General features: G+C 42.1%; 2 protein-coding genes across 2 annotated transcripts in view; both read right to left on the reverse strand.

Moving 5' to 3' along the window:
- The window catches only part of T265_03636 (hypothetical protein), a gene marked incomplete at both ends in the record, with an annotated part of 24,513 nt that extends 17,324 nt beyond the window's left edge, over positions 1-7,189 (reverse strand). The window contains one exon of the mRNA XM_009168171.1: positions 6,863-7,189. Coding sequence (XP_009166435.1) covers positions 6,863-7,024 — 162 coding nt within the window. The remainder of the gene's footprint in view (positions 1-6,862) is intronic.
- Positions 7,190-27,561: 20,372 nt separating this feature from the next.
- T265_03637 (hypothetical protein) lies at positions 27,562-60,678 on the reverse strand (the record flags this gene model as incomplete). The annotated part of the gene is made up of 7 exons (XM_009168172.1): positions 27,562-27,809; positions 28,942-29,568; positions 35,603-35,806; positions 36,862-37,167; positions 38,643-40,076; positions 53,058-53,467; positions 60,627-60,678. The coding sequence occupies 7 exons, from the start codon at positions 60,676-60,678 to the stop codon at positions 27,672-27,674; spliced, it is 3,171 nt and encodes a 1,056-aa protein (XP_009166436.1).
- Between the last annotated feature and the right edge of the window lie 3,239 nt (positions 60,679-63,917).

The raw sequence follows: 63,917 nt of genomic DNA on the forward strand, positions 1-63,917 counted from the left end.
TTAAGTGAATTCAGGACGGTTGTAGTATCCCGTTAACAAGCCAGCGTAAGGTTTTTAACCAAAGATAGTTTCAAAAGATTAGTGACAACAATCAATCTTATCAGTATTCGCACTGTAAGCGTAATTCGACTTGAAAAAACGTCAAAAGCCACTGGGGTATTTTTATGGTAACTACTGTTCACCCGATTCCTGGTTATTGTGTTCCTGGAGCTACCAAACACGGGGATCCGAAACAACTTAGAGATATGTTCAACGAAGCAAGTTGCCAAGTGCCGAATAGTTCAGCCGGTGGAGCTGAATCCGCTTTGGTGAGATGAGACAAAGACCTTTCAACTCAGGTGGTTTCCCCAATAGACATGAATTTTACCAGTGTTACAACACCGCTTGTGTGCCGCGTTGAAACGGCGTTGAAACGGCGTTCAATGAAGGCGGACAAATCATTTGCGTTGCAAGGCAATGAAAGGTGTACCATTTTCAGGGGTCAGTTAAAAGTCAATCACTGCTTTAGCGGAAGACACCCATTTGGAACAAATTCGGTTCTGCTGTAGACTCACCTGGAACCCAGCTAAATCTCTCGTTTATGATGTTTTTAAGAAGTTTCAGTGACCTTATGAGTAGTGCATCACGTTTATACATCACGGATTATTTTGCGTTTTCAACACTTCTCAAGCGTTCTACGTAGTCACTCGTTTTTGATTAAAATGCTCTTCAACGGACAGACATTTTGCTTTATCCTGTTTGGTGTTGCAATATGATACGCTATACTGAATGGGGTTGTAACCAGCGTTCAAGTAGGAGGAAATGGTTGGAAAAGTTTGAAACGCATGTATTGTGTGGAGCACTTGGAAGTAGTGAGCTTGGATAGTGAGCTGTCTTGTCAATGGGAGTCAGTAGAACATCTGGAAATGGCAACATTCATTGTTTTGAATTTTCGGCTGTATATTTGACCTCTTTGTAAGTTGTTTAGTAATAAATTCCTGGATCAAGCTTGATAAACACTGCGTTTCATGAGTTATGGAAAAGTCTGCGTATGGGGGGTCTTTTATCAGTCCGGTGTGATTGTTTTATGTGGCAAGTAACACCAAAGGCCCCATCAATAAGAATAGTAATTAGTGACATTAAAGCAAGAAAGGTCGTTTTAAGGATCTTCGAACGCTTACTTTACGCAACGAGTTTACGCTGTCTCGGGATTAGATCACTGCTGAAGGGTCAATCACTCGAGAGGCCATTTACCTGTCTGCCTATTAGTCTGCTTGCTCATTTGGACGTCACCGCACCGGCTGAACAATGGGATCAAACGACTGTCTCGTGTTTTTAAGTAGCACGGTTTCACCTCACTGGGTAGATACAGGACACCACGTTGGCACCACATGAGTCGGTCTAAAACTGTCACAAGTGGCAGTCAACTGTCGTCATCCCCATCTGCAAGCTAGAAGCATTTCGTCCAGATGTCACGTTTGCCCTGCTCATGTCACAACGATAATGGTAGCTGGTGCCTGCAGGCAGAACTGGTGGGGCTGAGCGTTCCCAGTAGTCGTATGAAGCACGTGGCTCCAATGGCCTCACCTGATCCCTGTGCTTTGCCGTTCAGCCTATTTTCGGTACTGCAAATTTACTTTTTATTTTTATTATTTTTAATCCATGTATAAACCCGAGTCTGGTCGTGACATTGAAAACTATCCACGTACTCAGATGTCTGTTCTAAATCAATCTGTGGGACTAATGAAGTTGATGAGGTATTGCGTCTTCAGGTAGTTCCACAAAGTCCAATGTCTTTCGGATTATGTGTAGTCAGCTGAGAGCATACAGGCCTAAATTTTAAACCAGCCACCCAGGATATTTGTGATAAGATGATCAGCACATGGAAAGTATAAAATGGGGTGGAACAAGAGCTCCATGAATAATTGGTTGACCGAGCAAGGCGACAGAAACCCAAACACTTGTGTGAGGGGAAAGCGGTCACCTTCTGGGACGAACTTGTCCAATCACGACCGATTGGTGGGCAGACCAAATCAAGGCGCTCACGTTGCGGACCGTGCGCGGGACAAAACACAAGGTTGAACAGGAACTAGCTGGGCAAATAGCTCACGTCAATGCTTACACAGCTGATTCTCTATCATGAAGACCTTCATGTGATTTCACAAAACTGTCGGTTGCATTCGACCGTAAAATGCGTTATACTTTTGTGTGAATACTGCTCTGTTGCTGTGCCTCAGCATCCCAATGGCAAGAGGATGGTCGAACCGTCTTTCTGAAATTTGCCCATTACAAGTGTCTTGCCAATTTTATGTGAAGTATTTCGTATACAACGTTTAGAGCTTTTACTTACAATTGCCTACTAATCGGCCTCATTCCCTTCGCTATCAGTAACACACCTGTGAACGCTGAAAGTGCCGGAGAATGGCCACTGTTGGTGCCTGAATTTGACATCTTGATCTTGGCATCTTTATCCACGTATTCTGACGGTTTGGAACTGTTCCACTAAAACTGGCTAAAGTTTTAAGGTAAAGAGCCTCGGATGGTGTTTATACAATACGATCATCCAAACATAGATTGTACTGTCCGGAATATTGCATTGTCCTTGTCTGGAACGAAACCAAGAGCTGACAGTTGTTTCCAGACTTTTATCAACCGGACAGAATACAAATAATGTTCATAGTCCTGTCCTAGATACGTGACAAGTTTAGAAGGGGGTATTGGCTAATTCTGTCTGTTGGCATAGATTGACGGCTCTCGGGAGAACACCTGATACAGCTGCCTCCAGGGTACGTGAGAATATAAGGAGACGACAGTTAAATGATGATTTTTAAAGACCGTACTTGTGACCGACACTGGTGCCCTTAGCAATCGCGTGTTGTTAACAGATGGGATTCCACCGAAATTAGTAGCAGGCTGACAGGCTGTAGACAGACAAACCTGAAACAATAAACAACCTTATTACCTAACTGAATTGATGAAGGACGTCTGGAAAAGAATTTCATATAAGCTTCTTTAAAAGTGGTCCTGACGATACTATTAAAACTTCGCGATAGCATCTCCGCTATCTGTTTACTGTTGAACTGCCGGCGAAAATACCACGCTTTCTTCTCTGAGTTCAATGCTGAAATATTCTGGGGTTTGTGCTCAATAAATCTGTCCGGCTAGTAAGTATAATCTTGAAGTGAAAGCGGATAAAGAGTCTACATTTCTAGGGACAACGTCACTTGAGCATATCTTTCTACCTCTGGGTACTCGGTGCTTTTGCAAGGTTCGTCTCCGCTTTAGAATTCCACTCTAAGTGAGCGGTCTAATGAGCATGCTTGGCCTTCTTTCTAAACAGTGCGACAGCCGACTAGCCCTGATCAAATTAGCACTTTTCTCACTGGCGTGATTGCCACCGACAAACGGTATCGTTTTGGTACGCCTGGTGGTCTGGGTGTTTTCTCGTTTAGCCAATGTACACACACAACTAAGGCGAGCGGTGTGCAAGGCCATTTACATGTACTTTTCAGGTGTGACCACAGCCGGTTGATTTGATAACACTGGCACATAGCGGTTTCTAGGGCCGTTTGGCCATTGAATGAATAGATGCTAAGCAAACCCGACCGGCTTGTCCAAATAAGGCGGAGGTGTAAAGCGTGTGGCACAAGTGTGTTCAATTGCTTATTCTGTTGCTCACCGAATTCTTCCACTGCTATACTTAAAATAGTTCACTTCATTTATGTTCGCTTGAAAACATTTCGTGGTTATCAGCTGATGGTTTCCTACCCATGTAGGTCTACAATCCACATCCCATTTACCGCCTTAATTGGACAACGGACTCCAACAACACTTTGACACCGGACGCACTGGATAGAGAATATTAACTCCATAAATTTTGTAAATTTCTAGCAGTGCAATTATCACTGTACTAGCTAATGTACCAAAATCAAATAAGTTAAGGACAACACACATTGGCAAATTAAGTTGGTAGTAACTGAGGCAAAGTACACTAGTGGTAGTTTCGCTGATGACTGTTCGATGGCAGACGGCAGGTTTCATTCTTCTTAGGGCTTATCATCCGTCTCTTCTACTTGAAAACCAGACTTTACGTTCGGCGAAATACACCTATTTGCAGATCACTTCTATGCTAATGAGAGACGCAACTGATTCCCAACTGCACCTCGCTTTTATGGTACCCTTCAAATCAAGTTGACGTTAGCTGCGCGCTGTTTCGTGTTCAGGAATAAGTTTGATGGAAACCTGAGAAATGCATCCACCATATGTTTCATTTGGACGGCGAAACCCCCTCGCAACCTGACAAATGTTCTCGGTAAACTTGCACACTGTGTGACATCAGAAACCAGATAACATTTTTTGTTACCTAACACCAGAATTTCCTTGTGTCTCTACCATTTATTTGCCATACTTTGTTGGGCAGATCAAATGTGTTTTTTCAATCTCACTTTGCACTAAGTCTCGATATGCTGCTCAAGACTAAACGGGTTAGTCTCTCTGTCCATTGATACAGAAATTTGCGAGGCGTAGAAGTCAACGAACCACAGAAATTCACGAGATTTCATGTGACTCACTCTGTCGAAGACAAAATATCTTTTTGCTTTTCACGCAATAGGTATAGAATTACCTTGAAGCCCTATAGCCATAATGGGACCTAAAAATTTTCCCAAATCGATTACACAAATCGAATCGCGCAAAGGGGGGGGGGGAATTTACAACAAAAGAATGTGATCCATTGTCGATATCAGCGTCACCATTGGAGACAGGCAGCCTTCAGACCGGGAGTGCACACAGCCTGGAAACCTTACATCCGAGGGATATGCAACGAAATTATTTGGTACCTGGTGAATCATATGTAAACAAAAGCACAGAGAATGAAGCGATGTACTAGAAACAGACACAAATCGACTTATTGTTGCACCTGATATTTTAGCTATAAGAGAGACGGTATGCCTGGTGCACGTTCAACCATTCTACTGCTTACTGTATCATCTCCTAATTTATCATCAGTGGCACTCCAGTTGATCCAAAAAACACAATTGTTAATCCGTTATGTTAAGTAGTCTGGCCAACAGAATTTGGGCTGCGCGACGCCATCGGTTAGGCTAACTGACGTGGCAGAAAGGCGCTACCTCCATAGATGTCCGGAATCAATATTTGAACAAAAATACTAATAAAACCATTGTATATAACCATAGGAAACCCCGTACTCTTGTCGTTGGTCTGCGTTAATAGCACTGACTGGTTTTTGTGTGCACCTTACTGCAGTTTTATGGAACACCCAACAAGTGTTTTTCGCTGCCCTAAACTACATCGACAGAATGTCATGAATACCGCACAACGAATTACTCCAAACAGATTATTCCAAGACTGTTCTCAGCTGGCGATGTTAGGCCTTGGGTCCAACAGCCTGACGGAATTGCTGGCGAAGGCTTAGTGGGCAAATCACATCGGTACTTAAACCCCATCAGGTAGGTGGAGGTAGGTGGGAATTCTCGTAATGCATAGTATCTATCCTATTGTGGCAAGTCGTTAGCCGTACGTTTTGGATGAGTCACGCTAATTTGGACAATCGGGCGAACTGTAGGTTCCCGTTTAACATGTTTGCAAGTACCGTCTGAGCGCATCGATCGCTCGCGAGGTGTGATTTCGGTTACTCTGACCAGGGTGCATTGCTGACGTGGAAACCAACAAGGGTAAGAGAAGCAGTTTGTTGATTTTTTTACAATGAGTCATAGCTAGCACCCATAAGCTCCAAGTGAAATATAGCTTGGTGTTGATCTTATCATGTAGATCATGCCAAAAGTTTTGAGATCCATGATGATTGATGAGACGAATAGCATACGTCAGTTGACACAAATGCTAGCTGTGACGACTTTTGGTGCAAGCTGTTGGATCTTTTAGATATTTAAACAAGTCACCACTTTTAAGCCAAGCTCCTTGATTGTTCATCCATATCCTATCACGAGCCCTGGGGTGAATTAGATACATCTGGTCACTTAGTTCAAGTTAGAGTATTTGAAAGCTGTTGGTTCCACAGGACACGGTGGGTAAAATTTGTTGACCAGACTGTCTTTGTCGTATGTGAGGAGTATTTGTCATAGCCTGCGTGGAAACAAACGAAAAGTGGACCAACCAACAGTTCCATTTTTGCTTGTCAACCGAATTATCACTTGGATTCACGAGAGAAGTACCTGGGATCCTATTATGGTGTAGTATGCACAGACTTTTCCACCTTTTGCACTATTCGTCCGCAGTTCACAGATACGACCAATTCACCTACTCAAAAATATCAATTCACGGTAAGATGCTCAAATTCTGTGCCAAATACCACCCGTCCAGTAACTATTAACACTGAAACGTCAACTTTTTCACTAACTTTACTGATGAGGTGGGTCGGAAAATGAATCTGTTGGTCCACAGTCGTGGTTTGACCACGCCTGATTGAACTGATCCTGACTAATAAACCAATGCTTTCCAGCTCTATTGCTTTACGATCTCAGCCGAAAAGGAACGCACGCACAGTCCCGTTCATTTCTGCTTTATTATTTATGTAATGTGACTTTTCATACAGTAACTAGCGTGTGTAATGAAAAATAAAACGAAATACAGCAGTAATATAGGCTTGTATGCACGAGGGTTTGTCGGGACCCTTGGTTTATCTTATTGAACTGAACAATATGATTCATAATGAAATGTATTTTAACGGGGCGTAACGTTGGGCCTCCCCATCCTACCCTTTGGATGGATAGAGTGCGACACATCCTAGCAAAACTAGTATCCTTGAAATTAATTCTTGATATTTATATGATAATGACTGCAATCTTAAGAAACAACAGTGTGTAAGGAAACAAATAGAGCATGGTCATATTATGAAATGACTAACCAACAAAGAGTCTCCTCCAAGCAAGTAGAAATCATCACCATCTTTTAAATTTGGTGTTTCGCAACTTGAGGTGTCCGTCTGTAATCCCAAAACATCACTCAACACTCTTCGCGCCCTTTCTCGTGGATTCTCCTCGTCGCCGGATTCATGAACAGCTTGCATAATTTGAGCCAGATTACTACTCTGAAATTTTCTTGTGTAACTCCTCAGAACAGATCAGTCCCAAAGTCTGTAGAACTGGCAATCCACGCCACGTAGTTCTGGCGCTGGCAAGTTCAGATATTTTTACACACGAACCTAACCGGTGAATGAATTGTAAGCTCACACACTGTCGAACGGATTGCAGTCTACTGCTACTCTGCTTATATAACCGTAAAGCCAATGTGTTCATTACTCTTGTCCCTCCAGGTCGACTGAACAGACTGGTGACATGGTGGGAAGGCCCCGAGCGTTCACTTTCAGCGCAACTGACCAGTCGTATCAACGCATGGTCTTTCTCAGCTATTGACAACCAGAGCCAATCAATTGCTGCCGTAGTAGTGTTCAGTCTACCCCTGTAGTTTTGTTGTTGCTTTCTTCTCGCTGCTGTCTAACGACTGCGCATCGAATGTTGGTGCACAATGTTGAGTTGTCAACTTTCTACATCCACTGTTTGCTAAAATCAAAACATTTAGTCTGGATAAAACAGTACTTCTCGCCTATTGGCTAATTACACAGCGCGGCATTGAAACGATATCGCATTTCAGCTACAATATTCGTCCACACAAACAGGCAATTTAAACGTGCCAATGTCCGTTAGAAGTGTAAAGTGATTGTCGTATTAGATGTCGGTCGCCCCTTACACCACCCAAAGCACACACGGGAAATTTATGTTCATTCACTAACACCTGGAAATGGAGGGACTATTGAAGTAACCATCATTATCCGACCAGAATGCGATTCTCGCATGACTAAACAACATACTCAGGTTTGAAAGCCAATAGAAAGATTGAGTGGCAAACAGTAGTAATATTTCTAGAGAATTACTGTATGCTCTAAAAAAATTTTGCCTGGAAAATTGACTTTCGCTCACGAAGTGTCCCCCCGAAAATGCGGACTTATACAATGCGTTGGCTTGACAAAGAATTCTGAAACTCCACTCACAGACCTTCCAGGGTTTACTGTTTACGAATGATGTCATGGTAAGCCTGTCTTGTAACTTGCCAGTTTGTACGCAAAAACTCCAGCACCAGGCATCGCGAACAATCCATGTAACCTACCAGAATGTTCACATCACGATCACATCCCGAGTAATTTTAAAATGACCAAATTGGTGCCTACTTACGTTTGTACGTTATTTTGCCTTGATGCCAGCGCTGTAGTTATTCCGTCATATTCTGCCATCGGACAGACATTCTCGTTAGGGGAACCAAGTGGAGTCCTTACATCTAATATCTTTTGCTTGACCAGTTTGCTCAGAATCAACTTCAATCCCACCAAATCTTTCAGAATGTACGTTCAATTCCTAGCCCGTCAGAATGATATGATTGTGTGCAGTCAAACATTCCAACTTCGGCTACCATGCATTGAAACCTATAGCTGAAAAGTGCACCGAATTCGCTGGTGCTACGCTCTAAAGAATTCCAACCGGGTCTTTACACTGAAATGTCACACGAATGCTTGACACTCCCGAATGGGGTCAACCTGCGTTTTAATAATATCATATATATGGGTGATACAAGACGGTGTAAAATTCTCCATCAGAGGATTGCGTCATGCAGAAAAGCGCAGCCGGCCTACCAGTGAGCAGTCCGTCAACTCTAAATAATTTGGAAACGCGCAGTTAGGCGGAAAGCCCACATCAAACCCCATTTGGAAATAGTCGACTGGTAAATACGAAGGGCCAACTCTGCCGTGTCTAGCAAACTAATTTGAAAGGACTGTGACAACAAGAAATGCACGCTTTATTGTACACCGAACATGTTTTTCAAGTCGGCCATTTGGTTGATATCAACCTAACAATTGCTATCACCAAGCGATATAATCGGTAATGAACGAGGAAGTTATTAAATGTTCCATACTGATTACTTACTTTACTCTCCGAAGTGAGTGGTAAACAGTTTGTGCTCACCACGTTTTGCGCAACGGCATTAGCTATCTAAGTGCAACAAGCTTGGCTGAATTTGTTCATATTACTTTTGAGCTTTGTCGTTTGTGCTGGAGCGGATCAAAACTTGCGAGTGGTTGCGTCTCCTAATGTTTGGTCTTTCTATACTACCCATCAGATGCACCATTCGATCTGAATAGGACGTCCTCCTCTGCAATGGATGAACCACTTCGCTGCCTCGACTGCTGTGTCGCGTGGCTCAGGATATTTTTCGCAATTTCTTAGTCAACCGCTTGTCTCGTAAATTGAGTTGGCACAGAAGAATTTGTTTGATGAATCTCTTCAACTTTTTAGCAGATTTCAGTCCACTCAGCTTGACTCTTCATCTATGGTTACAGGTTTATATTCGGTTTTGTCACGGGACTATCACTGGTGTAGACTGGATGTCATGAAATCGAGTGCTCATCCTGTGATTCAATGAGTATTCAGCGCATACCAACTTTTGCTCAGAAGGAGACAAACCACCCAATTCTCACTTCATGATTTGGTGTTTCAAAGTTTTAGGCGTTTTTGGGGTTTGCGAACAGTCCTCCTGCTGTTCTGATGCGGCTATTGTGGTAAGTCCACATTAAGGACGGGAATTATAAAGTCGAGCTTCAGCGTCTGTGAGAAGCTGTACAAATGGTTAATATCAGCAAATTATTTAAAGCTTGCCTGAGATTTTTCTGAGTAAGGTCGAAAATCTTCACCATGGTGTGTCGCATTTTTCAAACGGGCGCTATCTTTTCTGGACCCGACAAGCTCGCCGCAATGAGGCTCTGTTGTGTCGGTCGGATGCTTTAGGGACTCGACTGGTTGTCATCGTTCAGATAATTGTTTCTGACTGGTAGCCATCTCAGCTGTGCATCTAGAAATACTAGGGTTGGATCAAACGATAATCAATTGAGCATTTAGTTGAGCATTCACACACACACACTGAGCGCTGCTGCCCCGCGATCATATATGATGCCATGTTGGCTCGATAACTGTCCATCGTGTTGATCAGTTCATTTACACTTCTCATGAGACGATTGGTTCTGTTTTTCATGAACTGATGCCTGATTACAATGCCCGCATCATTGCTAGGAGATACCATCCAGCGTGCATTCTTTTCGTGCAGTTTTTTGCAGTGATGAACGCGCAAATTAATAGGTAACGTCCTGGAAAAACTGGCATCAGTTAATTCAAGCGCAATAGATATAAAATCTGAGATGCGACTAGCGGAGACAGTGACCAACGAGATCTGGAAGATGAAGTAGCAGATAGTTATAGCAGTATCTGCCCGAAAAGGCGAGAGTACAATTAATAACGCAAAGCCGGGATCAGCGGAGCACACCCAGTGTTGTAACTGTATGCTACGGAAGAATTAGAGAGCAAATAACATGAAAGAACATCTGCCGAACGTGAAGGTGATTGTCGAGGCGCCAAATTTACTGTTCAATGTCAAACGACCCAAAGAAGCTAATGTGGTGCATGCAGATCGGGTAAACTGCAACTGTGAAGGGCTTCAGCCCCAAAAGCTCTAGAGTAAACAGTTCAAGTCACTTATTTTCTCTACTTGTCATAACTTTACAAACGTTGTAGACATCTGGATGTGGCCGCTATCTAAAATGGATTCGGCATCAGACTCCTCTGTTCATTAGAATGTTCAGCTGACAAACCTCGTTGCAGTAAATAAAGCAAGAGGAGTACCACACAGACGTATTACCTATTCCGTGACAGCAAGAACCAGCTTACCGGAACTGTGGTAATTTGCAGTTCTTATTTTTGTGTCGCTTCCTCTCTCCTAAATGCCAAATCTTTGATCAAAACGACCAAAAGAAAGCCCAGCGTGACACCAAGATTTGTCAGTCCAGAGGACAGTCAAATACTGTATTCACAACAATCCGGAAGCATATTACTAACATTGCCAATGAATATCTGCTGTCGCTTCAAAGTGACACTGCATCAAACTTTAGGATTATTCCGGTGGAACAGTGAAAGTCTGTTGTCAAACCTGTATACCTACACAGCTTGTGTTATGACTGTGACACTTAGTGTCGATGTTTGTTTAGAACGATGAAGGAAATTTGCGCACATCTTTCAGCAGCACCTTTGTGTTCATGACTTACTTGGCTTTCTTAAGAAAGTCTTTTCCATTTTGGAATCCAATTTTCATTTTGGTTTTTAAAACTCTTTTCATGAGGTTTAAGAAAGTTTGCAGGTTACCGTCGTATCGTGTTGTCTTAAACATCTTACAGTCCGTTCAGCGAAGTTTTTTTATGTATGCGGGTGTGATTTGTTCGCCTTCCTTTTTGTGCTTGGTCCTCTGGTCGCTTACCACATAAAGCTTCATGAGCGTCTGTTACCCTGAAAGTTAGTTTATAGGCTTCCTTCTCTTATCTTGAGATCGGTAGTATTGAATTTTGTCTCGAATTATTTGAAATGTGTCCGAATGCTGTTTCTTGTGATTGTTTGGATGGTAGCTGAAAAACTCGGTTCGTAGTTGACAATCTGTTGATGAGCGCTACAAGAAATACCTGTTTTTTTTCATTGTCCCCTCATTCCACTGTGAATCGGATGTCGTTCAAAGTGTTGTTTAGTGATTAACTTATTCGCTGTAGTTGTCTTTTCTGCACAAAGACAAGAAAAATAAATAGCCTGAAAAGTGCTGGAGACAACGATGCGACCGCTGGGTTCAACTGAAACTAACTGCCGTCAACAGATCATGGAGAGGCTTGGGTGGTTGGAGAAATAAGAGAGAACTGCCTCCGAAGATTTCTCGAAAATAATCACACTACTGATGAATGACAAAGAACTTTAAGCATTGCAAAGTGTGCTTACCTTGCACGTAGTTCTGACTGACTTTTGATAACAATTTCTCAACCAACTAACATTCATACTCAAACTTAAAGTCCTGTAAGCAAAAAGTCCTTGGGTTGTTTACTACAGGTTTGGTCAGATCTGTGTAGACGATAAGAATCGTATCGAATGGATTCCTTCCTTTCAGGCCTGACTTTTGCAATAACGCCACTGGCTGGCAAAGAGAAAAGGCTCAGTAATGTTTCTACTCCGATCGTGCCGAACCAAACTCCGAGAGGGTGTCTAGCCAAGTGTATGAGAGCATGTACGCCCAAATGTGAATAAGGGTGATTTTTACATTCAGCTGCCAAACATCATGGGAACATTATACTTTAATAACTGACTTTCCCAAATCGGAGATTTAGGTACTCAAGTTATCGAGACTCAACAATTTGAAAGCAGCTATTCAGATTTTTTGGAGCCGGATCAAAGGCCAACTGACAAAGGTTGGTAGTTTTTATCGCAGCGGTCCTATGGCTTAATCTAACAAAAACGATAGGCACACGGACCCACCGACGAACTAGACACGGATATGCTGACTGTGTAAGTATTCCGCAAAAAAAACGTCAGAGACTTGACAAAAAACTCATTTGCATACCAATTTGGTTTTCACTGGTGACTCATCTGAATCACTGTTGAATCTCTCGTTTATGATGGTAATACGTCTATAAAAAAAAGTTAGAAACGTACCCATCCTCAAATTGTTGCTGGTTGTGACAAGGAACGTTCACCGCTACAACCTAGGTTGCGCAGCACCTTGGACAAACCACGCCACCTTCAAACAGAAGAGCCTGTGAAGTTGGATACACAAAAAACTTGGATACTCCACAGGCAAGACGAAATTTCGAAGACTCTTGAAATCAACTCTTTCAGGATTAGTGGATAAACGTAGACCGTAATAATTACACATGTGAAGTAGTATGGCGGACAGTAGGAATAAAATGTAGACACAGAAGAAATGATTCGAGGAAAACGACAGTGCGATATCAGCCGTAGTTGAAAATACATTGAGCTTGTCGGGGCACATTCATCTGCGCAAGACTAGTTTTGAATCTGAAGAACTAATCATATAAATATTTGGAGAATGAGTGATGGGCGTAACGCAGTGAAGGAATTTGCTCGTACACGGAATTCAGTCTTCAATGAATGAAATTCATGGACTCAAAAGACAATATATGCAAAGTCTTCAAGAAACGAAAAACGATCATTCACATTGCTCAAGTACTCGTGGGAAATTTTAAGGAATCAGCTGATTTAAAAGCCCCAATATACAGAGAAAAACATTGTGGGTGGCTTTACTGAGTCGAGAAACGCAAAACGGGAAGGTCTTTCGGAATGGAAGTATTTTGCCAAGCAGCTTGTATCGTCCATTACTTTGAAACTTAAAATTCCCTATATTTCTGTCCCTATTTGTAACTAGTTTCTTCACTTTTGTGTTTAGTGCGTTTGTTTGTTTGTCCCCACCACTTCACTCGTTCGACCTTCAGGTCATGCAGCCATTTTGTGGCTGTTTCACGTGGGAGCCTGTTTACTCATTTGGTTCGTACTTTTATAGTCCAAGTGAACCGTTTGCTGTGGACGAATATCTACTGTCGAGGTTTGTATATTTTGTAAATTGATGTCTTACATTAGAAACCCAGCTCCAAATTTACTGTGCCTTCCCGGAGGTTCTGATATTACGCATCACTAGAAGGTACCGTTTTCCTGATACACCGTTCATTGCTTTTAGACAAGGTCTAAAGGAAGCACTTACCCACCTATTAGGTTCAGAACGGGAAGCAGAGAATGTTTAACAAAACTCTAGAGGTGCTGCTTAGCCATATTATTCATATTTAAAGTCAAAAGGAACCTAAACAAGACCAGAAACTACTCAGCCATCAAACAACTTCTGGTGCTGATAGAATCCCGCTTCCATTTTGAGCGAAGTGGTTAATGTGAAACACAACGAACCAAGGAGCAAATTGTGTCTTTTGGTTTGATTTTTGTGTGTTACAGACAGAAAGGAATTACCTCAGGCTATATTCTTTGGCTTCCCAAAGTTTTTTGATCAGATATAGATAGAGTTATGATGGGTCGCTCTTTGGAAAATGACTCATCCAAACATTTATCAAGTTTATCTATTCCTTTCACTTCTGGGTGGTAAAACAAACCTCTAAGCTTATCGGAGTGTATCCACATAGTTCCATACCACTACCAACACCAGACTTATTTAGTTGGTATGTCACTGCAATGCGTGTGGAAATGTTTTGAGAGTCAGAAGCGAATTCATTTTTTAGTATCACATAGATTGTCATTCCTTCAATTCAGAACTCTGGTTGGCTAGCCAAACTTTACATAATCCGTGGATCCGTGTATTGCTTTTTGTTCACAGTTGTGTTTTGTTTGTTGTCTCACACGCATTACCATACCCAGCTCCACCCAAACCGTTTGTGTTATGGCAACTTTCGAAGACGATAACTGGTCAAACCGGTGCTTACGATCAGATCTGTAGATGTCAATCCACCACACACATCACAGGGTCCAGTGGTGATGTATTGGGCTGAAGTAACTTGAAAGAACTTTGTGGCTAAAGAAAGCTCCGAATCTCAAGATAAGCTCTGATATAATTTTACGTACAACACACAACCTCGTTTCATAAATTCTCCGGTTGTTCAGTTCTACGCTCTCGCCTGGTGATTCTTCCTCAGAAAGTATTTTTGTATAAGTAGTTGACAGATACGCCTCCGACTTTGGGAGATTTGTGACACAACTGACAGCAGTGAATTATCGTTCGGAAACATGTTTTCTGAACTCCTCTGAATAATTCTTCGTTCATTGAACATAAAATTACAATGGTTAAAAAACAAAGTATTGCCCTGCATGATGTCACATAATGCCACAGAAATATTTGCTAGGATGCTTTTTTCATGAATGAACTCTATCTTATTAATTACACTCATCCCATACCTGACATTCCCAGTTTGAGGATTTTGAAGATTAATCAATCGTTTGTGAAAAATCGAATTGATTGCACCAAAATCCTAGTCCTCAGTAAAGTTTTCCTGACTTTTTTCTACAATTCACGATGGTGTACACGCATTTTTTCCGCAGTCAAATATCTTGTTTTGGCTTGTTGAACTTGGGTCTCGGTTCACTGTCGTTTATCGCTGAGATCAATCATTCCTTGTTTCTTCCTGCTAGTTTAATTTTTTAATCACAAGGTAAAAGACTGATATATGTATATTGAAATCTTGCTGAATGATCTGTGGAGCTAACGGATGTGCGCACGAAGTGCTCAAACATCGTCAACCATGGAAGTGTTTTTGTTTATGCTAACACACGGATGTCGCGGTGGACAGAACTTCAATGTAAGCCTAAAGACTGAGTATTTCTATACCATACTGACTTCAAAATTACTCACTTGAAAGATAAAGAAAAAGTGGCAGACATCAGTAAAATGTGTCACTGGCATCCCTTGAAAAACCAATATATTCAAACTACATTTGAGTAACCACCCTCGGAGCACTGACGGTGTTACTTATTTGGACTGGGCCACGCAGACATAGCTCTGAGTAGTATGTGTTGCTTGTGGGCGTTTTCGGCAAATAGTGAAATATTTTTCATCGAAAGAAACAGAATTTGAAAATACAACCGAAAATGTTTTCTGATATATTGTGAGGTGATTTTATGCTTCAGAACGCGAATGCGTATGGGTTGTACCCTGTAACCCAGTAAGCCCAGTTTATGCTTGTTGTTCAGTTGTGACTTTATTCTTAGCTTAAAGCTATAAAATGAGAATGAAAAGTTAAGTTACATTTAAGATCTGGGTGAGTCGCTAACCCACAAAACCTTTGAACCCAGCGGATGGGTACTGGGCGACGAAAACACACACGTATTAAATAGAGGGGAGCAAAACCGCATTTAGTGGAAACTGGTTCCATCAATGAATCGATTGATAGACAGCTAAAAGTAGGAAGGAAAAAATCAAAAGTCGCGCAACTCGGTATAAGCAGAAAAGGGGCCGCGGGTTCTTCTGAAAGCAGGGACAAATACCCATCAAGTGTTATACAAACTTACAGATACATATGTTTATACTGCGTAAACAGACAGCATATGGGTTAAATGTTCAAAGAAGGCAGTCAGTATGCTAAAGAGGTAGATCTCAATCAAACAGGGAACAAAAGTCATCCGAAATAACAGGTCCACGGTGGTTTTAGCACAACAACAGATGTATCCGCGGTCTTTGGTCGACGACGTGACAATGAAATACCAATCACTAGGTGCAAACCAAAAGTAGTTTCTACAAAACTGTGGCGTTGTCGATGCCGGGATTTTTACAGGAATTGTGGTCTTTACTGGTATCCTAGTAACAGTCGATTGCTTAAGTGATCGCTTCTCAGGGTTAAGGCATGCCTCCAACTCGAATCAAATTAGGTGGTATGTTTATCATTAAATCACAAATGCTAGAGACGGCAAAATAAAGAATGGATTCAGTAAGGATAGTTTGTGAATAATTTCCAATGCACTCAAACCCATTGGAAAGATAGGGACTGATGCAGTCCATCTCACACACTCAGCTTAATAAAATCGATTAATGAGTTGGCATCAATTGTTCAGGACACATTCATGTACGGCGCTCAGACTTTGAGGCGCGCAATTTTCAAGGAAAAATCGATTTATGGTACCATATTAACACAAACGGGCATGTCTATCCTTAAAAGAAAGAAGGAAGAAAGAAATATGCAGACGGCTGTTAAGAAATCATACGTCTGATAAAGGAGTACACTTAGGGAGTAACGTGGAATGATATTGACTATGAGGTCTTAACTAGACACGAAAGCCTAAATCAGTTGCCAACAACAGTCCTTTCTCTATTAACCATATGCATTTTCGCTTTGTCGGCTTATTGGAACTGAAAAGTCATTACCTATCAAAATTGGCTTCATGTGAAACCGCATTCGACTCATATTAGTGGTCTATTAAATTAACGAATCGAATCGCGTACGTGCGGAAGTTCCACTCTTCGGGTGATTTGAGACAAATTTCCATTACTTCGGAAAAAAGAAGCAACCCGATCTAGTGTTATAAATTTCCAAACTGCAAACAGCAAGATATCTTGTGATCATATCAGCTTCTTTGTCAATTGCTGTTTGCCTCGACTTTCGATGAACGTTTTCGATGAACGAAGTTTGCAGCAGTTACAGACTCCAGGTGTTACGAAACATCGTTGCGTTATGATGGTCCGTAAAGCACTGGCGCGAGGCCAGCAAGCGACACTTCGGCCTGGTAAGAGCTGCCTCGACCACATCTTCGCACTTGTCAGGGATTGGAACAACTCCACGCATACAAAGGACTCAAACATTTGGTTTCCTAGGGTTTAGTGATGATAAAAGGAGTTCTCGGAATTTTTTAATTGAGAGTTCGACCTGAGAGTGAAACTAATCTATAGTAAAAAGCCTAGAAGCACTATACAGCAGTTTCATCCTTCTTAGAAACCTTATGAATCTGCGAGAAATTTCAAAGTCGAAAGATCCCGGCTGGCAGTTGAAGACTAAACGTTCAGCCACGATCAGGTGATCAGCAGTGCTATTAATTCTCCCTCTTTCTCAAATCTCTCCACACTGACAACAAACTGCAAGTAGCCCGGAAGAAAGGATAGTTTGCACAAAAAAATGAGTCATTCACATGAGCATTAATAAGTCGAGAGCCAATGAAAATATGACTGTGTGATTTGACCGAATGCTGAGTGTCCCTATATCCTAAGTGCAGTTGGGCAGTTAATCACAATACTGATCGGCTGTTTTTGTGGCCGAATGGTTTAGACGTCAGCTACTAACTGGAAGTGAGAACCTCCCTGAAGATTTGTAAGGCGCGCATCACTGGTGGTTTAAACTTGTATGAGACATCTGTAGAGTACTTGCTGACTTTCCAGTATAGACTGGTTTCACCTACAGGACTGAACCTCTGTCGAGAAATCCTGGATTTTTCATGATGTATTTGATTTTGGTGACCGGTTTGTTCCCCCTAAAACGCCTTCTCAGCAAGAAATACACCAGAAATTCTATTAATACAGTAAGTCCACTTGATCCGCCCATGGGTGGCTAGAAACGATGCAAGATTTGGCTGTTACCCTCGCTAACAACGTTCCAGCTTTCACTTTCTATTCAGATCGTCTGAATGGGTCTCTTGACATGTGGGTACTTTGGAGCGACTGTCGAATGCTAGCACTAAATCTCCTACGTGTCCTCTTTTATGCTTTTCTTCACAATATGGACTACAAGTAGACTGTAGGTGTACGGCGATGAAGCGTCGGTACCATGCACTAGTGTCGTGGAGTCGATGATTACGATGTTCAGCGCAGGAGCACACTGAAACCCTACATGACTGGTTGATCGATCTCGATATAATTCGTCACAAGTGGGCGTATATCTTGTACCAAAATACCTCAATGGGGAAGCTCTAAAGGAACTTATAAGGGATTATTGCTGTCGTAAGTGGCACCAATGTTGATGACACTTGGTAAATGTCTAAACGAAGCAATCTTCTGTCTGAGAACAATCAGAGTCTATCGAAGGAAAACCAACGCGCAAGCGGAGCTTGGCCACAACAGATGGTAGATATTTTGCCTCACTGAAGAGAAGACAACGGATGCCCTAAAAGCGTGATTGGGCGCTGTCTTAAGTTGTCTGCAAAAAAGGGTGAGGAAATTCGTTGTATGCACTTCCAGAACGCTAACAAACGTCGAGCACAAATAATCAACAAGTTAAAAAGGAGTACTTGCTTATGTTTGAGCCTGTAGGGTAGAGGACACTTGTTCGAACGTTCCTTTGTTTTGCGTACCAAAAATTTTTCACTTAATATCTTTGCTCCGTCGTGTCAGTAGAGCACACAAATTAACTGGATGTTGCCAAAAAGTGAAGTGTGCGAAGTTTTACTGGTCTTTGACATTCCTTTCAGCCACCAGAAGCGGAGTAACTAGTCACGTGTCAGTTACTATCGGAACATATCAGGAACCAAGAGTTGACCAAATAAGTTGCAGGAAGTTGGTTTTTACAACGAATCCCGCAGCTAAAGGGCCCAGAATTTATTGGGTGAAAATCGGATTGAGAATTCGTCCTTCAAAGGTAGCAAAAAAGCCTCAATGCTGCATCTGGAAGTAATCCACTGCAGTGTTGAATATTGTCATAGATTTACTCCAAATTTGATTAAACGCGCAACCTCAATAATAGGTCGCTTGAACGAGGCGCTCAAAATTGACGGCCTATTGAAGGAGAACCATGCCATTTGCACAGGTCTGCAGCGTAGATCGGATCGGTCGAGCACACCAACAACAACTAGGCTTTCCGTCATGGTCACAAATTCAGGCTCAAAATATGCAAGCCCGTTCATGTGCCGGGCGGTTTAATTTGTCACCCAAAAAATCTCAGGGTGGATGATGGTTAACCGAAAATGATCGGGGGCTCTCAGCAAAAAACAACTGAGCTGCCGATGTCACTGCCAGCTGTCAATGATAATCTAGCTACTCAGTAAGCTGGTGGTTGTTCAATTTTTCCAAAGAAACCCATGCATGTCCGTCAGCCAGTGTTAACGCACGTTCGTCAACAGGAGTTTCGATGCTTGTTTACACGGAGACGTTTTCCGGCGCTGCATTCGCACATGCAAGTCCTGATTTGAAGCAAGTATGAAATTTTCAAGAATTGGAAATTGCAAAACAAGAAACTGGGTTGAAAAAAATAGTGAGAAACAACGTTTCGGATTTTGAGCTCTCCATTATTGTTTGGAAGTAGGTGTAAGTTAGCCGGTCTTGACAGCTCAGCTGGTAGACTTTTATTCACTGCCAAATATTTCGACAGCTCCTAATTATTTATCTAAATAGTTACGAAATATTGAAAGATGTGTTACGTTTTGTCCTTATTTAGTGATTTCTTTCCAAAAGGCATACTGTCAGTGTCATGCTCCCAAAAACTAACACTAATCCTGCGAAAATGCTCTATAAAATTTAGATACAGAGCGAAACTACTAACAGATTGGGTATTTTGGCGCTGTTCGATTTTCCTTTGGAAATCCCGCAGCATGATTCGAGATTAGATGGGAAATACCAATACAGCTCCCGTCAACCATCACTTGCGTCAAGGTCAACACATCGATGAAGAAAATTCGAAAACCCCTGAATGCACGTGGAAGAATGTTTAATACATTTCTACTCAACTTATTTAAGATGCTTGATTAGCTAAATTCCGCTGTTCAGTTGTGAAAATAGTTCACATGAAATATGCCGCAGTGGTCAAGTTTGACCGCAAATGTTCCATAATGGAAGAACGCCCTGGGCAGAAATGCAGGGCCCTGGTACAATTATATCTCATGGAATGTATTTAGTCGTCTGAATCGGAATGCCAACACTTTCCACTTGAATGGTAGGGATAGACAATTGCTGATAAGCCAACAAGAAATGAAAAGTTTTCAGCAGCCTCGTGAGTAGTGTGTGTATCTCGCCGATACAGGGTCTTCTTCACTTTGCTCCCATCCGTCTTGAGGCACCATTGTGTGCCAGTCCCGTGAACGTTTTTGCTAGATGGCTCGCGAAAGTGTTGAAACTTTAGAAAGAAACTAATACTCTTAGGAATTTTAACCACAATACTCCCCAAAATAGGCCACTTCTTACAAAACTCAAAAAACCTCAACACAGTTTACCCTAAAATCTGAACAGTCTCCAGCTTTGGTGAACCGGGATGTTCAAAAGCCATGTTTAGCTCTCCTGGTTATCGTTGGTGCGCATTCGTGGTACAATCTAATGGTCGCCGTACAAATGGTCGGACAAATTGGTAGCCCATGGCTGGTGTGTATTTGAGCAAATATTTGTCATTTGTACCACAAAGCGTGAGATCAATAATAACTGGTTAGCCTTTCTAGTGAAAGTGAATAGTTTTCAAAGGCTTTTTGAGCTCAGTTGCTCGACTGTAGTTCATTTGTATGACTAATTACTTAGCCTAATTGTACAGGCACATAGGAGGTCTTGAACAATAGGCTATGCCTGTTGCTTAAGGCCAAAACAGAGGTCATTAAATGCGCCCCGGGAAACGCTGCTCTGCTAAATCTAGAGTATTTATTAGTAATCAGCGTAAGGATAACATCATCGTCGAAACGTAATCAATTCACAGGATTTCACGTGCTGTTTTCCGGTGGCACACTAATAGATCATGTAGGTCTCGGTTGACGCACGTTTGAATGGCACTAACAAACGTGCTTGAAGTCGTTTTGCTACTGAAAGTTCTTCCAAACCTTATGCAGTGTCTCACTAGTCCAACCTGCTCCATTAAATTTTTCCGAAAGCAAATCAGATTCGATCGTGCCACGTCCTAAAACAGTAACTCTGCTTTCAGGCTCATTGCCAAGTTAGCTCTACCTTTAAGACAAATGTAAATCGATTTTTCCGACAAGCTAAGCGCGAAAAATACTAAATTATCGATAGTTCAGAGAGTTCGTAGCCAACCTAGAACCCTGACAATTAATTATTTCAGCATACGCAAATACCAGGAGAAAACAAATCTAATTGTTGCTTTGTTTCAATCGATTATAGTGTGTGCGATGACTGGTCAGTTTACTGACATTTTTGTCAGAGAATTTGGGTATACCGCATCATTCTACTCGTTGATAAATCAGAAGGCGGTCATTCATACAGCCTAGAGTAGTAGTGAACAGTAAATTTTATGTAACACGTAACTTGTGTAGAAGCAATATATTACTTATAAGGTTGCTGAAAATGTTTCGACAGCCCCCGACCAGTTTCTTTCTTCTTGGAGCTCATCAGGTAGGCGCAGTCCCAGAGTTTCCGTCAACTTTATGTTCTACTTGAGACCAAACTGCTCGAAATTAGCGTAAGACACCAGTTGCATTTAGGTCCCTAGTAGTTTCCTATGCCCGCTATCGTGTGGCCGTTATATTCCGAGACGGGAGCAGGGTTCTCCTTAAAACATTGCCTTGAAAGTCATTCGATTTTCGCCAGAAACTTAGGATTCATCCAGCCAGGGATCTCGTTCTTCTCCTCTGTTTGTGTCCCACAGGCTAGCCTTGTTGAGAGGATCTATGGTACACTGAAGCAATACAGTGCACATTGCCCAACAATAAGTGGGTCCGTTGGAATTCGCTGAGATATCCTTCTGGGTATGAGGAACATTCAGAGAATTTTCGTTGTAAGATGGGAATTTCCGATGATAAGGATATGGTTAGTATTTGCTACGGAATTGGTTAACATCTCTGGAGCCAGTTTGGAATGTTACAGGATGTGACGTTTCATTAGTAAAACCAAAGCTGGTCACTGTACACTGCCTGTTCAACGGCCTGTTCAATCAATCGTTCAAGAGTGTTCATCAAGTGGACTGAACCAGAAGAACTAGACCATAGGCTGGACCCAAATCCATGTAGGTTTCCTCATCGGTTCAACACTTGGTCACCCACACGAAAAAATCCCTCGGTCAACACCCAACAAAGATTTAGCTTGAATTGGTTTACTGGTTCTCCTTCTACCTCAACTCTCGACCAAACTCGTAACCTGCTCACTTAGCCTGACCAAGCTTTTGTGTCAAAAGTGAAACGTTGCCCAGCAATGAATCTACCGATTGTTACCAAATTTTCCGAAATCCTGAACGGCAGTTTTTGATCACGTTTGCCAACGATTGAATCCGTGATATGGCTTATAGTAATGGTTCTCGAACTGAGGGTTTCATTTCAACAGATGAATCATTAAGGGCCAACCCGGTGGAATAGAGACGTTGAGATTTAATGACAATAACTACTGAAAAACTTTGCTTCTTGGTCTGGTTCATTTGGCTTTTGATTAGCTTAACCCAATACTTTGTGATTCCTTGTTCGTAACCACGAGCCCTTTTTTGTTATTGATGGTAACTTCTTGATCAGGGTGTGCACTATCGCTGCAAGAGATGTTCAACACTTATCTGTGGAATTCCAAGTGAATCAAATGAAAAGGCTTTCATGTCGTCTGCTTCAGACAGCTGTCTCATCTTGTCCAACCACACTCGTCTCAGGATTGTAGATGCTGCTTATGAGAGATCCAAACATAGTTTCACAGTCCCAAAACTGTATATTTGCCATAGATATCGACCGTTGGAGCGCCTAAATATCTTTCTGTGTTTCTTTATTGTAACCTTACTAAGCTGCGCAGAGTAGGCATGTGGGAACTATAAACAACAGTGAAATACTGAAGGGTATAGGCATAACTAACAAACAGTCGTCTTGGAAAGTAATCATCACATGATACCATATGTTTAGTTCCGGTCTGGCGCAAATTAAAGATGTATGATCTGACTAGCCGCTAGTTTGGCGTTTCGTGCGGCAGAAGTTGATGTGTCTGCTTTTTTCACCCTTCCGGTGGCATTCACTTCCGTCCATCACTCTACTACTGGTTGTTCAATACGGGAATTGACTGACTTTGGTATCAAGACCTTTCTTCTTTGGTGTTCTGCATAAGTAAACAGGCCTTATTTACTCTCCACTATTCATTCCACTGTGAATTTTCCCACTTTTTGTTGTTCCAAATGGCTCTAGCGAATTACAAACGGTAGATAGGATCTTGTGTTTATGCTTTCGTCCCTTATCAACATATAGTCAGAGAATTTACACCTACCGTCGACAGCAAGTGGAACCGTGGGGCGATTTGCTCATCTTCATCCTTAAAGCATATGCTAACGATTGTAATAGGCCTATTGGATGTGTCGTTCCAAACCCATTTTGTTCAGTTTATCTCAGCATCAACTGAGTTGTTGAGTAATTGAGGGTCCGAGCAACGAAACTTTGAAACTCATCTGTCGAACCTTACCGTGGAGCTCCAGTTGGAAGAGGCAATTGTCCTTGAAGTTTACATTTGCCCAACGAACATTTGCCGGTCAACTTCACTAAAATGTGAGACTGATGGCAAATTGCACGTTAATCTGGTCTGTCTCGCCTTCGGTCAACCAATTCTTTATGTTTATTCAAACTAGGCGGAAAAAATCGGTCGGAAACTTCCCACTAGCTGACATAACATTTAAAATTAGGAGAAATCTTCTTCTCATGAGGTCACACCCTTCTCCTGGACTACCGAACGGATAAAGTGGAATTTTTGGCCTTTCTTTCCTAACTGATACAGACTAGTTGATTAATTGTATCCAGGCCAAAGAAAATTAGAATTATTGCAGAACTATTGCTGTGACAAAGTGCGCTGAATCACTTTGTTGGTATGGCTAAATAACTCGAACTGAATGAAGGGTGATAAAATGATGGATGATGGATGACGGCCTATTTGTTTGCACAAACCTATGAGCCACCAAAGATGAACACGTTGTTGTGCCAGATGACGGTGTGTTTTATTACCAGTTCCTGTTGACTTGCAGCACAATAGCTACGGTAAACAATGTGGCCACGCCTGAAGTCCCAACCATTGCCACTACCATCATTATGAAACATCACCGACAGTAAACAAAAGTCGACATTAATTAGTTGTTGATAAGGTGGCTGTTGATCTGTTCGCCAAACTTGGCAAGTGATTTGCGAACGCTTCGCACCATAGGAGGGGACAGTATCAGTGGGTAAGTCCTCTTGGCCTGCGTGCGTTTATATAGCATTTGGAGACTATCTGTCATCTAACTTGATTGGCTATTAGAGAACAGCCTCTTTCGTGCGTCCGTTGATCCGTTTATGATTTTTATTGCGTTGTGGTTTGCGTTACTTTGTGTCGATCGCTTGCTTCCGTCGATTTGATTGGCCCTCTACTCGATTTGCATCGCACTATAGTCTGATGTTCTATGGACTGATTTTTTTGTTGCACTGCTCTGTCTTCTTCGTTGCAACGGCTAGTGTCCCTGTGTCCGACAGTTAATTTGGTACCTTAGTTTATTGGCTGAGCCCCTCCTCCAATCAAAATGATGTCGATTTGAATCAGAGCCTTTCTGCTTCTCCTATAACTTCTCCATTCGGCTGTTTTTGCAGCCCAGAGCTCTGCCGATTTGGCGTTTTCTTGCTCTTAGTGGTGGATAAATTAAATCAGTTTTGATATTTTCGTCGATAGCTTCTTCGGTGGAATATCACGTTTCCATAAATTCACGTTATCTCTTCGTTCATTCTTGAGCCACCATGCGAAGTCTGCTCCAGTCGGACTCATGTCCTTCCTGATCTGTGTGCGCGATGAGGTAAAATCGACCGTGTCATTCAGTAGCGAGCTTGTGTTCAGGTATTCTGGTGGAGAGCTTCCTTCCCATCTGTCCTAAATGCCCTTTGTCGCAGTTCTTGCAATTATTCCTGTATATGACTTTGTTCTTCAGCATTTGGTTTAATTTTCCTCGTGGTCTTGACTATGTCCTCTGCACAGTTTTCGCGGGTTTGTAAGCCACCGTCGTATTGTGCCGTCTTGTGAGTCTTGTAGTCAGTTCAGTGATGTTCTTTGTGAATCGTTTTCTCCCATTCTGTGCTCTGCACTGGTTGTTTTTGGCTTCCTGAGTGATCTCCAGATGGAATTCCTTGGGTAGTTATTTCTCTGAAACAATGCGTATAGGTGGTTTTCTTATTTACTCTTGGGTTCTGCTATGCAGCAGTGTCTCAGTCCTTTTGATAATTGTCCGAATGCAGCTTTGTTTGTGACATTTTGGGTGGTTGATGTGATAGCTGAGGGTTAGGTTCTTAGGAAATGACTGACGAATTCGCTCCTGAGTTTTTCCGTTGAGTCCGATAGATTTCTTCGCTGATTCTAGTCCAGCCAACTAATCTTGGTTTATCGCCTCTTTGGAGTTTAATTTAAGCCCTTAGATGAGAACGTTTCCTTCGGCTTTCGTCAGTTGCCTTTTAGATAGATTCCTTATCCAGGATCCGTCGTGATTGCCTTTGTGCTCTTGAGAATTCGCTTTCTAGACGAGCTTTCTTGGTTTTAGCAGAGTTGTTCCACGAGGACCCACTGTCTTCTCTAGGGCTTCGCTAAGCTCATTGGCTATTCATTCATGTTTTCTGATGCGGATGTGAGTGTCTGTAATCCCGAGGCTGACCATCTGTCGGCCATTATGTCTAGCTATCATATAAGTCTGGGGATGGTTCATTTACGGTCGATAGTTTACGCTAAATGCGCGGACGCGTTTCCACAGGCATTCATGAAGGAAGTAATGCCGTTATCGTGTGCAGGCTTATCGGCAGGCGAAATTTTCCTATCGATGGACTGTTTTGAGCGTTTCATTTGGAAGTGCGGCTCTTTATTCTCTTATTGAGCTTAGGTATTACCGACCGAGGCTTTCTAGTGTAGAATATGCTAATCTGCGAGAGGTTCATGAAAGATGTGTGATGGGGGCTCTCAAGGGTTCTCAAGCCCTCTCTAAAACGATCGCTGAGGAAACAGTCAACGAGAGATGCGCGCTGATGATTCCCTATAAGGATGAGACAACTGTACAGTGCCTCTCGGCTTTTCAGCTTAGATTGGCTTCAATTTTTCCATTTCACGAAACCAGAGAAGGATATGAACTCAAATTTTTTGTGCAGCAATGGGGAACCACATTCCAACTCGCAATGGATGATGGGTAATGTAGCCATGTGCACTTAAGCGAATGCTTGATTAACATATAAATTAAGCCGAAAAGCGTCCCAAACTCTTACGAAAAAAGAATATGGTACTCAGGAGAACCAATGTTTCATCTCTGAAGCGGTAATCCGAGGCGTGACGTGACGCTCTACTTTGTGTAGAACGAGACCCATCAGATGGTTCTCAGCAAGAAACAAGCAGCAGTAGATTGCTTGCTGACCACCAACATAGTGAGTTCAATTTCACTTTGGTAATTTTCGATCTTTCGCAAGCTAAAGCGCGATAGGTGCGGCATTGTCAATGGTCCATGGTGGCGGTCTTCAAAACTCCTGGTTTTATTACATCCAAAATAGGAAACCGCTGGACTGACCTTGTTTATTTAGGTTAGAATTCATCACAGGAAGAACACTGAATGCAGAAGTTTAAGCGATTACGGAACAGGTCAAAAGACGTGAAGCGGCAGAGGCACTGCGAAAAGTTCCAAGAACACCTTCACCATCTTCACCTTCATTGTGCGTTATTTTCCAAACTAGCGATTATCTGCAGGAGGCAAACAAGGTGCAGTGGAACTCTAACATGTTTTTGTTTGTAGGTAGTGAGCTGCCTGAACTTTGACTTGCGACCAATTGTGGATGCCATACTTAGTATGGCGAGGTTGGCGGATACATTTTGAATTTCGTAAAACTCTAATGACTTTGAGTAAAAGTCAAGCTAGTTTTATGGAACCCAGTACAAAGGCGAAACCAACAACTGAAAAGTTTTTCTTCACATCTCTATCCTGATAAGCAATTCATAAGATTCCTAAAGGTTGGAAGTTTCGGAGCTTCTACGGTTACTTCTCGAAAGTGATTCTATCATGCATAACTGCGATTTGATTGGGCCAGCAATGCCTCGTTAATCCTTACGAAGTGTATTGGATAGTACTTCCACTGCCGGGCGGGAAACATCATCGTGTCGCTTGTGAACATTGATAAGGCCACTGAAATGTTAAATTCAAACATTGCGTTATTCAAGTACAACGATTCAAACATCTTCACTCTTATGAATTTGAAACAGTTGTTATAAAATGATAAAAGAAAAGATACATGAAGCCCAGAGAGATGACATCAAATGCCCTGAAACAATGTTTGTCCAGCACAACTGTCAGGACAACAAGTCACGATTCTGATTGGAAAGTTCTAAAGTGAGAAAACAACGGTGAACGCTGCGTTTGGTTGACAATGGGACGATGCTATTGGTTCACAGATTGACCCTATGTAGGAGCACTCTGGCATAAACATAGATGACATAAGGTAACAAAGTTCACGGGCGCACTAATCGGTCAAGTACTTCACCATATAATAACTGTGATGATCATGGTACTTCGGATCCACTTCGATGTTTTCCTTTAAAGCAAAAGCTTGCATACGAGTTGTGTTCATTAGCTTGTAGCCAAGGTCCATGCAAACTTCCTGTAAAAAAGGAAAGAAAAACGACGAAGTCAAACTTAAACGCTTATCTAAGGTGGGTTACTTTTTATCTTTGACCTAGCGCATCGAGTAGGCGGTTGAAAAACGTATGGTGAGGAGACGAGTGTTTACTAACACAGTGGGAGGTCAGGACACAATTCTCTATCAACTAGATACATTCAAAGTTAAATGTCTTCCCTGAATCAACATCAAGAACAGGCTATAGTTTGACAGGAATTTAAGATTCATTAATTACGCAGAAAGCTATTCAAACGGTATGACGTCCAACGTTTACAAGCCTGATGTGGAATTTCAGCAATAAAGTCTGAACAGTCAGTCCAATCCCAGCATAATGGCGAGAATTCTTTTTCAACAAGGGCGGTAAATTAGTGAACTTTAAGACACTAATTGTTGGCGCCCTTAATCTAGTAAAATTGCTACGATGTGGTGTTCAATTCAGAAAATATAATTGCAATGCCTACACGGTCATCAGAATTTTTAGAGGCGTGGGCCTTTGTTCATCTTTCCAACTTTAAATATTAAATTACGAACTTGTCAGCTTCAATCCACATTCTTCAGGCTTCCACAATTTGATTTTGACCATAGATTTACAGCATATTCTAGTCAATTCTGGAACAAATGAGCTTACGTCGTTTGACATCTCACCACGTGAAGAAGTAGGAGCCATCTTAGTTCCGTCATTTGTGCGTCTCACGAATTCTGGTGAGGAGTGGAATAATGTCTGTTTTTGACACATAGACCAACGTCGGGTTAAATCGAAAATTTCACGGGCAACTATTCACAAACTGACTGGATTTCATTTGAGTGCTACATAATAGAACAGGACAAACACTTTGAAGATTAATTTTCCATGTGTCTGTATTTATCGTCGATGTTCTGCCAGCTGTCGGAAATTAATCACGTTTGATAAGTGTTACTTCCAGGCCGTTAGTAGTGTGAAAGTGTACGACAAGTAGTACAGAGTTGGCGCAAACAAGAATTCTTCACACACAAGAGGAGAATAAAGTCCATGGAAAAGTTTTGGGGGCCTTCGTACTACTGACTTCATGGCCAGCACCTGAGGAATGTTCTTTTCCATAAACTGGTTAGATTCCGAGAAAGACCCAACACTCACCCTGGTAATATCATAAGTATTCAGTGTTTCAATCATCTTGTACCCTTTCGCCTTGGCCACTCTGACAAGTTGTCGTTCCAGCCGTGCGAGTATTTCCAACATAACCCGGTTCCATCTGGCCCTGACAGAAAAGTCATGGTGTGAAAACTCGTCCGATGTGGATAGAAGGACACCAACCATGATGACAGTGAGAGCCGCTTTCCTCAATGGGGCATCATTCATTAAAGTAGCGTCAACCGGTGTGCAGCAGAAGTCAAAATATCGCTGCAGCAAATTTAAACGAGGCCATTTTTCCGGCAAGTCAGGCATTTGTGCCGATGGTATGGCAAGTAACACGCCCACTAGTTTGCTGTCTTCCGTAATTGAGAACGGATGAATATCACTCCAAGGGCGGAAAGCGAGCAGAACAATGCCGCAGTTATTATGCCTTAAATAAGTGGAGACGGCATTTTTGAGGTCTGTTCGCGTAAGCCCAAATGCGTGTGTCAAAACGTCTTTTTCTTCAAAAATATCAATCAGTAATTTTTGTATCTCCTCATATTTTGGATCTTGTTCGCAGGTCAAATTACCACGGCCACTGTTCCAGTCGATCAGGTCAATTGTTTCGTTCCCGAACCTATCAGCAAACTAGATAAAGGGCAAAACACAAGACGAGGAGAAATTTTAGGTAATTTTTTGTGTATGAGATAAAAAACCTGCATATGTGACACCACCAAAGTACCCAGGAGCAAACTACAAATCTGGGTAAATGAATAACAAATCTTGGAACAGTTCGTAAGTAGTTTTCAGCAGTATTGTACTATCCTGTACTAAGGCCGTGATCTCAAGGCAAGGAGTTGGTTAATTAGCCCAAATGCATGATTTAGGTGTCCTATCTGACAGGTCACGTGTAGTCTAATTCGCCGACGGACGGTCAGTACTAATTGCGGCGAAACCGGATTCTACGAATTTCACCTGCGTTTGTTCAGTAGTCACAACTGGGCAGTGAGCAATACATTGAATTGAACGTGGGCAGAGAGTATAGGAAGATAGACCATGATTCTATACGAAATTAACAGTAAATTGTGAGGGAAATTAAAGAAAGGCTTACAGCTAGATTGAACATTGAGCAGTTAGCAACACAGGATGGCACAGAAAGGGCAGTGTGCTATCGGACAAATTAAACGGGAAAAATGTTGTTCAGTTCAAAGTGGGACAAATTTTCAACAAGCCCAGAAATGAATGTGAACAGATCGTCTATGGATAAGGGTTGATGTAGAGTCGACTTTGTATGAAATAGAACAGTCCAGTCTTGAAACTCTAGCAGTCACTGGAAGGGTAATAAACTGGCCTGAGGAATAGGGGAACAAATAATTACGTCACGTAATTAACAAGTATGTTGATTACAACTTTGGATTGTTTCACACAGTAAGCCCTTTACTGCCACACGCTGATTGCACACCCAAGCTGATTCTAGTCAAACTCCTCAACTTTGTCTCAACAACAGAGCAATATTCTATCCAGTTAACCGGCATCTGTGAAGAGTAAATATTCGTAGACACAGAAGTAATAGGCAACTACCTGACACCAGCAATCAACAGAAAATAAAAACAACAGACAACAGTCAACCATCTAGACAACTGGTACGGTTGTCGACAAACTATTCTGATGTTGATTTGCATCCCTTGAGGGCGAACGTGTAGAAATTTCCTCGGGACATCCAAACATTCATATAACAGTGTGGTTGGTTTAAGTTTACTGGCAGATCTACCTCTGACAAATGGGTTTTCTGTGCCAGTTAGTCGACAAGAAGCTGCATTTTATTAGATTGTGGATGTGGCCTACCTGAATATTCGCAACTAGTGCACAAAGTTTTGTGTGAATTGTTTATTCAGAATGTGCACATATCTTCATGTTAACATCCGCAGAAGCTTCATGAGACTGGCCAAAATTGACTACTTACTGCACCATTCGAGTGGCTGACCATTTTTTATTTGGGTCCAACGCATGACTGGTATAAAAGGGACGCTTTTCTCAAAAAATCGTTCGAAGGAAATGACCTGAAAACTCTGTGCGGAAAGCTGTAGCTTGAATGCCGGATAGCACGTATTCACTTAGTCTGGAGCACCAAACCCACATCAAAGTGGTAACATCCGATCCACCGTGAGGTACCGAATCACATGTTGCTAAACGGTTCTTGAGTAGTAGTCATAGCAGAGTTGTCTGCAAGATAAAAAGTTTCCGGAAATCTTTGTACAGTAGTTTCATTGTCGGCGACAGCCTTTTGGTATGCGTTCAGCTGTAGCACTCTCCCGGTGCCTAGCTGCCATGTCACCCGAAAGAAGCATGAGGGCTGGGATACTGCCAGGTTGCCCAAGCCTAGACAGGGGAAGTCGAGAGGCGGAGGTGGGATTCGAACCACGGACCTTCCGGTCAGTAAATTCGCGCTCTAACCACCTTGGGCCATTCGCCATTTGGTATGACAGCATTAAGGCCCGGATATGGCATCGTTCATGGAACGGGAGGAAGTACTTGTCGGGAAGGGACCCTGATTAGGCCACTCACTCGCCGTAAGGACATGTCACATGAACTTTGTCAACTAGGGTTGTGCAGTCGCCTTCACTGACTGACCGGTCAGGCGGCTTTAAGTGCGCAACTCATCTGCAGTAGGGAAAACTGGACGAATGATTGGCAGACACATAACTGGACGCGGGCATCGTAGAATCCTTTCTCAAAGGGATATGAAAACAGTTTGGCTACAGAGGTGGTGCTCTTTCACAACCTAAGGTTCTGCTACGCAGAGGATCCGTAGATAGATTCTAAATGTGGTTTTACTAAAAGAAGGTTACGAACAAAAAGTCCATTATTGGTTAGCTTATCGTTATCCATCTTGCTGTAATGAGTTTTGACTTTCAGATACAAGCTCTTTGGGCGCATGAACTCAGATGGGAGTTTCAGAAGTAAGGTTTCCATCTAGAATGTACCCTGGACCTCACAACTGCTCCCAGGTACGTCCTGGAGGTCTGCACGTAATGTTTGTCGCAATCTCAGGTGTCACATGACTGAGCCCATAGAATTTTGTGCAGGCAAGGTATTAAGAAAGGGTAAATCAAAATACATGGAACGGTCAGGGCCATATAGACTTAACCTTGTGAGACGAATCTAATCCAACCAACACTTCAATCTTATGGAGCGTTCAGCAATACTTGACCGCTGGGACGCCTCCAGAATATCTAATACATTCGTAGTTGGCAAATTTCTGAGAATAACAATATAGTTTGACAGTGGTATGTTACATATTATTTTATCGCAACATACTTCACGTTGCTGAAAACATTTTCACGGCCCACCACGGTTTCTCCCTTCTTAAATTCCATTAAAATGAGGTAACCCCGGGTTTCTACCAACCAGGTGTTTTTATGAAATACAAAAATTATACCCAACTGGCGAGCCAAATACATTTTCAAGTCACTGTGATACCAAGTTGGAATCTGGAAGTACCAATGAACGGCATCTGTACTCGGAGTTCAGGGTTCCACTTTTCAAGTCCCGAATCTGATTAGGTCTGCTTTAACCTGGCAAAATCGTCGGTTTACTAAGGGTTTACAATCATTTGATTGTTCAGCTAATGTCAGCCAGAGAGTGGCTTAGAATCAGGAAGAAATTACCAAAATATTCGCAGCAGATGTATGGCGAAGCTGCCGAAAATTTGGAATAACCAAAATAGACCTGCTTAATATAGGTGTAATCGGAGTGGGAAGCAGATTGTGGTTCATCTGTCTTCTGATAATACATATTTTTGGTCTCCCAAATGTTCCTACCGCTCCTGATCAGACGTGGAGGCGTTTCAAAACTTAGTTCACGCCCGCCATACTCTGAGTGGCCGGTCCGACAGTTCGATTTGCACCGAACAGTTATTTTCGTGATAACATCTCATCTGCTTTGAATTTTTCGCAGTGGCTATTACTGTACGTGGGTTGACTATTGGATGGGGATATCAAAAATAACTAACACAAGCAAAATATGCTTCTTTCGAGATATAATGAAATAATCGTCAGCATCCATTAGATCGCCAACTTCAATAATACCCCCAGTAGTTTGGCATTTTTAGCCTTTTTTCAAACGGATGAAAGCAAGGCGTAGCCGGTCTCTCCTTGCAGAATAAATCCCATGACAAAGTTACCAGACCACCTATTTCATCATTACTTAAATATCGACAAAAATGCCTGACTTACTTTTGGCCAGAAAGTGATAAATCCTATCAAAAATCAGTCGTACAGTTTGCATGAATACCGCTTTCGTCAAATGCACTGAAGGTAGAAACTGAAAGCGAGGTGCTCACAGGACTACCCTAAAATGAGTTTCCGTGGATGAAAATCTCAAGGGTGTTTGCCGTATATTTCGCCTCACAACCATACAGATCTCTTTGCTGTGTTTTTGATGAGTATGAGTATAACATCCTGATTGGCCATTCACTATTCCTGTTTCGGGAAAGCTATTAACCCCTTGGTGGGTCACAGGCGTTTGCACTTTTGTTTACTTTCCACTATGTCTTTGTCAGGTAAACGTCAGTACTGAAGGCTGGTCGATACAGTGGCTTTGGTTACGTAAGATCCATTTTCAACCACCCCACCCTTCTGAACGAGGGGTGGCAATAACAAGCACTTCAATATCTGGAAGTATCCATCAGAGTCTCGTTCACCATTCAGTAGTTAACTCACTCCATCTACCTGATAACAAGGAGTTTTCTTGCGCCGCCAGTGGACAGAGGTCTGTGACTTCAGAACTCATTTGGGATTACTAACCTCCCAATCACCATGAAAGTCACTTGTCAAAATTCTATCTATGAAATCCTCAAAAGAACGGCAAAGGGATGTAAAAAGGCTCTGAGGCGAAAAAGCTGGGTTATGCCCGAGGGATTTGGGTTACGACGAACCATGACCCATAATATTGGGTGCATGGTAAGCTGCTTTTTATTTTGAAAACGAGAATGATGCTACTGTCGGCCTACCAAAGTGCGCAACATGGGTTTTTAGTCTAAAAGATAGTTATAGACTAGAAAATACTTATGTTTAGCACTTCAGCTGCACGTAACATAGATTTCTCACCCACAGTATTCGCTTAGATCGTGGATACCAGTTTATGCCATTTTTGTAACGCTTAGCATAAGCTATTAGATGACATTACACAGGATTTATACAAGAATCATGAGGCGCGACGCTAGTCTGAACAACGAACAACAGCAGAACAAAGGAGAACAAAAAGACAAAGGGATAAACAATAATGGTTTGGGAGCATAGTGGTAGATATCGAACAAACAATTATGGATTTTGTTGAACAAAGATTTTGTGGGAACCAAGATGTAGTAGAGACGGATGGTGGCCTTGCACAGCGAGTTTCACGATAGCAATTAGAATCTGTGGCATACTGAAAATTTATTTGAAATTAGTTGGTTCTGTTAGACGTCAGAATCACTCACGCACTTTGAGCACACGTATGCTGGTGAAGGAAAACACTAGTGAGCACAGACTGACAGATTCCTTTCAAATTTCGAAGCCTTTTGTGGGACAATTTTGCCAGACGGTGAGCGAAAATGTACGCCGAGAATTGAGTCACTAATGGGGCAAAGATCCACGCTGGAAAAACGGGAGTAACGCTTAAAAAAGCTGTGAGGAACTATCTATTGCTACTATTTTTCGAGAAATTCACCTAGAACTCAGCCGAATCTCTCGTTTGTGATGTTTTTAAGCAACTGAATGTGTTGCAGCAGGCCGCCTTATGTTGGGAACATTCTAAACAAGAGATTCTGCCGGGTTCCAGGTGAGTCTCTCAAAAAACCCAATTTTTTACAACTGAGTGTAGTTTGCTTATTTCGTGCAATTTGGGTTAAACTAGACCATAAGGTTGACGGAACCTCTACCACTGTGCCTGTCTAATGAGCCCCAAATAGGGCGAAACCGGTCGTGGGCTGCCGAGAAATTTTCAAAAACCTCATGAACCACTGTGCCTGTATATGAGCCCCAAATAGGGCGAAACCGGTCGTGGGCTGCCGAGAAATTTTCAAAAACCTCATGAGTAGAGTGTTACGTCTATGCAGGTATCTGGTTAAATTTTCCGGGATCTTTTTAAAAATCCTTCATTCGAGGTGACGCAGGGGACCATTTCATTTGATATAGACCTGTTCTCTTGAAGAAAAATGTCAGTTTAACGCGGTGCTACCTGACCGCACGCCCTTTAATTCTTGTATATTTCCTTTTTCGTTGTGTTTTAAAATTCAGTCCAGAACCGGGAAAGACCAACCAGGGAAGTTCTCCAGTAAGTGGAAAGCTTCCGCATAGGATTTTCTGATATGCACCGGGGTTAGATGAACGAAATCATATACCCACCACGCTTAACAAAGGAATGTCTTTCTAGACTGCATTGTTCATTTACGAAGGGAACCTTAATTTAGTGAACTCAACAGGATCAAGTAAGTGTTCGAAAAACTGTACTCATTCTGCAGCATTCAGGCATGCGAAGCAACATTTTTGAAGAGACTGGTTAACTCAGCAGCCATGTTTCCGAACCACCTAATTTTTACTAGATATTCAAAAAGTGCCATATGATCAGCTATCATTACCGCACGATTCTATTGGTGTACTTTAATCACACGTTTTCCAGCCAGTGATCACAAAATACAAACCTGTTCCTCCGCCTCAATCAATTCTCCGTTTTTCATGCTTCCGTCGTGGATTCTTCCCGGCTCATTGCCGTATTTAGTCGGGGTCACAGTACTCTCCGAGTGAACCAACGAGTCCAAGATTTGCCCAATGTTGCTTGTGTGATAAAATGTTTCCAGGCGCACCGTAAATCCAAGTTGCCGCAAACTTTCCAGTGCCAAAACAGCCTTAGAGTCGGGGTGGAGTGAGGAAGAAGTGAAAATATGTGGGAATTGTTGAGTGTTTCGGAAGTACTTTCAGTTTGATCAGGTGTTTTGGCTGAAGCAAAAATTCGTTTTTGAACGTGAAAACCAAAAAAATGAATAAATAAATCGGTAATGATTGGTTGTTTTGTCCTCAGTTTTGCGCACTTGTCCCGATTGGGTCATTGCTCTCGAATATTACAGCGGAGATACTGCTCTACGTACTGTTCAACCTGAAATACCAGGAAAGGTTTCCCCCAAAGTAATTGTTTAACTTAACAATGTGAAAGAGCTACTCAGTGGATTTCGCGAACTGCTTCGGTTACTAATACTGTTAATTGAAAGAGTTCGATAGATTTTCCTAAGTAAGATCATTTGCTTCCAGATTTTCTACTGTTCTAGAAGAAGAATTTGGGTTCGCTGCACTAGTGAGATTCTCGAAGACAAACTAGTTTCTATGGTACAATTCGTTTACGTATTTGACGTACTGCAGAATATGTGCATATGAACGAACCAGATTTTTACATATGAGAAGGTGTAAGGGGCAATTACAACCAGCCATTTGGAAGTCAACATGTGTAGCATCAATATGGCTCTAGTTTATAGATTATATATATTTTATTTTGGAGTTTTCTTGCGGAGTTAGGAAGTCTCGTAATTCCAGGCAATTTTTCGACTTCAAAACAGGTTGCCAGTTTTTTAAGGTAATTGACTGTCAATGCAAACGTATGCAAGCATGCCGGTTGATTTCACTGGTCATGATGATCTTAGATGTATCCTCAAATCATGGTCAGCAGTTTCTGGTCATCTTGCCGGGGAGCCATAGTTTGCAACCAAAATTTCGGAACTAACTGACAATTCCCGACAAAAATGAAACAGCGCTTCGCGAGTCTTTAGCAAAGGCTGACGCGACTGAGCACAACAAGGCCTAAACTAATTACTACGCTTCTGACCACCCGGAGCTATGGCATTACTTGTTTGTTCACATGGGAACGGAACACAAAAGTGAAGCGCTAGTCAGTGCCTCACTACAAGCTTACCACTAAAGAATTTCCTCCAAGCAAATAAAAGTCTTCATCATCCCGTGGTCGTGCGGTTCCTCCACTGGAGCTGCCTCGCTGCAATCCCAAGACTTTCCTCAGAGCTGCTCTTGCCACTTCCCGATGTTTTCGTTCGCGGTTGATGCCATTCTCGTTTTGAGAAATTGGGTAGGGTATTTCATTGAGTGAATCTGGTTGGAAGCCCTGATGCATTCCACTTTCCGAGGCAAACGGCTCTTCATACAAAGCTCGTAAAAGCTGTTTGTCCACTTTTCCACTTGTTGGCATGATGGGGATATGAGTTACCTAAAAGTCAATATGAGTGCCCGTTACGATAGTTGGAAAGTTGTGCCTTCATAATTGCTAATGCCTTGGCTTTGCTTGATAAGTCTAAGAATAAAAATGAAGGTTTATTCTGTTCAGCCTGAATAAAATGCCAAACGACATAAAGTCCGACAAGACAAATGTCTCTTTCTCTCCTTCAAAGTGAAAATCATAAATGGAAAGAGAAGCATTTCTCATGCAAGCAAATCCTAAAGAATTGGTTTTGCTAACCCAGAAGAATGTTCAGAGTATTCAACTGAGCTTGATCAGGTGGGGATGACGGTTCTTACCTCACGCAATACAGTGCATATGGTCAAGGTACGGGCGAAGCAAAACAGAGTGCCCATACACTGTCTTCTGGCACAAATTGGCTTTTTGCAATATTTCATTGTAAATAACCGGAACATGAGGCGAGTTTGCACCGCAAAGTAGATCATATTCCTCGCGCTATAAACCCAGGGATGACTATGCTAAGAGCTTCAAAATGCCACTTATCCAAAAGGATCTTAGTTTTCTTTTTAAGTTGGCATATTGCAAACAACCCTCGAATAGGTAGCTTCCAGCTCCAGTCGAGCCACAGGTTTTTGATTCCTCGTCCTGAACGAAAAATTTGGTAAAGACGTGTCATTAAGTCCATATTGTTGGGTATTAAGACGCAGTAACATAATGGAAGCTACATGGAGCTGGTCCTTAACCGATCCATTGTTGTTTATGCACAAAAGTGGTGAGTAAGACGAGTAAACTACTGGTCATAAACCATCATAATTGTAAGCCGTGGGAATACAAATCATCTTAGAAACGAACAAGCTATTGATCCGGATCACACATGGGCGTGAATTTACTGACCGGAAAGTTCGCGGTCTCTCCAACTCGACTTCTCCTGTCTAGGCTTGGGCAGCCTGGCAGTATCCCAGCCCTCATGCATCCTTCGGCTAGCGTGGCAGCTAGTCACCGAAAGGGGTCACAGCTGAACGATTGTCTTTTCATTCCTACACATGGGTGGCATATGAATCTTTTTCACAATCTCTGACAACTTCCAACGGATCGTGTGTGTTTAGCTAAGCAAAAACCATGTTATCTATGGACAATGAGTTCGCGCAACCCAACATTCTGTGAAAATTTTGGCACGGGGACGTCTAATTTTTCAGTTGCTAATTACAGTAACTTTTTTCACTGTGATAAGACCCGATGTACACCTTTATCAACTTTAGAAAATTGAGGAAGTCAACCGCTTTCGATAACAGGCACTAAACATTTCATTCTACAGAACAAATACTTCTTAAGGGACACTGCTTATTGCATTCTTGAGCTACTTCTCTTAGGCATCTTGTGGAATAGACTTTAGGTTCGCTATAACCACCTCACAATAGAGATAAGCTTTAATCGGGGGAACTCAACATGCTAGCTAGTCCCAAGTACATTTAACTCAAAAAGATCACAAATCTCAGCTGACTTACCGGCACAAACACTGGTCGAATATATACTGGGACATAGTTTGCAATGAGAGTTGATAGTTCGCATGGTTTTGGCGACAGTTCGTTCCACAAAGTTGAACCACGTTTGATAAGCATTGTTTGTGTGACACATCGCACTGCATCTCCCAAAACTGTGTTCATTGATACGGATGAATTGACCTTCTCTTCTGAGTCCTTTGCCGCAATCGACTGCACAGCATAGAAGCAGACGAGTTGACTGCTCTTATGTACCGGATGCTTGATGGGTAGAGTGACAGATTCATGGAAGCCACAAAGCTTACTCTCCAAAGAGGACATGTACTGCTGTACACTGCGCAAGCCTTTTCCTTTTAACCTGAGCAACAAACGATCCACATCACTGGCCAGGAAGCCAACCGCATTTATTTTTACCAGTTCATCCGAACGACCGCAAATGTACAGAAGATTGTTCCTGGGGCAGATAAACCCAAGATCTCCAGGGAAATTAACGGCTGCTTGTTTGACGTGAGGTTTGTGAGAGAGAGGAGCATTCTCACCATTCATCGTCTTGCAGCTGGTGACATCCATCCGGTTGTTTGCTGGTTCGACTAATCCTGAAGTAGGCAGCCCAGTAACAGCAACTTCTCCGACACTGCCCATCTCACATAATTCATATCCAAGACGTTTCCAGTCTACGGGATATAATTCATCTCCAATTACGGAAAGGTTGTTGGTTGCACAGTTTTGAATTGCATGAGTGACAGTCGGCTTTTCTGCTTCAACGCCATTCGCACAACCACGACCACGTTTCCCACAAGCGTCTAGACAGTCTTCGCACTTTTGGACAATATACACAGCAGTATTGCTTATGGGTTTACCAACAGCAATAAATGAAAGATTTTCCCGAATCAGACCCTCGCGCTTAGCAAAATCCAACTGCTTTGTTGCCATGCGCACCTCGTTACGATTGCAGAAGACTGCTGCAGTCACATCACCGGCCACTTCGGTGGTCCCGTAGAAGTTGATCAGTCGGACGCGATGGGGATGCTCACTCGGGAAGAACTCTTCAGCTAGTTGCGGATGAAGTATATCGCCACTGACAACTACAGTGTTCAGTGTTGAGCTACAATCATTGTACACCATTTCAGGAATTTGACGTCCTTGTTGTATCCAAACTTTGAGTTGCATTGGTACTGTAGTCAGTCGGGTAATACGGAACTGGCGAATCAACCGAATCAGGATACGTAGGTCGGAAACGCATACTTCGCTAGCACAATCAGGGCCTCCGGGGACTACCACGGGGATACCAGCAAAAAGAGCTCCAAATAGTTCGGTGAAAGCGTCGACAAAAACGCATGCCGTGCTTGCCAAGTGAACTTCACAACTAGAGGATATCTGCATCGCCCCAATGCACCAGTCGCGGTTTTCATCTTGCTGCACGTTACTACTCCAAAGCCACTGGAACCGATTCAAAAGCTGCTGATTTCGAAGGCGAACAATTTTTTGCCCTGAGGTTGAACTGAAAGGAGGGATGAGAAGGAAAGACCTTACTCATGCAAGAGGTGAATAGTTTTCCCACAGATTCAATCCCAATCGAGTTTGTAATCAACTCAATGAAGTGTGTGTGTGTGTGTGCAATATAGCTTATTTATTATCTCTGCTTTTAGGTGTTTACTGAAACTGGTTATTGGAACTCCAAAGGACCACTGGGAACTATAGAGTAAAAATGTGTTCCATATTTCTTAAGACTCGTTGGGCCACAGTGGAGCGTACATATTTTTCCGCTAAATCAGGCAGAATGTGGACAGCGAATTCCACATTTCTCGTCCCCATTCTGAAACAAGTGTTCAGACTTCTCACAGCAAATCATTTTTTCTGAGAATAGGTGCTGCGAAGGTTAACATGTGAGGAATGGAGGTCTGTAAACGTTCCTCTGTAAAATGTGACCATGATATATCCGTTTTCTAATTGCAAACCACGGTGTTAAGAAATTGAACTACAGCAACTGGTTTTTCGCCAAGTTTTCGTTAATACTGAACTACAGAACCACATGTTCCATGAGGTTTGGCGTCTGGAAATAACAAATGGTTTGTGGCTATTAGCTGTTGAACTGTGGCAACGAAAAAATTGGTAATAGATGGAAAAAGGCTACGGGGACGAGCGAAAGACACGAACCATGTGAATTACAGTAGTGGGAATTGTTTTTTTGTAAATGAGTAGGCCTGAATAGAGGAAATTGTTACGATCAGAATAATAGGAACTTGTGAATAATATCATTATGTATATTTATAAATTTTAAACTATGATAAAACATACGCACAGTAACAAAGGTCTCTATGATATTAACCAAGATAAGTATAAAAATGCAATTTGAACAGAATGCTCCTTGAATGGAAAATTGCGGTGGCTGTGAAACTCATACACCAACTCATCACCAACGTCGGTTACTGATGTTATTCTCACTGTTCTTCCGAGCAAATCGGACTTCAGTAGCTTCTACCTACAGCATAGTAGTGGCCAGAGTTGATACAGGGGGTGGTTCTTTTCATGACTGCTTCCTGTCATACCATAATTCTTCATGCGTAACGACTGTCGACTTCAACAGTGCCTAAGAATGAAGGCCGGGATGTATACAACACCAGATTTTCTAGAGCCCCAAAAGGCCAACCTTCATTGCAAGCACTTTAGTAGAGAAAATGAGACATCTAAGTTGTGTGCAGTATCCACTTACTCTTTGCCCAGAATACAAAGATAGACTGGTTCATCACAGCAAAAGTCGAAAGACCATTCATTACACATACTCTGATTACCCCGTAACATAAAAGGACAAGCTGTGTAATATGTTAAGGCTGCATAAAGTCCCCAATAAACTATTCAGACGAAGGAACTAGCCATAATAACGCTTATGGTTCACACTAGTGTTGTAGGACAATGTGCATTTCCCTTATTTTGTAACACCACTAGTTTATTGATGCACTTTCTCTTTCTTAACATGGATTTTCGAAGGGTGAAAACATCCGTGTTCACAGATAAAATAAACAACTGACACTAGATAGAAAATCTAATTAGATTTTGTGAAGTCTGATCTTTGGAGTGTCATTAATCACAAAATTGATTGGGCATAGTCACGCATAAATTCGTGGTCCGAAATGGGTCATACACACAGTGATTGGTTAAGTACCAAGTTCCAATCTTCAACTGGTCCGACTGCTCCATTCGTTCTGCAGTGACCTACGTACAACTGCCGTTGTGACCGGAAAAGGATGTAGTTTGACCGGCTGGTAGCTCGCCAATCCGTTAAACCGCAATTTCGAAAGGGTTCTCTCAGGTGCACACGTTGATACAAATTAACATGACTGATATCGACTAAGAGTGGAATACTCCAAACTTTGAGATCCAGGATCTATGTGTGCAGTAGCAGTCGTTTCTTGATTATTAACGCGCTACTTTGTGAAGTTTATTTAGTGGCGTTTAGAATTTTGTTGGAATGTCGTTTGAACTGTGACAAGACAACTCAACTTGAAAGAAGAATACTTACGTTCCGGATAGTTCGTCACTGCAAAACGAAAGAGGCTTCGGAACGGCCACATTTTGGTGGTTACAAAAGGGCTGTTTATACTAATGTAATATAATACTCCCAGACATCCGTTTCTCCGGTAGACTGTGTATCAGGAAGGTCAGATTCCTGAAATCAACTTCTGAACGCCCGGAACCTACTGCTCCACCAAAAGCTCAACTGGAAAGCCGGAAAGCATCCAGGCCAGTCAATCATTCGATCAATTCAGTAAAACCTGATGAGTGTTCTCTGTGAAACAGAAGCACGACCGAATGTGATCAGCATTCAGGCTTTTCACAGAGGCACGATCGATGTTGATGGGTGATCACTAACGCCTATCAGACAGCCTGGACCAATGTCAGAAAGCCCCCTTTAAATAGCGTGGGGCCGTTGTTACTTTTGCTCCCTCACTCACTCGCTTGTTCGGAATACAGCTGTTGCGTTCCCTTCTGTGAGTCTTTCTCTCCGACACTAGGCACTGGAGCAGGTCAGCAGCAGATACCTCAGATTGACGAACCAGCAGATATAACACTGTAGTTACTGAAACTAAGAGTAAATGGATAGAGCGGGAAATGTCGAGCTAGGTGATAGCTATTTCACTGTGACCATGTATTCTGAATTACATGTATCGACACTGCCATGGGGTGCTCACAATGTGGCTAACGTGCAATGTCCACTTCATGCCTACAACAGCTTGCAACAGCCAACTAGCAACATGTGGTTGATCTCTGCACGGATTTTTCTAAGGTAACCAAAAGTTATGTAAAAATTATGACTGTGTCTATCGAATCCCAGTCATTCCTTGGTAGCTGACTTGAAGTGTAGTTTTAATGGAGTGACATACATAACCACTAGATTAAAAACAGTGTTCATCTGGTGGGAATTTTACGGATAATCAAGATGTGTGCCTAAATTTTCGACGAGAGGATTATGCAGTGTCTAAAGTAACTATTTATTTGCTGAAAAGCCAGAAGCAGGTTATGTGAGCCGTTGTTTGAAGTAGGCACCTCCAGCATATGGTTGATAGTAACAAAAATGTCACAGCCATTAAACACATGGCATCCTCCACAACTAAAAAGGAGACTCAGATGAAAACTCATGTCCAATACTCCAGTACACACCCGTTTTAGTTGATTCAATCATATTGTTGATGTACAACCTTGCCTACTGAACTTCGGCTCTTGAGGCACCCTTCTGTTTCCCTGTAGTTACTGAAACTAAGAGTAAATGGATAGAGCGGGAAATGTCGAGCTAGGTGATAGCTATTTCACTGTGACCATGTATTCTGAATTACATGTATCGACACTGCCATGGGGTGCTCACAATGTGGCTAACGTGCAAAGTCCATTTCATGCCTACAACAGCTTGCAACAGCCAACTAGCAACATGTGGTTGATCTCTGCACGGATTTTTCTAAGGTAACCAAAAGTTATGTAAAAATTATGACTGTGTCTATCGAATCCCAGTCATTCCTTGGTAGCTGACTTGAAGTGTAGTTTTAATGGAGTGACATACATAACCACTAGATTAAAAACAGTGTTCATCTGGTGGGAATTTTACGGATAATCAAGATGTGTGCCTAAATTTTCGACGAGAGGATTATGCAGTGTCTAAAGCAACTATTTATTTGCTGAAAAGCCAGAAGCAGGTTATGTGAGCCGTTGTTTGAAGTAGGCACCTCCAGCATATGGTTGATAGTAACAAAAATGTCACAGCCATTAAACACATGGCATCCTCCACAACTAAAAAGGAGACTCAGATGAAAACTCATGTCCAATACTCCAGTACACACCCGTTTTAGTTGATTCAATCATATTGTTGATGTACAACCTTGCCTACTGAACTTCGGCTCTTGAGGCACCCTTCTGTTTCCCACCCACAGTTAATGCCTGGCTTCAAAGAATCACCGTCCTGTACTGCTTCCAGTGTGCATATTACAGTTCTAAGTATTTACTGGATGATTTGGCCAATCTGCTATGGAACGGAAGTTGTTTTTAAGGTATACGAAGGTAAGGCAACCAGGAAAGGATACTTTTGAGGGTGATTTCTGGGTGTTCGATCACATTATGAGAAGTATCTAGCAGATTAGCCATGCAAAGCTCGTAGATTTATGGTTGTTTCTTATTTATTTGAAAAAAGGTGACCAGGCTTGTTGTTTCAGAAGAGCTCAGTGAACAATCGGTAGTTTTTATTTAGGCAACTTTTCGCTTTTGCCACAAAAGCTTCATCAGGCCAAGTGAACAGGTCACCAAATTGACCAGGTTATAAGACAGGCGGGAAACCAATTAATAAGTCCTCTAAATCCACACTAGATCAGTGTTGAGTGTCAATTAACGGCTCTTGTTGGCTAGAATGGTTGCCAAAGTCTTGAATCGACGGGCTGAAGGAGCTTCGAATTAGTTCCAATCGGTTTTCGTTCCTTAATTTTCTAGGCTCATTACTCAATCAGTAGTATTGGGTAGATGAAGATTGAGTGATTGAAAAATACAATCATGAAACTAAACCATGAACCTGTTATAACAACGGGATACCCAGTAAATGAGCAACACGAATAACTACTGCAAAACAGTGACCAACGGATATTCTATTGACATTTAATCAAGGAATGACTGTGAAGTCATGCTTGGTTTGCCCACAAGGACCGACTCACCTTAGACGATCTAGAAAATCAAAAGAGGGTCTCAGTTCGGAAATCTACCTTACACTCCAGGGACAATTAAACCTCAGTTGTCCACGTTCATGAGCAAGTGTATGGCTGACCGTCACGGCAATACTAGTTGGATGGTGGTTCCGTAGTGTGGTTTGCTGTTCCTTCTATTACTGGTCAGCCGGTGGGTCCTGATTCGACTACCGAGATACCACAACAAGATATGTCTAAACAGACCAATTAGACCGGAGTGATAGACACATACGGGTAAGTGCGCTGACGTAAAGATATCAGACACAAAGTCCTGCGTAACAAGGTCACTGGCCGGTATGAAGGTCGTGGCAACAAGGACGCGGGGGAAGTGAGTAAATGAATGAGGTCAACTATCGCTGACAAATTAACTTCAGCAGATACACTCAGCTCGCTGTGGCTGCGGTTGCATGTAACTCCAGCCGGCATGCATATTTACTTGGCAGTATAAACTGGCTAGGGGATAAACAGACTACCTGGACATCCGGGGTTCACGGCAAGGGATTCGCAATAAGATTCTTTATTGGTTGATTTCAACGGCGAGCACGTGATCATAAGTTAGATTGGAGTAGCTAAAGGAATTCCTCAACACAACAAGCATAATGACGTCCAGGTTCGGCGATTCTTCTACCTGTTGTTTTTCCCGCTGCACAACCTTGAAAAAAGGTGAGCAAAAAAGCATACGAAATGGAACTGCATTACAGTGTTGTGCGATTCTATCTGCCAAAATGTTATGACCTTTTGCCTGATCACTGTCCGTGCAGAATGGCATTCCACCCCTTGCTAGACGACAATCTCATCAAATCAAAGCACGTCTTATCGACCTATTTCTGTTGTTGTGATCGGACAGCCGTTTATTGTCAACAATTTGCGTGTCCACACAAGTAGGACTCTCATTATCATCACTCAAGAAATCGCTATAGGACCAATGCCAGTTGGAAGCTCGTTAATATGGAGCGGCAGTACAAATAAACGAAATACCGCAAGTATATTTAGGGCATCAATCGCTAAATCGGTCGTATTTCAGGCGCTCCAAAAAGTTATATGACGAGGCGAATCAAATGGACTCAGCGGATGAGCTGTTCTCAGGCTGTGTACAGTGGGTACTGTAGCATTTTCAAACGACAACTTCGTTGTGCTTGGACCACTAAATGTTGTCTTGAAGAACATAGAAGAAGATGAATAAGCTGGTAGACTATCGTGACAACACGAACAAACCGACTTTCATCACTTCCGATTGTGTTCACTCTAGCTAGGGACTAGTGCGCATGCCCAAACTTTCTGTCAACCACATCACCAGAGTATTCAAAATCGGAATGATGCCAAATTACCCTGGTACTGAAGCAAGCTGAGATTAAATATAGTAAAAAAAAAAAAAGCCGTAGAATAACATCAGTCCGCACACTGGGTGTCAGCCAGCCCACGAGAAGTCGACATTATCTGGCTAGACAGTTCAGAAATGTCCTGGTCTAGTATTTTATGGAACTGCCATGTAGTCAGACTGTGTCGTGAGTGTTTTAGGGATGAAAATTCATTTACCCAGAATTTCAAGGTCAGACTAACATTCTTGAACCACGGTTTATCAGAAATGTAAACTTGAGTGACTAGACAATGGATTCCGGTAAATAGCGCTCTTTCGGTAAAAGGTCGGCCGTTGTAAGAAGAACTGCTATTAACGAACGGTTGATCATGCACAAACTTGAAATTTATCATTCCGCAAAAAAGGAATGTTTTTATTTCTTATATATGCTGGTCTTATGTCTATTTGGAAGTACTTTCTTTTGCCCAACTACTGTACGGTGCTTAACGAGAAACAGAGTTTTTCATTGGAAACCACCGTGTCCATGCGTTTGGACGACCTTTGTTCGAATCTCCCTTTGGTAAATTATGACTGGCAGTTGTCCAGCGACTTGTGCGTGACGATTTTATTGATAGAGCTAAAAAGTTATTCGTGACATCTAGTTGATTACAGCATTAGCTTTCAAATAAGCTAACTTTTAGAAATGGTCAGTGAACTCAGTTTATTGTCCTCCAGTCATTCTACGGAAATGATGACAGTTGACAACTGTGCATTTGAGACAATAAAGCGTTTTTCTTAGCCAGTAGGTCTGGAGTTTCGAGGACCATGAGTCGCCATGATTTATTCCACTTAAAACCTTTTCCCAAGTTCGGACGTACCGATCAACAGAAATCAACAGCATAGTTAAACGAAATTCAGCTGCTATTAAAAGGCTTGCTTACTGTGACTTCTGGGGAGCGCAGTTCAGATGTTTTCTAGTGGCTTTTGTGCATTCAAAATTTATCCTACTGGTCATTCTCACTTGCAAAAGTTGGATGGTGTACAGGATGTACACCAACCAAATCCAGGGTCAGAATAATTCTCGTGAATTGTGCTGTTTTTTTAACTTGTCCTAAGAATACCAGCAATCTCGCAATCTGTTCTTTTGGACACGTCAACTGTCTCTGGGGCTGTGGAAACATCAACAGGATCACATCCTTTCGAACGCTAACCGAAAATGTTTCACGCCATGCCTAAGTGAGGAGCGATTGGCTCAAAATAAGGGGCTTAAATTGAGTATAAGTTCAAACTAATAAATTGCGGAAACCATTGGCTTGAGGCTAGCTTTCAGCGCTTTCTATTAGTGTGTTGAATCGCAAACTTCATTCGGGCCAATCAGGTTACGTGCTGGCCGAGTCACGATCTTTTAATCGATGTATTGAAGCGGAGGAATTACGTACGGGTAATGTCGAGTTGCATGATTGGTAACGTTTGCAAGCCAGATTTCAAGTCCAGTCAATAGGTCAACTAATACCTGACCGGCGGCCAATGAGCTAAAAAAATTTCCTATTCCGGGAATTTTCTGCTAAAGAAGTCTCAGAGCCGTGGACCAATCAGAGAAATTCTCCTATGAACGACGTTTTACCTCCAGGCTGGAGGACAATATTATTGTCTCTGAAAAATCCGTTGAATATTATTCTATTAGCCGGAGAGGAGTTTCTCCACACACAAATCATACCAAGTTTGCTTTTGCCTGACAAACGCTTTGGCCATATAGTTGTCAAAACAACTGATTGCAGGTGACCGGTGGCCACAATACACAGAGTTGAACATTCTCAATCTGAATACTTGAGCATAGTACCCAAGACCTACTTGTTCGAGGGTTACGAAAAGGATGAGGTGCCACCTGTTAGACGTGGCTCAATTGCATTAAGAATCGAGCCCAAGAGAACGACAATCTTCTTAGTTGCCAAATAGAGGTGCTTAATATGATAGACTTAACTGTGTGTGGGTTTTTGCTTTCTTAACTCGTGACAGCCGGTAGCAACAGCAGTGCCGGACACTAGAGCCTCAACACGATGTTTACCTTGATTGCCACCAGCGATGCCACGCATTCAGTTATGCATGGAATGCAGACGTTATGGTGTCCGGTTTCGGAAGATTGGTCCATTTTTAAAAAAAAGAAAATCATAGAAGTGATCTGGATCGAACAGAAACTAGTTTCCCATAACAAATATGGTCCGAGACCGACTGCATGGCTCACATTAATAGTCCTACACAGCATAACAAAAAACACTAAGTATTTGGCACCTATCCGATAGACTTAACTGTGTGTGGGTTTTTGCTTTCTTAACTCGTGACAGCCGGTAGCAACAGCAGTGCCGGACACTAGAGCCTCAACACGGTGTTTACCTTGATTGCCACCAGCGATGCCACGCATTCAGTTATGCATGGAATGCAGACGTTATGGTGTCCGGTTTTCGGAAGATGGTCCATTTTTAAAAAAAAGAAAATCATAGAAGTGATCTGGATCGAACAGAAACTAGTTTCCCATAACAAATATGGTCCGAGACCGACTGCATGGCTCACATTAATAGTCCTACACAGCATAACAAAAAACACTAAGTATTTGGCACCTATCCCTTGGTTGCCTTATGCTTGGTTTGATCCTGATGGAAGCAAGGATCGGAGTGAAATTGACTTTTTATCTGTTTCAGCTCCTGTTGCCAAGTGCTGAAGTGAGACATGAACATAACGGCTGGTTGGGTAGTAGTCACATTTTTGGGTACCAAGCAGCCTGTCTAAGGGCAAAATATGTGCTGACATACAACTATATAATAAAATGATATATATTATGTTGTCTTGGTAAAAGTTGTGACCCATTTACTCCATTTACTCTCCGGGATCTTCCGCCCTCGTGATTTCAAGACCTTTTTAACCCTTCTGACGAGTATATGGTGTGACAAGCCGAATTTTAACTAAAAAGCTGGCATTAAAGTTGATCAACAGTATAGTGCTGTCCAAGAGATATGATTCTAAAATTCTGGAGTTGGTATTTCTCTTCTTATTTCTGCCTTCTTACGGTAGAAATATAAAAAGAATCGAACGAAATCCTACAAACTAGGTGTAAGTCAGTCACTGGAAAGGAAAGACTTCCTGGCTTAGGATGGTAATCTCGGTATCTTGTACAATTACGTACAAATCAATAATTTCGGTTTACTGCCGTTTTTCTCGATATGAGACCTCCCATATATATCAGAGGGAAGGATTTGGGAAAAGATTAGTTAGTAGTTAACCTTCTCTACGATAACTTTCCTGTCAATGATCAGTGTATTCTTTCGATACATCTAAAAATAAGAACAATTTCAATTCCACCAACTTAAAATTTATCCAAGTGTTATGGGCCATTTAACAATCTGGCGGTGTATTTTTAAGCAGCTAAGCTTTAGTACAAAATGTGTGGGATGTTTCCTGTCTTAAATTACAACCACAAACGTACAAGATTCTCTAAAGCGGAAAATATATCATCCCAGAGTGTTCATACAACTGGAGAAAAGGGTTGTCTCTTAAAAGCTGTCAAAAGAATAGTTTGGACACGCACAGTTCAGAAAGTACATTTTACTATGATACCAGTTGGGTATTCGAAACACAACAATTTCCTCTTTTCTAGTTCATCTTGAAATCTAGGAATTTACGGCTTTATTCGGCTTACTAGGTTACACTAGTCAGGAGATGACTGCACATTCTCCTTTGTCGAAATTGCAAAACTGAATCATGAAGAGTAGATAAGTTCGCTGACGGATCCTAAAGAGAAAACTTACGACAACACAGCGGTATATCTAGCTGACCCAAATGAAAATTGGCCACCAAAAGCTCTTCGACGGCAGCGTTATGAGCGGCGTTCGGATAAGAAAAGACACGGCAGTATCTCCAATATCAAGCCAACTGAAACATTAGGTGGCTTACATGTGGCACACTAAGCCAAAAAAGTCTATAAGCTAGAGATTAATTCGAGAATCAGCTAAAATTCCCTTCAGTTTGCAAATGAGTATGTTTCACGAGCTCGTCGTGACTAAATTATACATGGAGATGAATGCAGATATAGTAGTGATATGTGGGTGATACGTGTTTTGGCCGGCCGTTTATTGGTAAACATCTTTTTTCATGCCTTCCTAACCGCATATCAGTCACCCGGCATTTGAACTGACACTATTTGGTGAAAGGTAACCAAACTGGTTGTGCTGTGCAATAGATTGAACTAACGGAACGGGGTGGGGGATTTCGTATCCCCAGTTAAGTAGCAGGTCACATCAGTGTGTTCTGAAATGGAAGTGGAAATCGGAAAGCTTTTACCTCTTACTTACGGCACAAAATTCAGATAGTCGACCGACCCAAAATTCTGACCCGGGAGGTCCCATCGAACCGACTGTAATAAGCACAAACTAGGATTTTTCCCATCACTGTACTCTGGGGAACTTTAGTACTGCGACGAAAGCAGACTTAAAATATTAGCGAGAGGCAAAAACAACGAAATTCGACACTTACCTTCCTGAAGTAAATAGTATGGTTATCACAGGATCTTTCACACAGGAGAGGTACTCCAAGCAAGGGTTCTGCTCCACGTGACCTGAGTTTGTGCGAAATTCGCATTTATTGTCATAATCTGACGCTGAATTGTTTTGTAAATCTGAGTAGTTCCTAATAAGCATTCCTTGGAATGCCAATCGGTGCGTGGACCCCACTGGGGACGCACAGGATTTTAGTAGAGGTTCGTTTATGAGAGTTCGAAGCGTGGCGTGATACTCTTTTGCCGTAATAATCATCACTGGCCGGATGAGCTCGAGAATTTGTTGGATTCGACCCGAAGAGAGTTGTCTGTCCAATGGAAGGTAAGCCAAACGGATTTTCATGCATGCAATCTGGGAACGTGAAGTAATTTATGGAAACATTGTAAAGGCAATAAGCTTATGCACAGCCATCAGCTTCTTTAAAGCAAGTAAGTTAAATGTTGTCCTCGATTACATTAAAAACTGATATTTGTTAAACTTTTCCAGTAAAAATATTCTTAGATAAGCCTTAGAATTTCAGTCGCCATAGTACCAGTCAGGGCTAAATTTAGCTTATGGGTAGCGTAATTTTACATTGCATTGACTGACCAAGTTAGTTATTTCGCCAAATGAAAAATCGCAAGTGTTTTCTACGATCGACAAAAAGCACTCGTCCACTAATAATGGTCATAAGGTTACCCTACTAACATCCCCCCCCATCACATCGTCATTCTTGGTGAGTCTGAATTGTGATATTCTTCATGGTAAACCAGACCAAATTGAAGTAGAAGCTCGCTTTGAATGGTCAACTGCGTTTTTCCTGGTTTCGCTCATGCGCCGAGATTTGATTACTGTGGGGTAGTTAGGAAATTGTTCCTAACTATCTGCAATCCTTACAGAGGATTTTTTAGTTAGCAACACATTGAGTTAGAGTTATAGAAGCACCAATGATAACCAGTTTCACAATCAAAAAGCAATCCACTATACTCTCCGTCTTCGTTAAGGTACAAAACCTGACATTCAGGTTCGAACCCCAGCTATTTTCCTAGCCACTGAACACTTTCATCTCAGGTTGATGTAACGCCTATTAGCCGCAGAGACAACTGTAGGAACAATATAAAGATCAGGGCCTCCGTCCCCTAGAGTATATTGCCAAAAATCAACAGGCCAGAGGTCTAGAGTTTTCTACCTTGGGCGAACGTGACATACTGCGGTTGTTTGAGGCCAATAAGCACATTCATCGTGAGTTTCAGGAGTGCGGCTGTTATTGCATCTAGTTGAGAGGAGAAATTTTTCCATTCAGCGACGATAAATCTCTTTTCGAATGACTCGTAAATCCCATGCATGAAAACTCATTTACTGGTGGTGTGAGTGACAGCTGTGAATTTATCGTTTTCATCTCAGTGTCCGTGTGTGTGTGGGGGGGCAGGACAATAGACCCGTTGGACCCCAACTCTTTATTTGACAACCTTTTTCCTGAAATATTGTCGGCTTCTAAGTATGTGACTCTATAAACAAGTCCAGTGTCATTTTGCTCAACCATACAACTGAGGAAGGATTGAAAGGTTGTAAGGAAATCTAACTGAAGGAGCTATTGAAATTGAAATTTAAAAGACCAGAAAAAGTACACGAACACCCTCTGCCGGAGTAAATGACACTCCGGTGCTCAACTTTGTCAACGAAAGCCATATACCATATATAATGGATACATGTGTTGTACCATACGTATGTATGCTCATATACATCGCAGATCTTAAACGAATTAGCCAAGGAAAGTACCTCTGGTTTTTAGAGAACTTCCGTCGCCATCGTTGACTGGATATATTATCCACATACCTTTATCACCCTTCTGAGTAACCAGAGTAAGAAAACTAGTCATAAGTTTCTCCAGTGGTTTTCATTCCCAGAACCCGTAGAATGGAACTGTTAGTTCGCTCTTAAGGAGTGTCCACTGATATATTTTCCGAGAACACCTGGCTAACCGTAACCAGTGAAATTATTCTGTGGTTTTACCATGATTTTACCATGTGATTTTACCATGTATAAACCCCCATCAATAACGTTCTACTCGCCCCTTTTCTCAGAAGAAAACACGATACAAAGCTTGGAGCTGCCACTCAGTAGACTAAATATATCTTCAGCATTTTTGCTGTTAAAAACAGCTCTCGCTTATTTTCTTAAAAGGGCCGTCAAAAAGCAGAAACCACAAGCAAGACGAAGATAACAGGTCTTAAAGTAGCGTTTTGTTGGAGGCAGAAATAGCATCAACCCAGAAAAATACAAGATCTGAAAAACTTCTGACATCTATTCAAGCTACAACGACTTACATTTCTGGCCGCATTCCCTATCAAGTCATAAGAAACGGAAGTTCTGAACTCACCTGCGCAACAATCCTATCAATACCGGGCGGCATAAAAATCGCTACAACGGTGTTTTCTTGAAGAGTTTCATCGTCCCACAGTTCGCTGCCATTAAGTGCGTCCCCTCCATCGTTATCCAGTTTAGGCAACAAACCCTGATTTCGAAGTTCGTACGAAATTCGGCTGGCTAAATTGGAAGCCTCGCAGATGAGACGCTCAAATGTGATTGAATGAACCAAAAGGTTTCCCTCCGTTTGAACACATTCTTCACCTTTGATTCTAGCCTCAGCTGTTCTTTCCAACTGTCTCGGATCAGGTACATGCCAGATAGCTGTTTTGTTTGACAGTTCCTCGTGACGCCTCGAAATGAGAGCTTCAAACAGCTGATAGAGCAGAGGACGATTCTGTTTCTTCATTGGTACTGCGCACCCTAAAATGTAATGAGAGTGAGCAGTAAAAATATCAGAGGTTGGAAAATAACTCGTATAATCAAGAATTAATAAAATATACTTGTAATCTCATATAATCTTAAGGTGGCTTGGAGAAATAGGTGAATCCTAATGGATTTCTGAGGCCAATCGGTCCAGTTGCCTAAGTCGGTGATTGATTGCACCACTCAAACGCATTCGTTGATCAATTTGATTCCAGTTGGTATGATAGTCAGCTGATTTATCAGAATGGCGTCCGACTTCACTTGACGGGGGACACAATCACACTTATTTGCCGATTTATCGGACCCGCTCATTCACACTCAGCCAGTCGACCATCGGATGTGGAGCCGGGCCAGCCGAATCATACACGCCGGTGGCATAAGTAAGCGAGGCGGCATTTCGGTGCGATATAACGGTATTTTCGTGGGAAATAACACTCAAAAACAGATTACCTTTACCTGACTCCAATGAACAAGTCATAAACGATTTCCGTTTCCTAATAGGGACACGTCGATTTCTAGTGTGAACTTAGGGATGGTACAACTAAGGCACAACTGGAACAGTCCAAAGTTTCAACCCCGTCTTTCCTGACCCTTCAATCCAGTGGATTTGTTGACCTGGTTATTCCAGTCGGTGATCCGTACGTATTCATTTAAGCGTTGTTGTTGGAACTAGTGTCTTGAACCCCATTCTAGGAGAGCAGACATGTCGTAATCCTTCTGCAAATCGATACAGAATGTACTCACAAGCTGGGTTACAGAACACAGAACTCAATCAACTGCTATCACCGTTGTCATTAGGATTAAAGTGATGGCGACGTATGTGTGGATGCTATTCTACACTTACAGTTTTGTTCCAAAATGGATAGCAAAAAGGACTCACTTTTCTCGAGTGGAACAAACGGCGACTTGGATAACGCATTCTGTTCCTGGCGTATATATATGTACAACACTAATCAGACCAGATGCCAGCGACCTTGAAAATTCGGTTGAGCGAAAGAGCTATCAGTCTTTATGTTTGTCTCTTAGCGAGCACTAAACAGCAGACATGTACTTCTGTGTGTCACGTTCCGAAATTCTCGGTGCAACAGGACTTGGGGCAGAAAGGAAATAAATAGCTGCCTCAGTGTCCAATTATTTTCTGGTATTTCCTGCACTTTTGAAAATGCCACAAAATGTTTGGCCAGTAAACACTTGGATCGATATGTCAACAACCATTGGTTCGAAAATAGTTAGCCTTGGTTCACCGTTGCACAGCCGGCCTAGGGGTCAAAGCCGTCTCCGCTCTGCGGCTTTCTACATATAGCTGCACAACCATCCTATCCATTAGTGCATCGAAAACACGGAGCGGAGATATAGAAAAGACAACTGACCTTTGCAACATGGCCTGCGATTGCAGAAAAGAAAATAGCTGTCGCCTCATTTTATTTGTTTGTACCAAAGACTCCAACTTTTCCGATTATAACAGCACTGGGAGATGACTAACCACCTTCGTGAAGACAAACTCAACTATGCAAATATAAGGGGCCCAGATTAGTCCAGAGAAATTTATTACCCACCAATTTTGTTTTCTGGTAGAAACAATCATTTGTCAGGCGACTGTTAAAACCATTCTGAGGCAGGGGGTGGTTTGAAAATCAATTTTGCTGGCGGAATAAAGATCTGATTGAAGCAGGCACTCATATTTCACCTCGTGCTTCCATGGCATTGCAAGTTTCTACTGTAGATTGTCGAAGAACAAGAGCTGTGCTGCTTTGCTCCTCAGTTTCCAACCTATGCTTCTCGTACTTGCTTGGCCAGAAGGATCATCCTATAGGCTATATTCGATTGATGCTCAGCTAACTTTAGATAAGTAGCTCAAAGTGGACGAAATAGCCCCATGATTTACTAACTTGAAAGGATAGGCTTCGGTTGCATTTTTCCGTGGCCGTCCGCCCGACAAACAGAAGCGGTGTTTCTCTATCTGTCATTTTATTATTTACCGAATTGTTCCCAGCTGTTCATCGCTCGATGGTAATATTTCAAGCATATTCTAAACAGAGATACAGTAAGGATTACGGAATAGCAGCGTTCACACACAGACAAGTATGTTGCACATATTTAAGAATAACCGCGATTCCGCAATTAATCCCTGTTAAGCAAACGCAGTGGTCTCGGAAGAAACGAAGTCGCCGCCGCGGTCTCCATTACAGCGTTCTTACTCAACCACAACCATGTGGGCTTTTGTAACAAAGAGGAAACACACAACTCTATGAGGAAAGAGAGACCGTTTTGAATGCCCAAGCCAGATTCCCACATTTCAGCAACTTACCACTCATATTCGTTTATGGCAAAATGACATTCGCAATTTAAGTTTTTTTAGGAAAGCCACTTCCAAAGATCATTTCACTGTGGTGCCACTAAACTAAACTTTGAAATGCTACCTCTTGGAAGGCACTTCACAGGTCCTGACGAAGATCATTCCATGTGGCTGCCAGGCAAAAAACTTTTTGGTGGCAGCATATGACAGTTGGCTTTCTGTGGATTCCGCTAACAAATGTCGCACTACATCTTTCTCCTTAAGGAGATTCCTAGGTCTCAAAATATAATTGTCATTTTTTTGAAAAAAATTGTAAGTCCAAATCTAAGGAAGCATTCAGCGTTTTCCCTGAAGAGAGGCCTTCCAAACATATCACCTCTTATGATAGATTCTAGGCGCTGGCCATAACGAATTTCAGGGGTTCCACATCTGAGTGGGGGTTTTGAAAAAAAAATTTCTGATATTTCGCCTAGATTAACGCTCAGGAGGTACGGAAAGTTTTAAGGCCGTTATGATGGTTGTCCCGATAAACCTAGCAACCATGCGCTCCCTCCCTCAAGCCAAGTGATACACCATCTTGAGCAATATGTTAAGCCATTTGCGTAAATCGTTCAGAATCTAAAACTGTTTGGCTACTTCTGAACACAATAAAATGCAGCTTAACTCCGATATCACTTGATGGTGCTGCGCTGTGCTACCAGCCTGTCTATGGGTTGCATACCTGACTCATCAATGACAAGCAAAGGATGCAGTTGATTCACAAAATTTTTGGTAAAGATTCTGACGATGTGACTGCGGTGTTGGTGCAATGATCCTTATGTAAAACTTCTTTGATTTAGGGTCCATAAAGAAATAAAATTCCTTCAGTATTCGTTCTGTTACTGTCCATGGTGACCGCTCTAATGATTGTTACTGGGGTCATTGAAAGTCATAGCTTCCACCCACAATGAGGTCCACCCAAATCTTTGACCGTTTCAGGGAGATAGGCTTTGTGTGACAGGACCACGCCAATCAAATTGATAAAAAAAAAATCTCAGTCAACATCAAAGCTTGTAAGTCCACGTCCATATCTCTAAAATCTCTATAAATGGGTCTTTTGGATTAACAAGACGGTATTAAAAGAGGAAAAGTACTGTTGTCCAAACGATAAAACTGAAGTAAGTTTGCAGGGCGAACAAGATTTAAGCTGTGTGAACGTGAATTTTTCAGCAAATGCAGACTGACAGGGAGGTAGGTAAGTATACGACTAAATGGATAAACTCATGGATAGATAGATAGATAGATAATAGATAGATAGATAGATAGATAGATAGATAGATAGATAGATAGATAGATAGATAGATAGATAGATAGATAGATAGATAGGATAGAAGATAGATAGATAGATAGATAGATAGATAGATAGATAGATAGATAGATAGATAGATAGATAGATAGATAGATAGATAGATAGATAGATAGATAGATAGATAGATAGATAGATAGATAGATAGATAGATAGATAGATAGATAGATAGATAGATAGATAGATAGATAGATAGATAGATAGATAGATAGATAGATAGATAGATAGATAGATAGATAGATAGATAGATAGATAGATAGATAGATAGATAGATAGATAGATAGATAGATAGATAGATCAAGACAAGATAAACGTCACCTAGCCAGTATGACATGGCATCAGCGAACTCCCCCAATAAAGGGGCAAATGCATATAATGTTACAACTAGGGTTGTGACCATTTACACATAGCGGTTGTACAAGGAAAAATTCCTGAAATTCCTGTCAGATAGTCTTATTGTTTGGCTAGCGATCTAAATATAGGGCGAAGCAATTTTTGCTTGGAAAAATATAGCATGCACATTTCTCCGAATTTTTGAACTGGGTGTCAGGTAGTCGGAATAGAGTGTTTGTTTTGTGGAGGAGACAGAGCAAGAAGAGGAATGCGAGAAAAATGGCGAGATTTGTTTGTCAAAATTTTAGAGTAACATTTGAAATCAGTATTAAGTCCGGCGAAGTCTTATTGATATCATTCGTAGACAGGTCACAGAGAGCGACAGGTTAATGGCACAACACCACGGGAAAGATGAAGCCGACTAAATTAGAAATAAAACTATAAGGTTGCACCAGATAATGCAGTTCCTAATGGAAAAAAGATATTTCCTTACATTTTGAGAGAACTAATACAGCGGGCACATTCCGGTACAATGCAGCGCAAATGATTACGTCGAAACATTTATAGATATTAATAAGCGAAAACCGGTGTTCTGAGAAAATGGTTGAACAGTGGAGGAAATGCCATTGGCAAACAACTCAATGAGTTATGGGGACACCTGCTTAACTAACAGGAAGTCAAGAGGCTGCCAATCTAANCTAATCGTACGGGTGAGGGAAACAAGAAAATCGCTGGCATTTTGTTTTGAAACCGGACGGACAATCTACGGATCGGCAGTTCAGTGGGCAAAACGAAAGTAGTTGAAAAGAGGCTTTAAAGTGCACTTGCGCTACGAAAAAGAGGACCTCCCACCGTTTTGCACCGTAAGAAAGATTGAATATACTGGCCAGAATGGAAGAGAGAGATACAACAACTAAAGTGGACAACATACAGCGAGAGTTCTGCGAACCAAATTGGAATGGACAGTAAAATAGTATCGCTTCTACGGAATATCGCACAGCGCCACCCTTTCCGTGAGATCCAAATCAGCTCCAACATGAGGAAACAGGATAATATCCATCATAAATTTAGAAAATGTGTGTAACCCAGATGGTCTTCCATATTACCGGTGCATGGAAAGATGCCGATCACTCAGTCACGCTGAGCAAAACAATGTAAAATGATAGCTAAGATGTGGGCTAAAATGCCATCAAAACCAGAAGAAACAGGTCACTGGGGACACATCAATCGAATAATTCTGCTAGTTGAAGAGTTTACTAGTATTTGTCTTATGGTTATAGTTGTAAAATGCTGGAGGCTCAGGAGAGTTAAGTATGCATATTTCCTTCCCAAAAATAAGCTAAATCCTCTCCAGACATACTCAGAACACTTTATACTGCTGTCACAGTCATGATTGCAGCTCTCGTTTCAGTATGTGCAAATATGACTTTGTGCTTGGAGCAGGCTTTTGAATTTGTAAGTGTTTTCCGGCTTTCATCTATTTTGAGGAAATGAGAAGTTGCTAGCTGAGGAAAAACAGCCGCTTGTCACGGCAGTAGGATCAACTGAACGAAACCTGTCTGCAATACATTTGGAAAAAGGTGGCAGGCTTGTATGCCTGTTTGTTGCTTGAAAAGGGTAAAATGAAGATGGGTAAAAAATGAGTATACTGCGGAAAAATAATACGCTGATCAGAACTAGACAAGAAAAATATAACCCCAACCGTAGTATGGGCAATTTTGTGGATGGTCGATCCATCAAACAGTGTGGGCTGGAAATTAAAAAAATAAATTTAAGCTGAACTTCGGACGAAGAACTAACCGCCTTCAATGGTAGATGCAAAGTTGGAAAGAATTCATCCACGAACCTACTGAGTATTCTCGAAGAAGCTTGAGAAACCAGTGAAGATGTAAGAATTGTAGTTCATAGGCGACAGTGAACTAATCTATGTTCCTGAAGTGACGAAATCCGGTCAAAATGGAAGAAGCGCTGTTACTGTGTGGCCCAAACGCTACCGTTTAAAGCAAGAAGGATTCGACAGTCTCAGGCTACATTCTTCTTGAAATTTCAAAGGATATCTTTTGTCGTAGACCTATGAACAAACTATTTACCTCTGATTTTGGAGGAAACCAGAACCCGCGTTGAGAAGATGGGTCGTTGGAATGCCTATAACTGTGACTGCTTGTGACTCCTTTTGACGCTCCACCACTTTTCAGTGTGTGACGACTTTGCTAGTTTTCGTTTGGACGCAGTGATAGATTTACGAGAAAATTTACCACGAGCAAAATTACTTCTGTTGATTCAGTACAATATACGATTTGAGATCGACTGTACATGGGTAGCAAAGTGGAAGCGAAAGATAATAAACAACCGGCCGTAAACGAGAGTTAACATGGCGTCACCTATTCAAAGAGCGTTCGTAACAGCACACACATAGACAGCGCATTGAAGATTTACTTATTCACAAGCGCAATGCGCTGTTACTTGCGCTACTCTGCACTAATTGTGTCGTAAAAGTCATCACTGGATCCCATGTATGGCAGGTCGACGAGTGAAATTCGTCAACATACAGAACGTCGCCAACCAAACGGGTACAGCCCACTTCAAATCATCACTTACACTGATGCTGGCCGTCCAAATTACTTTGTTTCTGTGGGGGGACTACAAACAAAACAACACAATAATTTACTTTGCCAATCGCTTACTGTTCTGAATATGTGTGACATGTGTAGGAGGCTCCTTGTGGCTGCACAGCAACGTCTCCGGTGGTAAGCAGCGTGGATAAGGACAAAAGTAAGAGGTTTTCTTTAGTCGAATATTGAAAGTCTTCGCAAATGCTTAGCCGACTAAACTTCTAAGAAATTTTCGAGAACGGAGGCCGGAAGGTGAACATTTCAGTCCTGAAATGAACTTCTGGATCATCGTTTATGAAAACTATGTTGTACGAAATTCTATGAAGTTTAGCTGTTCTTGATTTTCACCATCGACTAAGAATCACAACGGTGGTCGAACGACCGGACGCCTGTGCATAGTAGGAAAATCACAGACGGTGTGTGCTGGGCGTGCTTGGTAAGCGCAAGCTTTTGGCGCCGATGTAAACCCAATGGAATCAGATCGGCAAACGTGCGTGCAGAGGCCTTTGCAAGCTAACAGTCAGCCCAGACATGGTGACACCATAATAGGCCGCAGCTCTGATTACTTACTTACCTTCAAGCTACCAGTGTCGGCAGTTAATTGCTTTGAGTACAACCGCATCTCTCCAGGTGCTACTGGGGCCCGCCGTTTAACGGGCCGTCAGATCGTTAGTGAATAGTCTGGTGGTGTTCCACTAATTCTACAGTTTTTAATGTTATCAGCCCTGGGATGGCAGTCTCACACGAGGACCTGTAAAGTTAGCGTGCCAAAACTGTGCGAACTGCTAATAAGTCCACTAAGATGACTCCAATTTTAACCGTCTAATGTCTACTTAATGCTCAGTAATTAAAACAGCGGTGTTACTTGGTCACCAGCACAGCCAGAAAGCAACTTATTGTATACTGGACTCGATGGGTAAATAAAAAGTGCATCATCTCAGAGAAAAAGGCGGTCGGGTTCGCTTGCAAGGATGCCGCAACAAGAAACAGATACATCACAGCGAAATTCGGTTGGTAGAAAACCTTGTCCAGGAATTTCCTGGCCATTATTATGGGATGGGTTTTTTTCAGGAAAACGGGAGGCGAAACCGCAGAGGAGCAGAAACCCCTGGAAAACAGGAGTGACAAAATAATGAGCATCCCGAATAGCAAAATTCTTCTGAACCCGCATTTACGGGTTGGTTCTTAATTAAGGGTACTAAACATTTGCTCATCTTTTTTCCAAAGAGCGAATCGGAGAAATAATATTTTACCATACTGCCACCTATATGACCTGATACCCATTTCTCAGGTACGGACATAAACAAATTTGATGAAGATACGGTACCAGAACCCTTGAAGAATTGAAGATATAATACCGTTTCCTGTTGCACTCAACATTCCATCAAAGAAGGCGATGTCCGCCAGTTCAAACCACTTCTGTATCCAATATATTGATGCGAATAACAGAAGAGAGGTGGTCGTTTGGTCGTAATAAAACGCAAAACAAGTATAAAACGGATGATTTCCTTATACTTCTTCCTGACTAGCTTTCTCAAACAGACCTAAACACATTTTACTCCGATACCGGTGAGCTCATCGTATTGCCGGTTAGCTGTTGTGGTCGGGCAGGTTTGTAGTTACTTTATAGTATTCTGCCGCAAGAAATGTTGGTTCTGTAGAGAACCATGCCCCTAAGCATGAGTGCTACCCGCGCATTTTTGAAAACCAAGCTCACAGATCATTATGCTAGGAAGACCTCATGTCTAGAGTACAACCTGTACGCTGTTCGTCAACTAACCCGTGATATGGATATAGCCAAAAATAGGAGTGAGTTCATGGTCTTTCGCAAGTCCTTTATATTTTATGCCCGAAACAACCTGGCAAACTCCGGTAGGTAAATAAGGTAGACTGCAAACTACAGCTTAATCACTGGTTGTGACTCTGACTGGTTAGCATTGGATATGAGACAGCCCACTGGTTGGTGAGTAAGGCGCGAACTTACTGACCAGAGGGTCCGTGGTTCGAATCCAACTTTGTCATCTTGATTGCACCTGCCCGGGCTTGGGCAAACAGGTAGATTCTCAGGCTTCGCACATTCTCGGGTGGTCTGGCAACTGGGCACCGAATAGGTGTCGCGGCTTAACGTAATAATTTTTGCATTAAACTAAATCACATAAGCTGATGTAGTTGAACTATCCAAAAGGTACAAACCTTTTCATTCTATACAAAGATATGGTACAAACCATACTTCGGGGCAACGACAAAGACTAAATGACGCGGTTGTGGTTGATCAAGTCCACGCTGTAAAGTTACAGCCAATTCACTCATCCGGATAAAAAGCCCTCATCAAGCAAAGACGAGGTTTGCATTTGAACGTCATTATCTTCACAATTGTTGTTAGTAGGGCTGCATTCTTAATGAGAGTCAAAGTGTAAGTGTCGTTGTCTACCCAACAGCGGATACCGGAGAGAGAAACACATTTTAGCAAGACTTGGAGTTGATGGGAGACGTCATTGGAGCCTCGTTCTGGGCGAAGCCTGGAAGGTCTGGCTTGATAAATAATTGTGACAAGAAGTTCCATCGGAAAAACCCTCCCTACGAAATGATAAAAATCTCCCAATTTGTGTAATAAGGTTATCTGCAATCCTACGGAAGAAGCAGCGTCTTGCAGATAGTACGTTTCATATGTAATTTGTGCTAATCTAAGTCCATTAGACGGGATTCTTGTGAGTCACCCAGTTACTTCATCCTTTACTATTTTAACACGAATGTGTACAATGTGTATCCTCATTTCGATGATGGTTCGAGAACATCCTGTGGCATGCTAAAACATTTAATGGCAACAGCACTAGATGGGACACCTAAACTAACCGTACTGTCATTTGCAGCTGCTCACTTCAAAGAACATCGACCCCTTCAGCTCTCAGACAACCCGAAGATTTTGCGAAGACTGTTTGAATTGGTACCGCAGAATAGTGTCGTCTACAAACACTGCGACACTCCAATGAAACACAAAACCATTGTGCTATGTCTTCCGTGTCCAAGTTTACCTCTGACTTCCGGAAACATCGCGAAATGATCATCTGTTCATTCTCCTCATTGCCCAGTCACACTCGCATTCTTATTTGAGTATTTTAAAAGATGAACGTTTCAGTATGACTTTCCACCATTCAGCTGACCCACATCACATATGGAGCCATAAAAACTTAGCGAGAATCGGTACCGTGATCATCAACGTGTAGAGCCAAATGGTACTGCTTCTAGCTCAATCTGTTCCTCCATTGTCTTGCCAGACACGGTTAGCAAGTCAAACCCGTTGATGGAAGGTTGAGAAGACTTGTGAAGCTGCTTTCTGTTTGTCTCATAAACTCGTATCCACTGCCATACAGTGTAATGACTGCTTTGGTCGCCTCTCCACCCGGCACAAATTTACAAGACAATCGGCGTGTTTCACTGCTGCTAGGCACCCCATACATGTTAAAGTTCAGCAGGACTTTTTCGGGTCAGGTGGAAAAAGGCAAGCCAAAAAAACCACGTTTTTGATGTTCTATCACCCCAACTTAGCACTTACAGCCAGCATTACTGATGCTGCCCGCTGGATCACTAGCCACTATATATATGCATATAGATGTATATATATAGCCCCCCATCCACCTTTATTCTTTTCTTTACAATAAGGCTTTCAAATAAGTCATGGTTGTACGGCAATGAAGCATCGGTGTTGAACACTGATGTCATGCTGTCGATGATGATGATGATATATATAACCTAAGACAATAGACAGATAAATTTCCGTTTCGACAGAGACGCCATTATGGTTACTGGCTGTCATAGTCCAAGTGAAAATAAGTGCGAACCTACTGAGTAACGGACTATGTG

This window comes from Opisthorchis viverrini, assembly GCF_000715545.1.
Source record: "Opisthorchis viverrini unplaced genomic scaffold opera_v5_55, whole genome shotgun sequence".
NCBI lineage: Eukaryota > Metazoa > Platyhelminthes > Trematoda > Opisthorchiida > Opisthorchiidae > Opisthorchis > Opisthorchis viverrini.